The 71,566-nt window shown below is 36.9% G+C and overlaps 2 protein-coding genes and 1 long non-coding RNA gene across 3 annotated transcripts; 2 read left to right on the top strand and 1 right to left on the bottom strand.

Moving 5' to 3' along the window:
* Positions 1-4,618: 4,618 nt before the first annotated feature.
* On the bottom strand, positions 4,619-7,230 carry LOC113040603 (uncharacterized). Its single transcript, XM_026198904.1, has 3 exons — positions 6,954-7,230; positions 5,193-6,603; positions 4,619-5,146 (listed from the first exon to the last, which is right to left on the bottom strand). The coding sequence occupies exons 2-3, from the start codon at positions 6,345-6,347 to the stop codon at positions 4,619-4,621; spliced, it is 1,683 nt and encodes a 560-aa protein (XP_026054689.1). The 5' UTR covers positions 6,348-6,603; positions 6,954-7,230.
* Positions 7,231-30,712: 23,482 nt separating this feature from the next.
* LOC113040602 (ribonuclease inhibitor-like) lies at positions 30,713-43,492 on the top strand. Its single transcript, XM_026198903.1, has 4 exons — positions 30,713-30,881; positions 35,090-35,263; positions 40,607-40,659; positions 43,464-43,492. Exons 1-4 carry the CDS (start codon positions 30,796-30,798, stop codon positions 43,490-43,492), a joined length of 342 nt encoding a protein of 113 aa, XP_026054688.1. The 5' UTR covers positions 30,713-30,795.
* A 6,832-nt stretch (positions 43,493-50,324) lies between these two features.
* On the top strand, positions 50,325-58,744 carry LOC113040477 (uncharacterized). Its single transcript, XR_003275256.1, has 3 exons — positions 50,325-50,506; positions 57,156-57,280; positions 58,559-58,744. It is a non-coding gene; the product is annotated as an uncharacterized LOC113040477 (long non-coding RNA).
* Positions 58,745-71,566: the final 12,822 nt, after the last annotated feature.

The following is a 71,566-nucleotide window of genomic DNA, read 5'->3' as shown; positions in this document are numbered from 1 at the left end:
CCCAAGAGCACTTCCGAGAAATTGGTTCCACCTCCTGTCACTTTTTCCGTCACTGTTGTATGGTTGCCCCCTTCAGTTTGGGAGTGCTCTAAGTATCCTGGGTGAATCTAGGCTGGAGTGCTCAGTACAACTTGTAACCATGAATTGACACAACACCTCCCACTTGACCTCCTGGTTCTTCAACCCAAGGAGGTCACACCAGTACTGTGATATGTTGGATTTAGTTACTCTATTTTTTGATCCTGTTGCTGCTGCTGTTCTTCTACTGGAAGCAGGACAACTATTCGTCTGACATCCCTGTGAAGAACTGTTGCAGGTATCTTGGTTGAGTGTTTTTTCCCCTTTTTAGTGGGCTTCACAGTTGCAACTGGGTAGCTGGGGAAGGATCGGAGATATACATCCCTCACAATTCCCTTTCTGTCAGTATTGACGTCAATAACTCTGGCAAGCCTGAACTGACCTCTCAAGGCATTCTGGTCAGCCAGCCAGATGACATCTCCAATTGCCACATTCCTGTGAGCTGTGTGCCACTTAGTCCGGACAAACAGGTTTGGTCCGGCTAACTGGCTCCATTTCCTCCAAAACCGGTCAACTTCAGCTTGGATGTTTCTTAATCTCTTGTAAGAGTAGCCTTCAAAGTCAAAGGTCCCTGGATCTCCTCTGGGTCCAGTTCTTCCAAGCAGAAGTGAATTTGGGCTAATGTATTCTACACAGTCCTCCCGGCTCTGAGTCCTGGCATCAATAGGTCGTTCATTGGCGAGGTTGGAAGCCATATAAAGGAAAGTCTGAAACTCACCCCATGTGAAGACTCCATTACCCCCCAGATTGTGCAAAGCCCGCTTCACAGTCCGGACAGCAGCTTCAGCAGCTCCGTTCCTGTGAGGTGAGTCTGCTGGATGGATCCTCCAGTTCCATTCTGTGCCATGCTTGGAGGCTTCATACTCAAGCTTTGATTTCTCCAGTCGGTCCAAAACATGTAGAGCTCTTTGAGGGCAGGTCTGGCTCCGACAAGTTCTTTCCAGGATCCGACCACAATTTCCTCGGATGTCCTCTTCAGTGCTGTAATCTTGGTAGGCTAACAGGAAGCCTTCAGCTGACTGGTCACTGACAAGGTCTGTGTGCATAGCTCTAGACGCCATGCAACAGAAGACAATTCCCCACACTTTGAGTTTCACCTTCTTTCTCACCTCATCCTTCACTTCGTAAGGTCCAATAAGTCCACTGTCGTGTATTCAAATGGATTGGCTGGTGTTATTCGTTCCGATGGAGAGTCACTCATAATCTGTTGGCACCTTCGGGCCCTAAGTCTCCTGCATGTCACACAATTATCAACGATCTTCTGAGCTAATTTCCGGCCTCTTACCACCCATGCTTTCCTTCTCATCCGGAGGAGTGTGCCTGCGATTTCCTCATGATTTGCCTTGTGGGCTTCTTGAGCTAGAAGAGTGGATACCCAGGATGTGCAGGGCAAGATTGGGTACTGCAGTTTTTTCTTCATTAAAGATTTGGAATCTTCCTCCACAGAGCAAAAGTCCAGTGCTTCCTCTTTGACCACAGCAAGTCTGCTGAGTGTGGTGTCTGGCAAGGTTACCTCCTTTTGAGCTGCAAGGAAGAGATCCCTGAGTGCATCTTCACACTCCATGATGGTAAGTGTAGCTTCCTTGACTCTGGACTTGATCTCAAGAGCTGAAGGAATCTCCTTCCTCTTTGACTTGCCTGTGGTTGAGGTCTTGGCCAGCATTTCTTTCCACTTTGTGGCAGCTCTCCACACCCAGGCAATGACTCTCATCAACCTGGTTAAACTGCTGAACTTACTGATGTTAAGGATTTTCCCCACTGAAGAACCAGAAGGTGGCCTCCGGACTTGGATTTGGTGCCCTTTTCTGCTAGGGCTGCTTTGCAGGTCCTTGTTTTGGTCAGAGGTTGGAGACATTTGCATTGCCAGTGGCAGGTGGAGCATGTTGGTTTTTTTCAACCTGTGCTCGGGTCAGTGCTGCTGTAAAAACATTTCCTTTGGAGCTTGTTTATACCTTCTTTGGCATCTGCAGCGACATCTTTGGCTGACTTTGTCGGCCACTCCTCCACTGGTCGTTTCAGAAACTCTGGGCCATTTTGCCACACAGAGTTCTCTTTAAGGTCTTCTGGGGTTGCTCCTCTTGTTGTGAGGTCAGCAATGTTTTGTTCACCTGGAATCCATCTCCAGTCTTCAACTGATGTGGATTTCTGGATCTCTCCTACTCTGTTCGCAAAAAAGGTCTGGTACCCATAACTGTCCCTTTGGATTGCACCCAGCACAGTTTGACTGTCCAACAGATGGATCCAACGATCAACTTGCATCCGACTGTGCTTTTCAATGTATTTCCTGAGTCTTGCAGCGAACACAGCACCACATACCTCAGCCTTCACTGGTTCTCCCTTTTGGTCAAGTGGTGTGAGCTTGGCTTTGGACTCAACAAGCCGGACCAGGATGCCTTGCTCAGTCTCCCACCTGAAGTATGCAACAGCTCCATAGCTCTGGTCGCTCCCATCTGAGAATGTTATTCCCCAGGGTTCTCCAATCCTTTTGACTGGTGTTAGGCTTCTATGGAAGGTAATTTGGTTGAGGCGTGTGTATTCCTCAAAAGGTGGATGGCTTCTTCTCTAAGTCTTTCAGACAGAGGTGTGTCCCATGTGTCTCGTGTTAGAGTTTTGCCTCCAGCTTCTTGAAATGCCTTTCTGACTAGAATGGCTCCTTTCTGTTTGGCCGGTGTTGCAAGGCCTATTGGGTCATACAAACTAGCTACTTGGCTAAGCAATTGTCTTCTAGTCAGTGGGTTTGGAGTTTTTCTTCTTACCTCTTCTCCGACAAGATTTTGGCTGATTCTCATCTTCTTTTTTCTCTTTGAGAAGTTTATCGAGGTCATAAGATACAGTTTGTCTGGTTCAACCAGGTAACCAACTCCAAGGGCTTTGTTGTCTCCTTCTCTCATTTGGTTGGGGAGAATGAGGACTTCATCTGACGATGCTGGATGTTCGGATGTAGACGTCTGCCTCCCACTTTGGCCTGATCGGACCCACGGCTTGAGGAAGAATCCACCTGCCTTCAGAATTTCTTCGACTCCTTTGGTGGTTTCATCTAGCTTTTCCAGGTCATTATGGATGTCAGGATATCATCTACATAGGAATCCTCTTCAATGACTCTCCGTTCCTCCTTCAGATGAGTGAACATTGGCAGCTTTGCTGTCTCTCTCATGGCCAGTTGTGCTATGCACCCTGCTGGTCGATCGCCAATGTTGACCCTGGTGATGGCATATTCCTCAATTTCTTCATCTTCACTGTTTCTCCAGAGAAATCGATGGAGGTGCATCTCCAGGTCTTCAAGCCCACACAGAATTGTACATCTTCTTGATGTCGCGAGGGCAGCATGGACTCCTCTCCTGAACCTTAGTAGCACTGCTCGATGGGATTAAGTACATCAGGCCCTTTCAGGAGAAGGTCATTCATGCTGATTCCTCTAAACTTCTGGCTGCTGTTCCATACCAGTCGGACAGGTGTTGTTACAGAGTGTGGGTTTGGCGCCACCAAATGACTGACGTACCATACTGGCCCTTTCCAGTCAGCAATGGTCTCTCTAGTGAGTTTCTTTGCTGCCTTCCTTTCCACCATCTCGTGGACTTGAGTTGTGTATGCTGCACGCCACTCTGGTTCTTTCTTGAGCTGTTTCTCCCATCCTCAGAAATGTGGCTTCCACTGCGATTCTGTTGTTGGGGAGGGAACTTGGATCCTCAATCCAGGGGTATTTTGCGTCCCAATGAGGCTCCTGACTATGCGCATCTGACTTCATATAACTGAGGCCCTTGCCTGATCATCTCAAGCTCTCTTTCTTCACTCAGAGTCATGTCTTTGCCTCCTGGTTGACAGTTACCACACCGGCATCCTCCACACATGGGTTCGCAGGCCGCACCAATGCTGTCCCACTTCCACCAGTCCAAGAACTCTCTGCCAATAACAGTGGTTTTGGTTTCAGCTCTAGATTCCTGCATCCCAGCAATTTCTTGATACTTCACTGCTGTGATTCTCATCGATCGTGCAAAGTGAGTCTCAGAATTGTGCAAGGCCATGTCCACTACTTCACAGAGGTCTGGATGTGCTCCGCCAACGGTCTTTCCTAAAGGGCTTTCCCACAGGACAAGATCTCCTACTACCTTTACTCTCTGTGGAGCAAGTCTTCCTTCACGGTGGCTTATGAGAAGCTCCACGTGTTCTGGTCTGTGAAGATCTTCCAGGTTGGAATCGGGGAAGAACTTCTTGAGTTGCTGCGCTTTGATTACTCTGTGAACTTTTGCAATCTCATCCAACCCATAACAGATTCAGCTCATGAGCTTTCTCCGTGCCTCTAGGTGTCTTGACTCTTACCTTGAGTAAGTATCTTTTAGTCTTTACCTTCATGGCCATACCTCCAACTCCATGGACGACAAGTGTGATCTTTTCACTTTGAAGCTTCAGTCTCCTGGCAGCTATATGAGTGATGTAGTTGGTATCTGATGCTAAGTCAATGAGAGTTCAATTTTCTGTCCTGCGTTGGTGGTTACTTCGAGAAGCATAAGAATAACTGGTAACTCACGTGTGCTTGAGTCCATCACTCCAGGAAGGCTTCTTCCAGTGCAGTGTGATTTTGCAGCCATATTGGTGAAGGCTCTCCTGAATTTTCTGCCATATCCGGGGTAAGCTCAGATATTAATTCCTCTTGCTCCTCTGTGAACGTTTGCCTCCTAGTGCTGGGTTTTCCCACTTTCACAGATTCTTTCCCCTTGAATCCTCCTTTCAGGCAGAGAAAGAAATGGTGATCTGAAGAGCTTCCTCTCCTGCAGTCTCTGTTCCTGCACAGGTATGTGTCCGTACATTCATCATCCTCTGCATGACATCTGAGGCATCTTCTGCATGCTCCCAGCCTTTCGACAGCATTCAGTTTCTCACCAGGCTTTAGTTCTTTGAACTGCTTACAAAAGAATATCTTCTCACGGTGCTTTTCATCTCCACAGACAACACATCCTCCTTTCCTCGTTGACTTTGTGGAGGCATACCTTTTCTCCAGGTACGTGGCTTTCTTTTCAGGTTTTTCACCAACACCCAATTGGTCTAGTTTCTCTAGAATGTCCTCTTGTGTCTTTAAGAATGTTAGAAGGATGTCAAAGTGATTGTCAAGTGTGGACTCCATTTCTTGGATTGACCATGAATGTCAGCCAGTCCCTCTTTATATTATCTGGCAGCTTGCTCTCTATGGATCGGATCACAAGGGGATTTTTTATGGCTCCAGTACTTTCGAGCTCCGTGAGGTCATTCAGGGCCTTTTCCACAGCTTGAATTAGGTCAATTACCTTCCTTGGCTGGTGTGGCTTTAAAGGAGGGATCCTCTCTAGGTCCTCAATTATCTCCAAGGCAATTGTTGATTTATCTCCATACCGGTTTTGAAGTACTCTAAATATTTCATCAGCACTGTTGTATGTTGGCAGGCGCAGGTCTCTACATATTCTCTCGTCCACACTGTCAAGGAGTTGGAACTTCTTCACTTCCACTGAGCCAGTCGGCTCTCCCTGCTTTTGCAGATTTTCCCAGTCTCTCTTCCATCGATGGAAATTCCTCTTAAATCCAGTGAATTTAGGTAGACTAGTTGGCTTTATTCTTACCACTGGTTGTGGAACTGCTGTTGGTTGAGGCTCTGGACCTCTTCTTTCCTCTTCTGCAATTTTTTGTGCAGTGAGGAATTCTGCTCTTCTGGCCTCGAGGTTGCTGCCGAATATTCTCAGGTCTTTTAACCTGCCTTTCCAGTGTGCTGTCTGATCATGTGAGATCCATTTTTCCCAGTCTTTCAGGCTTACAGTTGCATCATGAATTAGCTTCCTCACTCTTTCCAGCTGCAGTTCATAGCCATCTCTATTGATAGCAGTGATGGGGCTTGTTTGGGCTCTGTCACAAGCTTTTCCCGCTTCTTGGATTGCAAAGTCTACCTCCTCTTTACCATATCTTGACCAGAGGTTGGATTGAACTGCTTTACGGATTTCACCCAGTCTCATGTCGCACTCTTCCATTGTCCTTTCAAGCTCAGCCTGCTGGTGCTTGTCGAGCTTGACTTCTTTACCTTCCTCAGTTCCCGCTTCAGCCAGTAGGCCAGCCCTGTAGTCATCATTTGAATCACTAACATACCTTGCCAGGGAACTGAGCTTGCTGAACTCCTCTTGTAGTTCATCCTTAATCATACCATCTGCAGCTCTGCTCAGGTAGTTTGCTTGCTTGGTGAAAGCAGATTTAGCTAAGGTCCGCTCTTGCTTCAGTTGCTTGACTGTTTTCCCAAGAGTTTCCTGTGCCATGGTGAAGAGTTTCCAGTCAATTCTCCCTTTGCGTCGACAGCTTGACTTCAGGCCTTTGATCCTTGTTCTCACTGCCACGCTGGTTATCAACTGTCAAGTTCTGTGTGTTTGATGACGGACCACAGCTTTGCCCAAACTTGAAAACGGCTTTATCTCCGATGAACGCAAAGGACAACTCAAAACTGTTCACTTTCTTTTCTTTTATTTTCTTAAAGATGGTTTGATAGATTGGGTTGGAACAGAATAGGTTGATAACCTTTAAGATACACAAACCAAAACCATAAATTAATTACAAATAAATCACAAATAAATCTCAATACCACTTTCTCAAAGTAATAATAAATAGATGTTACAGAATCCTCAAACCAAACCAGACAAAGTAATTTTGATTAACCTAGGATCTCTAATAGTTAATTAAAATAGCAATCCCATAATTAAACTTATATAATTTAAACAATACACATGCTTAGAGTAACGTTACTTCTGCCAAGTTCTACATTCACATAATAAAGTCTTCGCTATTTAATTTAAATTGCACATTACAACCAAGCAAAAATCATATAGTCTGAACTCCACACATTCAAACACAATCACATTCTGTCCTACCAGTTGCGTCTTTGGATGATCAAGAGCTGTGGTTAGGGTATCTTTTTCCAGGAACGGGTGAGAGGGCCAACTGAGCTCTTACCAAACATTTCAATGCCATGCACTCCCTGTGGGTGCGCCGGTAAATATAGTCCCAAGAGCACTTCCGAGAAATTGGTTCCACCTCCTGTCACTTTTTCCTGTCACTGTTGTATGGTTGCCCCCTTCAGTTTGGGAGTGCTCTAAGTATCCTGGGTGAATCTAGGCTGGAGTGCTCAGTACAACTTGTAACCATGAATTGACACAACACTAACTGTCATCAGGTGTATTTTGATTTACAAATATTTAAATGCTCATAGAACTACAAATGCACTACTATGTCGCCTATCAAAGACATTCACTCACATATGATGCTATGAAAACAAAACACATCAGCATCTGTATAATCTGGTAAAATTGACCACTACATTGAGAGGGAGGGAAATATTCTCCATTTTCACAAAAATGAATAAATAAGCAACCACTTTCAAACCATTGTTTATTTAACAACATTTATTCCCAATAGAAATATATTGAATTGATAGAGCTATAACAGCAGACCACAGACAACACATCAAGAAACATTTTGGTCCTCAGCTCATTTTAAGCAGAAATCACCCTGACAGGGTGACCCTGTTTCCTCAGAATTCAACAAGGCAATCAAGTTATTAGTCCAACACAAACAATTTGAAATCTGCCAGTTATCACTCCACAACAATTTACAGCATTTTAATGAAGCTGGCACCTCAAGGAAAAAATAAATAAATAAAATGCAGTATCACTATTATCTGCTCATAAACATTTTTATCCTAAGCTCATTTTAACTTGTTTTAAAATAGAACAACATTTCACAGCACAATTAACCAGTTAAACATTTTAGTGCTACATAAACATTTAGAAATCTGTCAATTTCTCTGAAGAAGACAAGACAGAAATAAATGCTACATAATCTGGCAAAACACACAATTTTAGTCCTAAATAATGACGAAGTGCATGTTTGAATTTGAAATGCTCTTCGCTCTCGGGGCTGTAAACGTAAGCTGGCGGTGTAGAAAAGTCCTGGCTACCTGAGTTGCCCTCGTCGTTGACGGAAGCTGATTTAGCAGAACTGTCGGCAACATTACCTATTTTAGGTATATACTTAAAATTTTCTGCGTTTCTGATGTCCTTTCCTTTTTTAATTTCCGCTTTGCGCTCCCACTTAGCTTCTCCATGTCAGATTTTTTTCTGTTGTAGCAACGCCTGACGTAACCCGCTCGGCGTAACATGACCCACCTCATGCGGACTGACCAATGAGGAGAGGGTCTTAACTTGAGGCCCTCTCTTCATTGGTCAGTCCGCATGAGAGTGACTTTCAACCGCTCTCAACTCACGTTCAAAGTCATAGGCAGCGCAACGTCTCTCTGTGCAGCGCAAAAGCCCGTGTTGACAGTTTGTTAATATAAAGCGGGAGATTACCAGATACAGTATTTTGCTCGTGCCCTTGCTGCCCTGGCCCCTTTAGAGGTCTTGGGCCCCTGGGCAATTGCCCAGTTGCCCGTATGGTTAATCCGGCCCTGATCTTAATCTACTTTAATCTTTTTTCTTCTGTTTTTGTTTATGGTCATATAATAAGGTTTTTGGCAATGTTTTATTAATTATTGCACCATATGGTGTTAACACATGATGAATTACTCACACATGAACATAACGTGTCTGATTCATTGTGTTTTCTCTTTCTGTCTTCAGTCTGTGGGGATGCAGTATTACAGAGGAACAGTGTCTCATCCTGACTTCAGCTCTGAAATCAAACCCATCACACCTGAGAGAACTGAACCTGAGCTGGAATAAACTACTAGGAGACTCTGGAGTGAAACACCTCAGTGATCTACTGATGAACACACAATTCAAGCTGGAGAAACTAGAGTTAGTATCATTATACTCTACAGCACTTACATTAAGATTGATTTATCAGAGTACATAATTTATTTCCAAAAATGAATGTATCCTTGTGATCTTTAATGAAAATAACTATCACTTTCTCTCATAAACACATCTCTTCTCTCGTCTGATGATGTGAAGGAGGGAAAACCTGTCAGTCTCATGAGATCACAGCAATAACAAACAATTATCATCTGTTCATCAGAAATTAATTCCTGACCGGCATTAAAGAAAAAAAAAAAACTGTTTCACAAAAGAACTGAATCTGATCACAAAATGTACTTGTTGACTGTAAACTACAATCTTAAATTGTCTTGAAGTAAATTTGAATTTTCTTGATTTGTTACATTTAAACTATATATATTTTATTGTAAAGTGTTCTGTAGTTGATCTTGTATCTTAATTACATCACAAATCACAAACCTTTTTTTTTTGTTTTGTCCTGACTAAAGATTCTCCAGACTTGAAATGTAACTAATATCCTCAAATCCTAGTTTTGTTTTAGTTTTAGTTTATGACTGTGTAAATATTTATTTTGTATTCAAGGTGTAGGAACGTTTTTGTCGTGTGGAAAGAGGACCAGAGAGAGCAATTCGCGGAGCAAATACTGTCTTTAATGATCAAAACACAGGAGCTTGAGAATAGTAGGGAATGCAAACAGAAAAAATCCCAAAGGGAAAAACTGGAACCAAAACTCGTCCTTGTTCAAAAGGGGAAAGCAAAAGCCACCGGCCGCCCAGGCGGATTCAGTACGGTGGACAGCTCCGCAACCTCACAGTAGAGAGAGAGATCGGCAGGTCAGGAGACGAGCAGCGGCGAAACTTCCAGGCTCACACTCACAGCACCCCGAACAAACAGGACTAAGACTGGGACAAACGACAGGGGATAAGACAAACCAGTTTAGCGTATCTTAGAGGAATAATCTGGCAAGGCAGGTAGGGAGGAAAGGGAAAGAAGTAGGAGTGTTAATCAGAGGAGAAGAGGAAACAGGTGCGGGAAGCCAAGCGCAAAGAGTAGCGCAATGAGGAGCAGCTGAAGGAGATTAACGAGAGAAGATAGATTAGTGCAAAGTAGGAGAAGAGAAGAAAAAGCGTCAGAGAGGGGAGGGGAAAAAGGGGAAAGGGAACCAGGATCATGACAGTTTTTTTTTTTGCACTGTATGATGTTTACTCAAAATTAATTTAACTTACACATGAACAAAACGTGTCCGATTCATTGAGATGAAATAAGAATTATATGATAGACATAAAAAGATATGAAAGATTTTAACACCTTTCACACAAGGTTGTTAGGAATTAAAACTTTATTGTATTTCTATCAAGAATCAGCAGAAATTATACATAAATCATGAGAAGTGTCAATTATTTGATTAAATGAACAACTTATTAGTTTTTCTGTTTTGAAGACCAAATTGTGGAAAATTATCCAAAGATGTTCAGACACTCTTCCTCTGTTTTTTGTTTTATCAAGACATTTTGACTTTCTTAAATAGTTTTCTTCTATCTTCTCTCTTTCTCTCAGTGTAGATTAAGATGCTGTGATTTGACAGATGAAGGTTGTTCTGCTGTGACTTCATGAACATAACGTGTCTGATTCATTGTGTTTTCTCTTTCTGTCTTCAGTCTGTGTGAATGCAGTATTACAGAGAAACAGTGTCTCATCCTGACTTCAGCTCTGAAATCAAACCCATCACACCTGAGAGAACTGAACCTGAGCGGGAATGAACTACTAGGAGACTCTGGAGTGAAACACCTCAGTGATCTACTGATGAACACACAATTCAAGCTGGAGAAACTAGAGTTAGTATCATTATACTCTACAGCAGTTACAGTCAGATTAAAGATTACTGTTTACTTTCAGGAAAAGAAAAGGAAAGGATGTGACGTGTGGCCAAATATAGTGTCCCATACTCTGAACATGTGATCTGCATTTAACACACACACACACATACCATGAACACACACACACACACACCGTGAACACACACAGTTTTAATGTTATTTTTAAGTAGTTCTGTAGTTGATCTTGTATCTTAATCTACTTTAATCTTTTTTCTTCTGTTTTTGTTTATGGTCATATAAGGTTTTTGGCAATGTTTTAATTATTACACTGTATGATGTTTACTCATAAATAATTTAACTCACACATGAACATAACGTGTCTGATTCATTGTGTTTTCTCTTTCTGTCTTCAGTCTGAGTGGATGCAGTATTACAGAGAAACAGTGTCTCATCCTGACTTCAGCTCTGAAATCAAACCCATCACACCTGAGAGAACTGAACCTGAGCTGGAATCAAATAAAAAACACAGGACTGAATCACTTATGTGACGTACTGAAGGATTCACGCTGTAAACTGGAGAGATTGAGGTCAGTAACATTCACAGACAAGAATCAAAATGATGAAAATCACTTTGTTTAACTCTTATGTGCTGTTCAAGGTCTTTTGAGACCCCAAATGATGTTTGCTGACATAAAAACTAATGTTCCCTTTATCTAAATGACATGAGACTTTGTACGGTTGTCAACATTTGGTGCTATTCTTTATATATAAAATTATATTCTTTTTATATAAAAAACTATTTTAAAAATATTTTTTTAATTAATACATTTTATACATTTACAAAATATCATAAATCCTTAAAGAATTACACAAATGTGGATTAAAAACATTAGTAAAATTACATTTGTAACAAAATGTCGTTTTGTTGGCTGTGTTCTCTGGAGAGCCCAAACAGCACCAGTGTCGTCCCCAAACGAACAGCACATAAGAGTTCAACAAAACACTTTATACTCAATATCTCATGATGAATGTGTTCACATTATATTTGTGAAAGATTCTTCATCTTAATGATTTGTTTGTAAGATGATCTCTCTTCCTCTGTTTGTCTCTTTCTAGTCTTTATGACTGTGGCATTACAGATGTTTCTTCTTTAACTCAGTCTTTGACAAACACAAAAGCTCTGCAGTTTCTAAAAGAGCTTGATCTGAGTGTTAATAAGATTGGAGACTCAAAGCAGAAGCTCATTGATGTGCTACGAGACTCAAACTGTGAACTGAGGTGAGTAAACTTCACTTTGTGATATTAAAGAGATTCATTTACCTCTGATATGTGAACAAATATATACTTTCAAATATTAGTGAAAAGAGTTTATCAAATGATCATCAAGCTTTATTTCAAAGGGTTTGTGTCAGAATGAAATGTAAAGTTGATAAAAATGTTGAACACAAAGGAGGAAAGAGAAGAAAAGCAGACTGTCACAGCTTTCTACAGCAACAGCTGCTTTATTAATGAGATCAGTAATAGTGAATCATTCGAGTTTGAAATAGATTTGTTCAGATTGTAGGAAAACGCTGGTAAAATCAGAGCAGATTCAGCTTCAGCTCACAGTCGTCCAGCATCACATGATCAATGTCTCTGTCTCTTGTGTGTTTTTACTTTGACAAGCAACACGTCACATTACTTTACACTTACTTTCTGTAAGAGATAATGTAGCTCCAGCCGCTTGTTATCACAGAATAAACCCGACAGGGTGATCAGGACTTGTGTCCTCCTGAAGAGACTTATTCTGTGATAACATCCGGCTGCATCTGCATTATCACACTTATTATATGCTTTCTTGACACACAAGTGAAGAATTAGACACAATTTAGATTCAGCTAAACACTTCTGCTCAGTTAGCAACAACTTGAACAACAAGACACACTTTGAACAATGTCTCCTCAAGTCTAGTATTAACAGGAATCTCCTGCGGTTTGGTTTGAGGGTAAATCCAGTCAGTAACTGAGGCACAAGCTAATAGCAGTTGTGTTTGAATGAAACGAGTGAGAGCGCGGTGCTGTGATACGAGAGAAGTCAAAGAAACGCCCGACTCAAATACCGTATGACTGTGTGTTATTCTGCTGCTAATGACACACACCTAATGAATAACACACCTCCGAATGTCACCACTGACCAATCAGAATCCAGTATTCCAGCGAGCTGTGCAATCATTTCACTTATTTACTGAGACCAATACAAACATGTTTAAACTAGAGACAAACAGCTTTAACTAGTGACACATTTAACTGAAAGATTTGTGTTTTAAGACTAAATCACATTTGTGTTTGTTCCTTGTCATTTATTATATTTGGTGTAAACTCGTTAGTGTGTGTTTCTCTTTATATCGACTCAATAGAGACACAAACATATGAAGAATGAAACATATGATAGTAACTATTTTGTACTTTGATGATTTTATTTTCTGTTCTGCCTTGACAGTGTTGATGAAGATTAATTCCTGATAGAGTTCAGTCACCAGAAGCTGATAAATGCTGTATCTCATAAAGTGAAGTGTTCTTGAGAGGAGCAGTAAACATCAGCTGAAGATCCACAGAAGAGCTTCACTACTGTGTCTATGAGGAGAAATAAATGTGTGATAAATGTGTAAATGTGATCCATACAGGTGAAGAGACTCAGACTTTACAATCAAATAATGCAGCATGTGTGTTAGAAACATGATATTGAATGATTAATGTTGCTTTAGTATTCAAGCAGATGATCATTGTGTTTAATGTAAAGCTGGAACAGAGGAGGAAGAAGCTCAGATGAGTCTGTCTGTCTTCAGTTTAATAATATTTCTATTAAACTCATTCATAATGATTAAAATGTTTCAATGTGATTGTCAAGTGCAGCACTTAAATGTGTCAAAAGATATAAAGTAAATCTACAATGTGTGAAACTTATCTCATGTTTTCTACACATTATTATTATATTTTACTTTATATTTAGTTGTGTGTCTGTTGTTAATGTACAGATATCCAGTATATAGTCTTTGTTCTGTGGATGGAGTCTCTCCTTCATCAAATCAACTAAACATTTTCACAAGTTAACAGCATTTGTGTCTTTCACTCTCCTCTAAATACTCAAACACATTTAGTCTTTTGAACACTTTTATATTTTCACGTAATAAAATGCTACATACAGTTAAAAACAAGTGAAAAGTTTACTTGTCTGTAAGTAAATTATTAAGTATTATTAAACTGTTTTAAATATAGACTAACTTGTATACATGAAACATAAAGCATAAATAGCTAATGCATAATAACAGAAATGTTCCCATTATATGTACAGCAGGTAAAAGAAGTCAGCATTTTTATTTATTTGGTTTTTCTCAGTTAATATATTTCTAAAGGTGCTGTACTTTCTTAATTGCGCCGCATGAGTATTATTTTTTATTATTATTTATATTTTTTTATATATTTATCTGTCTGTATATTAATGAAAGAGATGATGAAGAATAATAATAGATAATGGACTTATTGATTATTATTTTTTAAGCTCACAAGTACGTACAAGTGAAGACGAGCATCAAATCATCATGAAGAAGATAAATCTGCAGAGACAGAGTTTACTGAAGGACAGAGAGAACATGAGAGATCTAGAACCCTGCAGAACCAAACACACTGAAGAACAAACAGCTTGTGTTTACTCTTCATCCTTCAGTAATGAGGCTCAAAAATGTTTGTATATATATATATATATAAAGTCTGTCTGAGAGAGAATCTCCTGGAGAAATCAAAACAAATGAACACAACTGCACACAGAAGAAACATACAAATGTAACTTAGTTCTTATATTTATAACATACAGCCCAGTTAAGCAACATGACACGACCAAGAGAGTGAAGTTTTCCCTGGAAACCACGATTGAAAATTTGACATTTTAAAGAGTTAAACGAGTAGTTCATATACATTTTAGTTCAATATTTGATATATTGTCAAAGTTGACTGTTTTTGCTCCATTTGGTTAATGAAAACGCTTCCAAACGCTTCTCTGAGCAACACACAGCAGTGTTTCGTTACTGAAGGATTTGTGTTTGTGAATTTTGAATCATTTGAGTCAATGATTCAGTTCTCCATTTATAAAGACATGCCCTGTGTCTCAATGTTCATACTATCATCCTAAATAGTGTGTGAGATTAGAAGAAGTGTAGAGAAATATAATGAAGGAACCAGTTAAATGTCCTTGTTAGTTTTTATCATATTTAGTCAACCTTATCCTGTTTAGTTTTAGTCGACTGAAAGTCTCAACATTTTAGTCTAGTTTTAGTCAATGAAAACTTGACATTTTAGCAGTAAGATTATTATTAATTAACCACACAGCAGGATTAAGTTTGGCAGCCATTTTTAATTCAGTCTTAGTTTTACTCAAATGTACATTTTAGTAATCATATTTAGTCAACCCTGTCCTGTTTTTGTTTAGTCAAGTTTAAGAAAACGAAATGTAGGAGCATTTTAGTCAGGTTGTATAATGGCTAAACCCATCAGAATTATTTTTGCTCTAAATTATAATCGTAAAGTTTGTTGTTCTTTGAGAAATGTACTTTTGTGTTTCAGGTATTGCTCTTTCACCAGTAAACACAAAGCAACAGAATGTGGACTCATACACATGGTTTATTTAATCTCATGTAATGTGCTGATTTATTAGGATTTTTATTATATAAAATAACACCAAAGACTTATGCACTCAGTCTGTCTATAATATGAAAACTGGTGAAACAGAAAAATATGATAACAGTGAAATCCCTAATAGTTATTCCACTATTTCCAAATTGCAGCATTGCATTGTCAGTGACAGCATATGAAGATTGATATATAAAAATCATTTCAGGTTTAAGAAGTGTTTCAACATTGCATCAACTACTGATGAACATTGATTTTATTTGAATCATCACTCTGTAGTTTATTTAACCATGTGTTACTTTGTATTTGGAAGGCGTTTGTCTTTCAAACACATTAAAACGCACAAATTCACAAACTTTTGTCATCTGATCCTCTTTCACCAAATATATTTACTTGAAGTACCCCTGAGATTTCAAAAATATATATTTTAATAATTATCACATTTGCATGTTCATGATTCTCTGATGTTGGTTATGTCCACATGCCATGCAAGGTAAACAAATGAAATGTTAAACTTTTTTAGTAAGATTTTATTTTATTTTGATTGGTTTTAAAATTATTTATTTTAATGTATGATTTTTTTATGATTTAATTAATTAGCTTTGTATTAAAGTCACAAACCCTAGTTTGGGAAACCTTGAAGTAATGTTTAATGCACTTCATGTTAATAACAACAATATTTATATATATTTATTAGTCATGGGCTGGTATGAGATTTTGATGGTATGATAACCTTAAGCAAACATATCACGGTTTCACAGTATTGTTGTTACAGTTCTGAAATGATTGCGAATCATGAGTCAGTTCGGGAGTTCGGAGCGAGTTCGCGGATCATTTGAGTCAGTTCGGGAGTTCGGAGTGGGATCGCGAATCATTTGAGTCAGTTTGGGGATCGCGAATCATTTGAGTCAGTTTGGGAGTTCAAAGCGGGTTCGCGAATCATTTGAGTCAGGTCGGGAGTTCGGAGCGGGATCGCGAATCATTTGAGTCAGTTTGGTGATCGCGAATCATTTGCGTCAGTTTGGGAGTTCAAAGCGGGTTCGCGAATCATTTGAGTCAGATCGGGAGTTCAAAGCGGGTTCGCGAATCATTTGAGTCAGTTTGAGAGTTCGGAGCGGGATCGCGAATCATTTGAGTCAGTTTGGGAGTTCAAAGCGGGTTCGCGAATCATTTGAGTCAGATCGGGAGTTCAAAGCGGGTTCGCGAATCATTTGAGTCAGTTTGGGAGTTCAAAGCGGGTTCGCGAATCATTTGAGTCAGTTTGGGGATCACGAATCATTTGAGTCAGTTCGGGAGTTCGGTTTGTAGCGGGATCGCGGATCATTTGAGTCAGTTTGGGGTTCGCGAATCATAGCTGTATATGGATAGGCATTTTTAACTAATTTAGTATCTAGTTCTAATTATGTTCTCCAAGCGTGTTTAGGTACGATGTGTGAAATCGTATTTTTTTGTTTTAAAAAATGTGTTATTTTTAAATGACTAGGTAAAATAAAAAAATAATAAAAAACTGGACACAATATATATTTTGTTTTTGAGCAACATACAGAATTTTAGAAACAGAATTAGTTTATTTTTTTCTTTGATTTGTTTCCTAAAAAGACTGACATCTTTATTTAACCTAAATCTGTTATTACAGTTATTTAATTTTTATTAAATAATTCATATACATATAATTTCATATCATTTAGTTATATAATAATAATAATCATACACATAATTTTATTTAATAATAACCCAATTTGAAGCAAAAACAGAATGTTCGGACAAGCTTTGTGAAATTATATATATTATATATATGTGTATATATTACTCTTTGTATTTTTATGTCAATATGGTAGAATATTATCCTATTTAAATCAAGTTAGGTCAAAAGTAATCTAAAAGTAGTCTGATTAGATTATCTAAAATGTGTAATGTAATGGATTATGTTACTAACTATAATATTTGTCATGTAATTTGGAATCAGTACCGGATTACAGTTTACATATCTAGGCTATTTTAGTTCCCCTCACTCCACAACAATCCTTTCAATTAACAGTATTTAGAAAAGAACAAGAATTAAAAAGATAAGAAGCTATAGCAATACAGACGACAAGCCAAAACTAATTCATTTAAAACAAAACGAAACTGAAACCAACATTGGGTCTCTCATTCGACACAAAATCAAATGTTTCCGTATTTGCGATGTATTTGTATTTATTATGTACTTCACTCACGTTCAAATATCTACGTAAAACAAAATGTTTTTAGATAACATCACGTGGTACAGTGATAACACTTAATGGCACAGATTTTACTACATATTTAAACTGCGCAGTGTTTCTGTATTTTATTATGATAATGAAGAGACTGCATTGTCAAAGTAACTGTGGGATTATAATATTATAATTCTAATATATATTATATATATTGTGCAGGATTATATACACATTATGAACAGCAGCAACGTGAGAGCTGTGGTAATAAATACAGTTGAATTGAGTGTGCAAACGTATTGTTAAACAATGTATTCTATGCAAAATAACAGTAATGCAATGATATTTTTATAGAAATAGTTTACTGTGCTCTGTACAGAAGTACTGTGAGGAGTGCAGTAAAAGAGCAGGTGCAGGTTAGATTGGTGTTGTGGAGTTCAGAAGTGTCACAGTCTCGGGGAAGAAGCTCTTCTGAGTCTACTAGTGCGAGAGCGTAGTCTCCTGTAACTCCTGCCGGATGGAAGGAGGATGAAGAGTTCATAGTGAAGATGAGAGGCATCCTTGATCATGTTTCTTGCCCTGCCCAGACAGTGCTTCTGATAAATGTTCTCGATGGAAGTTAACTGGGTGTCAGTGATCCATTGAGCAGTTTAAGGCTCCGTAAGAAGTAAAGGTGCTGCTGTGTCTTTTTGACCAGGGTGGAGGTGTTTTAGTTTTCTCCACCCACTGGAGTGCTTTGTGGTCAGATGCAGAGAAACTGCTGTTTCATACTGAGAAGCAGTTTCTACTTTGTCAGGTTTTTAATGATATCTGTTTCCTCAAACGGTTTGAGTTAAGTCACTTGTCAGGTTTTACAGTGAAGGCTGGTCTGATGATCTTAATGAGCTAACGCTCGTAATCTTCCCCGATGTATTTTCTTTCCTTCTTTGTAGCGTCAGTGCGTAATGTTACACATCTGAGCAATTAAAACATGTGAAATCTCTCGAGGTCCACCTGCAATTTACAAATATGGAGGAGTGCAGGAGCTTCAGATTTTCTGTGTCAATGAGCAGAAAATGGTTGTTCACTCAAAGGTCTTGAATTAATTAGTTTTAATAATTGTCTTTCCATTTACCGTTTTTTTCTTCACTTATTGCATTATCTATGTTCTTGATACTTGAAGGTTACACTGTTGTTACAAGTTACTCCTGTTGTATTAGCACTACAAGTGCACTATGTATAAATTAAATAATTGTTTTTCTATTTAATATTTTACTTATTGTCTTAGCTGTGGTCTTGATAGTTGTTTATCTAATTACCTTTTATGTGTTACACTGTCCCTTTACTGGTTTTATATAGCTTACTGTAAACTGTACACATTTACCTCAATGTGATGCACAAATAATGAGATACAGAATTGATCAATTTGGCCATTTATTGTTGTAACAGGTGGTATGCAATATGCATAACAATGATAATGCTGTTCATGCATAGGCAACATTTAATGTAAGGCTGTGAAAACAATTAATAGCATCCAAAATAACAGTAGTTTATTTAAGGTACATTTCTGTATATGTATATAAATGCACATACATACACGTGTATATCACCCTCTTCACATGAACCCTGAGGTGATCTATCTGCCGTGTTTCCTCCACATCTTCTGCATCCAGCTGCGTCCTCTGGTGAATGCAGGTATTTTCACTTCTGCACACACGAGTCCAACACTGTCTCTGTCACATCCACCATCTGCCAACACCAAGTCTCCAGGTAATAGTTTATTAAGAAGGCCATTATTCTCAGCCACATGTTTGTCACTGACATGACCTCCCCACATGAAAGAGAGAGATCCTTGTGGTGTAATGCCAATGAGATACTTTAGGGTGAATTACATTTAGTGAGATACAGTCTGTGACGAGAAGCTGTGTCAGCACACATCAGAAGAGAAGACATTGAAGAAGCCCAGTGTAGTTCTTCACCTTTGCATCATCCTTGCTCTTCCTTCAGTCTCCTGTTCTCCTCCAACAAACGGTTAATTTCACGATGCCTGCAGCTACAAAGATGATATCCCTGCTGTTCTGCAAAGTTGTTATCTGACTCCGCGTCATTCATTTGTGAAGCATCATCTGTCCAGCTACATGTAGTGCAGGTGCATCATGATCTCTGTGACAGCTTGCAGTCTCCTCGTACTCCGGTGTGTTGATTTAACTTTTGTGCTCCCAAAATGAAATGATGGCACCCAGTCAGGATCACATTCCAGCATTTCATTGGCTGGTTTACCTAAAAATAAAAGATAAAATGATTTCATGAGTAAAGATGATGCAAGGACTCAAACAGAAAGCAAAGGGCTTTATTGAATAATAATAAAGCAAAGAAAAAAAAAGAAAGAAAAAACGTAGGGCAGACACGAGAACACGACCGACAAGAGTGTCCTGTGAGAAAATGAAAGTTCAACACACAGACGAGAGCACACACACGTTCACACAATAACAATATACACCAGTGTCAGGAATACTGACATAACCAGGAATAAACCAGACCAAAATGACAGTCCTGACATTAATAAAGTGTGCGGTGTAACAATGACTCCATTGCTAGTGGTAAAAACAACAACAAAAGTTAAACGTGTTTTGTTTATAACTTACCACTTATAACTTAATATTTCACTGGAATCTGACTTGAGGAGTTTATCAGTCTCTCAACAGTGACAAAAAGAGTACGGGTGTTATTTAAGTTACTGTTTATAAGGTTTGAGAAGAAATTCTGTCTAGCTGTGGCTAGTTTCACATTAAAAGCATGAAGGATGTCTTTATAGATGCTATCTTGAATTTCAAGTTTCTTCTTTTCTGCATTGTCTTTTCATAGTCTGAACTGCTGTTGATCTTCTCCAAACTGATTTCTGTCTGTTTGTTTTCTTACTGACTATTATTGGAGCAATATCATCAATAACATTCTTAACTTTTGAGTTGAAGGAATCAAGGAGAAGATCAACAGAGTCTGCAGAAATGCTTGGTGTTAAAGATATCGCCTCCATAAATAGTTCACTTGTGTTCTCGTTAATGCATCTCCTTCTGACCGAGACAGATCTAGATTCAGTTGTAGCAGAGATCAATATATCAAAGAAAATACAGAAGTGATCAGATAGTGCTATGTCTTTAATAACAATGGATGAAATGTTAAGACCCCTACTGATGATTAAAACTCTGTTTGTGTTTGTTCTTCCGGTGTGTTTCTGATTCAGATGAAGTGAAGTCAGTGTCAGTGATGGAGGGAGATTCAGTCTCTCTACAGACTAACACTGAACTACAGACAAATGATGAGGTATTCTGGACATGTGGACACTCAGAGACTCGTATAGCTCAAATTGATAAAGACACTGGAAGATTCTCCACATGTGATGTTCTTGATGGAGATTCAGAGACAGACTGAAGCTGGATCATCAGACTGGATCTGATCATCACAAACACCAGAAACACAGACTCTAGACTTTATCAAGTGACCATCAGAGGGAGAAGATTGACCACATACAGATTCAATCTTACTGTCTCTGGTGAGTCACAATTACATTTGTGTCATTTGTGCTGACAGTTTTCATACAAATATTTTCATGAACCAAATCAAAAAGCAATAAAAAAATATATTTAAAACATTTATTCAGAGACCATAAAAATGTCAATAGTGCTCAGTGCAGTATAACTTCAGAATGATCTTTATTGTCAGTTAAAGTATTTTAACACACCTAACACGTTTGTGTGTGTGTGTGTAAAAATCACACAAATCCAATATACAGATACATTAACATTATGAAAACTTTTTAAATGAATGCTTAATGTAATCACAAAATTTGGTCACAAGACAGACATGCAAGAAACAATGAACTTACGTAAGTGATATTGCTATTTTAGATTTGGGTTTGATTTGACATCAAATTTAATCTGTGAGAAACGTTTCAGATTGTCTAGGCACACACAGCATAAAAATATCATTATTACATAATATTATTGTATGAAAAACATAGTTAATGAGGTAAAACACTTACTCGGTGTTCATCTTCAGTTCTCTCTTCACAGCAGTTCAGTCAGTGTACTGTTTGAGTAAATGAATTACTCAGGGATATTGGTTTGTTTGAACTCAGAGGGAGTGTCAGCCACATTAAAAAAGTGAACAGCTTAAGTCATTTGTGGATTAATGCGTATTAGAGATGTGAACCTTTTAAAACGATTCAGTTTGATTTGGTGAACTGGTTCAAAAAGATCCGGTTACATCGAATGATTCGTTCATGAACCAGATATCACAAACTGCTTTGTTTTGAACTCTCTCTCAACAGACACGGAAGAGAAGACAATGCTGAATAAAGTCAGAGTTTTTGCTATTTTTGGACCAAAATGTATTTTCGATGCTTCAAAATATTCTAACAGACCCTCTGATGTCACATGGACTTCTTTGATGATGTTTTTCTTACCTTTCTGGACATGGACAGTATACCGTACACACAGCTTCAATGGAGGGACTGAGAGCTCTCGGACTAAATCTAAAAAATCTTAATTTGTGTTCTGAAGATGAACAAAGGTCATGGAATCACACAAGGGGGAGTAATTAATGACATAATTTTCTTTTTTAGGCCCACTATCCTTTAAAGCTGTAGAATATGATTTGTAGACCAAATCATCTTTGAAGCACCACAATATTTAATTTAAAATGCTATTTTGACACATATTTTGCACCTTGTGAATTGAAGTCTATACTGTGATTTCGATGAAATATCAGATAATTGTTCACCTCTACTGTTAAATAAACAAATACATCTGGACATTGCCCAAACATAATAATCATCTTACAAATGGAAATACATACTTCATGAAGACTCACATCAAGTAATGTCAGTTAAAATGTTTACACACAGTACATCAACACACCTTTCCTTTTATGAAGCCGCACTGTAGTGGGAACTGGACAGCCTCCTTTTTCCACACCTTCATCTGTTAATAACATTAATTAAAAATTTAAATATGTAAAATATATACAATTTTACACACACACACATATATGAAATATATATAGTATATATTTGATGAATGGAGACAAACAAGGAAAAAAAACATTCCCAGGTTTGCTCTGTTTATCTCCATATTATTTTCTGAGCATATTTTCACTTACCTACATCAACTCGCTCCATCCATATTGTCACCACATATTTTACATTTACACCCTGTTCTCTTCACATCAATTATCTTTCTTAGATCATAATACAACTGTACAGTTTTACACAGTATTTAGTAAGAATAAAAGTTGTGTGTATATTTTATATTTTGTGTGTATATTTAATTTACAGAAAATAACTAAAACATCAAAGAGATAAGAGAAGTAAAATAATGTACATTACCCAGTGTATGTTAAAACAAAAATACAACAATAAAAAATCCCTAGTGAACAAATCTGTTTCTAGATATTTGTTTTAAAAGCGTGTAATGATGGGGTGAATTAAGGGTGATTGGGACAGTTTCTGAATTTCTGCCTTCTGCAAGGTTTCTTGCCATAAATTAAAACATCAGCCCAACACACGATACACTTCTGTAATACTGAAGATATTAACTACTCATCTGAGAAGGAGACAATGTTATATTATTATAATGAAAGAATGTGTGATGTACACTTTTCTGTAAACAGGCCTGAAGAATCACCTAAAGTTCATTCAAAGCAGAAACAACATTCATGTTCTTTATGTGGAAAGAGTTTTTAAAAGTTCACTAGAAAACACACACTGCTGTCTGTGAACTTCACTCTGACAACATTGTTGGTTTGAATCTTGAAGGAGCCAAAAAGACAAAGTTAAACATGAGACGATAACACTCACAGTCATCACAAATCTCTCAACAACAATTAAACCATGTTATTTGCTTCTAACATATTTCTGAATTTGTGTGTTCCTATTGTTTTTTTTTTGTTTGTTTGTTTTTTTTCTTCTTTTTAATACGGAACACTACTTTATTGTCTTTAATGTGGGATGATTCCCTTTATACACAATGATTGGCAACCCTCAGCTGGACAAAGTAATGATGCAATCAAAAACCAGTTGGACATTGAGCCTATAAACATAAAGAAGCAGAAACTGTAGAACAAGTATTAATACTGCACCTTATATGAATAGAAATAACACCAAGTAAGAAATAAATACAAATCTCTGCATGTGGGACATTTCTAATAAATGATAGATAACCGTCCAGGAAGAGTGAAAATAATAATGCAGTGTTTAAATGTATTCGGTGTAATATCCTCTCTCCAGTACAGCAGGTGGCAGTAACTGTTCAGCTCGCTCGAGACTATCCAGTAAAACCCACGAGGAAGAAGAAAACGAAACGAAAGTAACTGAAGACAACACGCAGATAACAAGAGAAAGCGTTGCTCGTTAGATTTGATGTCCTAGAAAACATTTTTCATTTTCAAGCTTAAAGCACAGAAAAAATGAGTGTTTCAAATACATATGAATTCTCTTCTTAGTGCACAAGACTGCAAGTAAGTTTTCAGAAAGGGGTTATTGAAAACGAATGTGTTTCTGAAGGTTTTACAGTATTTCCGCTTCTGTTTTATGCTGTTGTTCTTGTCACGTGAAATCGAAAGTGTTTTTAAACCAGCCATTTCTCATTAAGATCATCTGGTTGTTCTACATGACAGTGCAATAGTTTGTAACTCACTTTATTTTATATAGTGTTTTTTTGCTGCTGCTGCTGCTAACTGAACGTATTTCTTGATCTCATTAACCTCTTCATCTCCAGGTCACACTGAACAGCAGATTGTTGTCTCAAGCCAGTGCTGATCAATGACAGTTTAGCTGCAGTCTGTCAGAGAAGAGAGGAAAGATGAGTCTCTCACAGAAACAGAGGTAAGACTGAGTCTGTTTTCAGAGAAGCATTTTAAACACTGCTGCACTTTCAGAGGATTGCTGGAAAAAACTAAACCTTAACAAACTGTGTTTTATATCTACAAATGATTTGCAGAACTTCAGAGCTTCATAACTTCCTAATTAAAAAATAAATAAATACATAAAAATATTAAAAAAGTAGCCTTAGATGATAAATATCTGAGAACTAGGAATCTAAATTGTAATTTTACAATCACTCTTCAGCACTGGTTATGTACTTGTACTTTTGGTTTTTAGGTCCTAAATTATTTTCAGACATTAAAAATGACTCTTAATTTAAAGGGTCATATGATGCTTTTTATTGCTTTAGAAAAGTTTCTCTTCTCTCTTTGTGTCATTAGTGTAAGATCAGGATCACATGTGTCTGTGAAGAGTGACTGGTCAAAGGATGGTGACATGCCGAACTTCAGTGAGAAAAAAACATCTATCAAAAGGTATTTGTTATCTTTGACATTGTAAAGTTGTGTTGGCTTATTTCTCCACTAAGATGCTTGTGATAGAAATGAATGAAATAAAACAATAAACCACTGATTTCCTCTTTACTGAACTCAGTCTGGAGCTTCTTTCCAGTAACACAATCACACAAGCAGACACAAGCAGGTATAAATTAACCATGAAAATAGATCATGCAGCCAAACATGAATATGTCTTTCAATCTATCCATAGTCATAGATGAACAAATGCATGTCTATACTGTGCTTCATTACCATCCTCAACAGTGAAGCTCTTTAAATGAGACTGAAGGAGCTCCTGTAGTAAAGTGTTTTGTTCTTTGTGTCATTAGTGTAAGATCAGACTCACATGTGTCCAGCTCTGTGTCTGTGAAGAGTGACCGGTCAAAGAGAGAACCACTAAACTTCAGTGAAGAAACAACATCACGAACCAAACGGTATTTGATCTGTTTCTTATTTTGTTTAAACATAGACTGTGTCAGAAAGTGTGTCAGTGAATAATTATCATAAAACTACTTGTAGTCAATAAATTTTAGATCTTATTGTTTTTCTCTTTGCTAAAATCTTTAAAATATACTTTGGTCATATATATTTTTTTCCCTAAAAATGCAGTATTTTGATTTATTTTATTTACTATTAGGCTTCAGTGTGAAACATTAGATCCAGATTTACAGTCTCACAGGAACCACAATAATTTTACAGACAGTCTCCTGCAGATCTTCCAGGTAATAAAACACATTTTCAGGAATATTTAATAATCATAATAAACAAATATGTTATTGAATAAGAATGTGACAGAACTTGTATTTCTATTTTTTTCTTAAGAACCCATAAAATAAGAATGAGAACCTATTTTTATTAATATTAACAGCTAATTAAAGTTACTCAACTTTATTTTTGATAAATATTTTTCATTACTGAATAAATATTAGATGATTTGTCTGTCATTCATTTTTGTCTTTCTTTGTAGGATCTTGAGAGCAAAATATTCACATTTCTGAAGAAAGAACTGGAAAAGTTTAAGAAAATATTACATAAAGAGGACAAGCAATACTTTGTGAAGGACTTTAATGAGAACAGATGCAGTATGAAAGAAGCAGCTCTTGATCTCACGCTCTACTTCCTGAGAGAGATGAAGCAAGATGAAGCTGCTGATACTCTAGAAGGTAAGAGACTCGTAATCATCTGTCAGACTGTCACTTATAAATGTAGAGAGAAAATAAGATTAAACAATGTCTGTATTTTTGTTTCTGTTTAGATGAGCTGGTCTTCATTCATCAGCTAAAGTGTAGCCTAAAGAAGAAGTATCAATGTGTGTTTGAAGGAATTGCAAAGCAAGGAGACTCTACACTTCTGAAGAACATCTACACAGATCTCTATATCACTCAGGGTTGTAGTGAACAGGTCAATACTGAACATGAGGTGAGACAGATTGAAGTTGCTTCCAGACGTCATGAATCACAGGAGATACAGGTTGAGTGCAAACATTTGTTTGAAGCACCTGAACAAGACAAGCAGATCAGAACTGTACTGACAAAAGGAGTTGCTGGCATCGGAAAATCAGTCTCTGTGCAGAAGTTTGTTCTGGATTGGGCCGAAGGAAGAGAAAATCAAGATATCAGCTTCATATTTCCTCTTCCATTTAGAGAGATGAACTTAATGGAGAAAGACAAACTAGGTTTGATGAACCTTATAACTCAGTTTTTCCCAGAGACAAAAGGACTGAATCTCACAAGAAGAAATCAATTCAAAGTCTTGTTCATTCTTGATGGTTTGGATGAATGTCGACTTCCTGTAAACTTTAAGGATAATGAGACGTGGTCTGATGTTTCATCACCAGCCTCTCTGGATGTTCTCCTGACGAACCTCATCAAGGGAAATCTGCTTCCTTCTGCTCTCATCTGGATCACCAGCAGACCAGCAGCTGCCAGTAAGATTCCTCCTGACTGTATCGACCGGCTGACAGAGGTACGAGGATTCAATGATGCACAAAAGGAGGAGTACTTCAGAAAAAGATTCACAGATGAGAATCAGGCCAAAGAAATCATTGATCATGTTAAACAATCAAAGAGTCTCTTTATCATGTGCCACATCCCAGTCTTCTGCTGGATTTCAGCCACTGTTCTCCAAAACATTTTAGAGGAGAAAAGAAATAATGTTGTGAAAACAATCAGGCTGATGATGCCTCCAAAACACTGCAGGAGTCAAATACTGAAGACACTCCTAAGACTCTGACACAAATGTACACACACTTTCTCAGATTTCAGATCCAGCAGAGCAGACGAAAGTATGATGGAGAACATACACCAGATGTTTCCTGGGATAAAGATGCCATCTTTTCACTGGGGAAACTGGCATTTGATCAGCTGGAAAGAAACAATGTGATCTTCTATGACACAGATCTGGAAGCCTGTGGTATTGACGTCTATAAGGCATCAGTTGTACTCGGGCATGTGTACCAGATCTTTAAGAGGAACAGATCACTCTTGGTACCATGTACTGCTTCGTTCACTTGAGCATTCAAGAGTTATTGCAGCCCTTTATGCACATCTGTTTCTAGACATTACCAAGAAATATGTGGTTTGATCAAGGACTCTACAGAACAGGAAAACAAAAGTGAAACCATGATTGATTTGCTCCAAGACTGCAGTGGACAAGCACTAGAGAGTGATAATGGACACCTGGATCTTTTTCTTCGCTTCCTCCTTGTTGTCACTCCAGTCCAATCAGAGACTCTTACAGGGTCTGTTGACACTGGAAAATAGAAATGAGCAGAGTAAAAAGGAAATAGTTCAGTACATCAAGCAGAAATTAGAGTTCTAATCTGTCTCCAGAGAGATCCATCAATCTGTTCTACTGTCTGAATGAAACTGAACGACCAAACTCTGGTGAAAGACATTCAAACCCACCTTAGCAAAGGAAGTCTCTCATCTGCTGATCTTCACCTGCCCAGTGGTCTGCTTTGTCTTTGTGTTGTTGACATCAGAGGAGAGCTGGAGGAGTTTGAGCTTCAGAAATTCAAGAAATCAGACGAGTGTCTCATTAGATTATCAGCAGTCATCAAAACCTGCAAAAGAGCTCGTAATTATTTAATATTTCTTGTCATGTTTTGTTCTCATCTTAAAATTACATGAATCTACATTGATACATAGCAGGCTTGGACACCCACAATTTATTAGTGATAATTAACCATACACCAGTTATAAGTGTAGGGATAGGCCTCACGATACGATATTATCACGATACTTGTTGTCAATATATTGAGATATTCTGAGATTCTGAGGTCTCTTCCGGGTCTATTGTGAGCGCGACTGTTGTGACTGTTGACGTACAGTGTGAAGTAGTAATTTATTTTTATAATTTTCATTTTTGCCTGAAATAACCCTTTCATATTAATTTCAACATTTACTAATTCATTATTAAAAATCAACAGTTGTGCTAGTTAACAGTTAATGCACTCTTAATAAACATAAACTAATAATGAACAACTGTATTCTCATTAACTAACTTAAGAAAGACTAATAAATACTGTAATGTATTGTTCATTGTTTGTTTGGTTAAACATTAATGGAACCTATTGTAAACTGATACTTAATATTAATAATCAATAAATACTTTTTATCCACTTCAATGTAACAGAATCAGTTATAAGTTGTTGGATTATTTATAAATTTTTTTTGGACTATCTAAATGATTAAGTCCTACAAAGTTCTTATTATCAGATCACGGCATATAGATAAACATGTTACATTACATTTACATTTATTCATTTAGCAGACGCTTTTATCCAAACGACTTACAGCATGGACAGTGGAAGCAATCAAAAATAACAAAAAGAGCAATGATATATAAGAGCTATAACAAGTCTCAGTTAGGTTAACACAGTTACACGTAGCATGGGATTTTAAATAATATAATAATAAACAGAAAACAGATAGAATAAAAAATTATAAAAAAGAATAGAGCAAGCTAGTTAGAGGTCTTTACACATACACACACACATACATATACAATTGCATAATAAATGAAAAGAAAATAGAATACAAAAAGATTAGAAAGGTAGTTAGATGTTTTTAAGAATAGAATAGAATAGTGAGTGTTAAAGTTAGAGGGTCAAATAAAGATGGAAGAGATGTGTTTTAAGCCGATTCTTGAAGATGGCTAAGGACTCAGCTGCTCGGATTGAGTTGGGGAGTTCATTCCTCCAGAAGGGAACATGTTACAGCACAGTATCGCTACTGCAAACAGGAGCAAGATTTTTTTGCCATTTTTCCTATTGCCAAGACCTATTTCTCTCAAATATTGTTCACAAATCTGTCTTAATCTGTGTTAGTGAGCACTTCTTTTTCTATTTGCTGAGATAATCCATCCACCTAACAGGTGTGGCATATCAAGATGCTGATTTGACAGCATGATCAGCCTTTAGGCCCTTTCCCACTGTGATTCTGGCAAATACACGGGAAATGTGTCCCGGCAATTGTTGCACTTGTTGTTAGATTTTGCACTTTCACACACCAGTGATTACCCGGAATATGTGCGTGCATTCACACACAACCCCTAAAGGTCCCGTAAAGACATGTGACATCAGGGTGTGACGTGTAATGTATGAGTCGAAAACGCTAGGCACGTTAACGTTCACTTAAAATGGCGATCTCAGCTTCAGCGCCGAAAGTGAGGAACTAACTGATCTCTGCTTCATTACAATTTGCAAATTTTTTAGTAGCGAACATTGATCTGCCTTCAAAACACCTGGTAAAAGAGTCACGTGATATCGTGTGTCATCACTACGACACACCCTTTACAGCATTAGTTCTGACTTTTGTTCACACAGAGCTCGTTCCGGGACTGAACCCGGCAATGTTCCTAGGTCCCTAACCCTGGATCAATCCCGGGACGTGTTTGCGTTCACACAGAAGGCGACCGGAAATTTACTGGGTCCAATGTTCAGTGTGAAAGGGCTTTAGGCTGGCCACAATAAAAGGCCACTCTAAAATGTGCAGTTTTATTGTATTGATGGTTCGAGGGGGGTGTCCGAAAACCAGTCAGTATCTGGTGTGACCACCATTTGCCTCATGCAGTGCTACACATCTCCATCTGATAACTTTCCGCGTTCCCGTCATCTTTATTTCAGAAGGTGACCCAGCTGACTTTACCAGAAAAAAAAAAAACTCAACACCAGCATCTAGTTGATTTGTCAAGAAATTGATTTATAATTCTACCAAAGTAGTATACTAAAAGATCCGTATTGCTGCGGAAAACATTGCTATAGTATACCGTATGGTTATAACCCCTAGTTATAAGTATATATCTCTTTTAGGGTAAAGTCAAAACAATTTCTTGAACTTTTTTTTCCTTTAAAAACTGCAGTCCTTTGGAATTAATGTGCAATGCTGGTTTATTAGATTTACATGGGTTTATGTAAAAATATCTCTTTTCAGCAAAACAAGCTGTTTAGTTAGCTACAGTAGAAGCACATGATGTTATTATAAAACGCACTGTTTCTTAGTTGTTTCTACTCCAATATTCAGTTCAACTTCTGCTATAAAGGAGATATAGTCTTGCATAACCTTAATGCATAAATTATTAACCTCCAGATTCTCCACCTCAAGACACTCATCCAGATAATAGAGCAGCACTTTTAAATATATAACTCATTGCCATTAATGATATAAGCCTATTATTCATTTACATATTTTATTAAGTTTTATTTGAATCAATTTGAATCAATACAATTCTAATATATATGCAGTGTATTGGTATAAATATTTTTTTTGTATTTAACAAATGTATTACATGTATCTAACTCTGTGATTTGATTTATTTCTCTTGTAGGCTAAATGATTGTGGCTTAACAGACAAAAGCTGTCCAGCTCTGGCTTCAGTTCTTGGATCAGATACCAATCTGAAAGAGCTGAACATGAACAATAATAATCTGCAGGATTCAGGAGTGAAGCTACTCTGCACTGGCCTGGAGAATATAAACTGCAAATTAGAGATACTGAGGTAAGTTTTGTGACAATCATTAGTGTTTTGTTCATTTAAATTTGGACAATTTGCAGGCTTTAATTTCAGCATAAACTCCACATTTCAGGCCCTCATTTACCAACAGTGCATATGCACAGATGTGTGTGTAACGAGTGCGGAAGAACAGTCTCATGCAAAGTTAGGGATCTTCCGTCTTGTACTTTAACATAGGAATGTGTGTAAATATAAGCACAACTCTGAGCATGCTTAAGCAGAGAATCTAGTGCTAGAATGGCAATACTACAAAAAGAAAGTGCTACTGTGTGTTTCCTGTGTCCTTTAATTGCAAATACTACATTTATAAATGAATATTTCAAGTTAGATGAGATATTTAGTCTTGTTTATCCCCCCAGGAAACAAGACTAAATATATATTTTGCTTATATATAGTAAATGCATCTTGATGATTTAAAGTAAAAACAAGACAAAAATAATAAGGTATGCCTTTTTTTGCGTGCAGCTGGGAAGTCATTTGAAATGTAGCTTTAGTGTCATGACTGATCTTGCTTTGCTGGAGGATTCTGCAAACCATGCTCTGTGCAGAAAACATGTTTAAAAAGAACGCACTGATCTGTTTAGTGAGTGCACAGAATGTCTTCTCAGTCGGTACTGCTTTCTTTTTCCATTATTTAGGGTGAGGACATTACACATTCACATGATATATAAAGGGAGGTGTTGTCACCATATATGGTTTATTGGAGCCGTTTCTGAATGCAAATGACAGTGTTTAAATGTGTTTTTTTTTAAGTCTAGATCTAGGCACAATGCTCTACTGCAGGATAAACACTGTACACTCAACACATTGACATATATTATTTCAATGTTACAAGGACATTTTTAAATTCTTGCTACTGGGTGTTTTTTGTGCGTCTTGTATAAGAGATTGCTGACTGAATGAGTTGCCATCATCATCATCACCAGTATTTGTTAAATGTCAGCTAAAACATACTGGTAAATATTCAGATTATAACTGAAGTGTTTTCTCTTCATGTAGTCTGAAGAACAACTGTATCACAGAAGGAGGTTGTAATGTTCTGGCTGCAGCTCTAAATTCAAACCCTTCAAATCTGACAGAGCTGGATCTGAGCAGGAATCAAATAGGAGACTCTGGAGTGACAGAAATCTCCAGCCTGCTGAGAAATTCACAGACACTACAGATACTCAGGTCTGAATTTGGTTAATCTAAACATGAATCAATGTTAAGCTCCAGCTGGTCTGTAAACTGGTGCTGTGTCAAAAGGAATGAAATTGGTGTGTTGGTGTAGATATTTTATAAAATATTGACAAACGGATGGATTTTTGGAGGTTATGGGAAATGATAATATTCTAATGGTGTAATGCATGTTTTTATGTATTCGATTTGTTCATTCATTCATTCATTCATTCATTCATCAGTTCATTCATTTCAGTTCATTCATTCATTCATTCATTCATCAGTTCATAAGTTTGGTCTTTCTGAAGAGTTTCAGACTGCAGTATCACAGAAGAAGGTTATAATACAGTTGCAATCAACATAATTCAACCCCCTTAACCTGCTAGACATTTTGCTGCGGAGAATATAATTTTATGAAAACAGATAACAAAGGCATTAGTAAAGTGTTAAAGTTTTAATACACTTTTGTGTGATGGAACATTGATGAATCATGATGAAATTCAAATTGAATCTAAACATTCATGTTCAGAATTATTAACCCCCCCCCCCCCCCAAAAGTCCAATTTTATTAATAAAAATCACCAATAAACGCTGCCTGTAAGTGTTTAGAAGCTTCGGTCATCTCTCTACTACAGTCTTGACCCATTCCTCATCTGAAAAAACTTCTTGATCACTGATAATCTTTGGTTTTCACATTGCCACTGCTTTCTTTAAATTCATCCAGATATTTTCAATGAGAGTTAAATCTGGAGACTGAACAAGCCACTCAAGAACATTCTATGACTGATCCCTGAACCAAGCAGAAGTAGATTTGGATGTGTACTTGGGATGACTTTCCTGCAGGAAAGTCCATTGATCATGAGCTTCAGTCTTTGCACCAAAGGCATTACAATTCTTGTCAAAATGACCTGATACTTCAAAGAATACAGTATTGTTCAAAATAATAGCAGTACAATGTGACTAACCAGAATAATCAAGGTTTTTAGTATATTTTTTATTGCTACGTGGCAAACAAGTTACCAGTAGGTTCAGTAGATTGTCAGAAAACAAACAAGACCCAGCATTCATGATATGCACGCTCTTAAGGCTGTGCAATTGGGCAATTAGTTGAAAGGGGTGTGTTCAAAAAAATAGCAGTGTCTACCTTTGACTGTACAAACTCAAAACTATTTTGTACAAACATTTTTTTTTTCTGGGATTTAGCAATCCTGTGAATCACTAAACTAATATTTAGTTGTATGACCACAGTTTTTTAAAACTGCTTGACATCTGTGTGGCATGGAGTCAACCAACTTGTGGCACCTCTCAGCTGTTATTCCACTCCATGATTCTTTAACAACATTCCACAATTCATTCACATTTCTTGGTTTTGCTTCAGAAACAGCATTTTTTATATCACCCCACAAGTTCTCAATTGGATTAAGGTCTGGAGATTGGGCTGGCCACTCCATAACATTAATTTTGTTGGTTTGGAACCAAGACTTTGCCCGTTTACTAGTGTGTTTTGGGTCATTGTCTTGTTGAAACAACCATTTCAAGGGCATGTCCTCTTCAGCATAGGGCAACATGACCTCTTCAAGTTTTTTAACATATGCAAACTGATCCATGATCCCTGGTATGCGATAAATAGGCCCAACACCAAAGTAGGAGAAACATGCCCATATCATGATGCTTGCACCTCCATGCTTCACTGTCTTCACTGTGTACTGTGGCTTGAATTCAGAGTTTGGGGGTCGTCTCACAAACTGCCTGTGGCCCTTGGACCCAAAAAAGAACAATTTTACTCTCATCAGTCCACAAAAATGTTCCTCCATTTCTCTTTAGGCCAGTTGATGTGTTCTTTGGCAAATTGTAACCTCTTCTGCACATGCCTTTTTTTAAAAGAGGGACTTTGTGGGGATTCTTGAAAATAGATTAGCTTCACACAGACGTCTTCTAACTGTCACAGTACTTACAGGTAACTCCAGACTGTCTTTGATCATCCTGGAGGTGATCATGAGCCTTTGCCATTCTGGTTATTCTTCTATCCATTTTGATGGTTGTCTTCCGTTTTCTTCCACGTCTCTCTGGTTTTGCTCTCCATTTTAAGGCATTGGAGATCATTTTAGCTGAACAGCCTATCATTTTTTGCACCTCTTTATAGGTTTTCCCCTCTCTAATCAACTTTTTAATCAAAGTACGCTGTTCTTCTGAACAATGTCTTGAACGACCCATTTTCCTCAGCTTTCAAATGCATGTTCAACAAGTGTTGGCTTCATCCTTAAATAGGGCCACCTGATTCACACTTTTATTCTCTATAACTTTTGTGAGATCTCTGTTGACTATTCCATTTTTGCTACTCAAACTTCAGCACATGCATGGGTTAACTCTGTGTATGTGTAACAGCTCAAGCTAATTCTGTTTTTATTAGAGTTTCTAAAGACATAATTGTGTTTTTAAACTATTTTATTCTCCACCATGCAAATAAGACATAAGAGAGTACTCCACTCCAAAATGAAAATTTACCCCCATGTCGTTCCAAACCCGTTAAAGCTTTATTCGTCGTTGGAACACAATTGAAGATATTTTGGATGAAAACCTTGAGGCTTTAGATTGCCAAGTAAAACAGCAATGTTGAATAAGGGTTGAATAATTGTGACATATCTCTGTTATTAAAATCTTATAACTCAAAATAATACATTATATAAGATTATATATTGACATTATGACTTTTAATATATTACTTTTGAAACCAGTGAACTGTTATAGATGTGATTTAGATTTAATCCTGGGTCTTCAGAAAAGCTTGTATTTGTAAAGTACTGCAGTTTCTGAGGGTTGAGTAATTTTGATTGCAACTGTAGGTTATAATTGTGGAAAATTAAAAATGCAAACACTAAAAATTGCATTTGTTGTAGTTTACGTTCACCAATTTATAACTTTACCCAGCTTTACTGTGAAAAGAGTCCATTCAGGTCAAAAATCCTGTAATGCATCTTTTTATTTTCTTCATTCTAGAACATGTACTTGTGTGACAATCTGTGATTTTCTCATAGACTTTCAGACTGCAGTATCACTGAAGAAGGTTATAAAGCTCTGTCTTCAGCTCTGATATCAAACCCTTCACACCTGATAGAGCTGGATCTCACAGGAAATGATCCTGGAGAATCAGGAGTGAATCAGCTCTGTGATTTACTACAGGAGCCAAATTGTCAACTCAACACACTGAGGTGAGACCTGATTAAATAATATAAAATCAATTATACAAATATTTAAAATGTATTACATATATTAGGGGTGTAACGGTACGTGTATTCGTACCGGACCGTTTCGGTACAGGGCTTTCGGTACGGTGCACGTGTGTAACGAATGACGGAATGCAATATTTTGTGCGTGGAATATAAGTACATTTTCGTGTTTCCAAATGAACATATTAAGTGGCGGAAGTCTCCGCGTTCAGCGCAAATCCTGCCCTGCAGCTGATTCTATAAGGCCGGTGACACACTGGATGCGTGGAGCAATTGTGTCTCAGTTGCGTGGCATGTCCGTTTTAATTCGGCTCCCATGTTAACAGGTTAGAGCTTGCAGACTGCCTGCATGAGACGCGTGGAAAAAACGTGCATGCTAGAAATAGAACCGACGCCTATTTTTGGAAGCGTTTCCAGACAAAATAGAATAGGAAAATATGTTTGTCATTTTGTACACAATACATATTAATTCATGACACTTTGATGTTTGAAAGTCTATAGGTTGACATAAATTCAGATATAAATGTAATTTAAAAAACAAATGAATAATTATCGATTTTCAAATATTGCACCTGTCAAACATAGTCTATTTTGCCATCAATACTGTTGACGGTGTTCCTTTATCAGTAGGCTTTATATTTATGCTCAACATGAAGTATAGATATTGTTGTCGGGAAGACAAGAGCCTGGTCTGTCGGCGGTCTCCCTCTGTGTCACCTACAGCAGCAGCAGCGCGCCATCGTCGCATCAGGCACGATTCTGGTGAAGCAGGCCTACAAGCTGGGATTGGTAATGCTGCACTGTAATCATAGTTATTTATTATATTTTTCATTATATTTTATTATGTTATTGGTTTGAGGCCGAGTATTTTATTAAGTGGAGAGCTTAATAACAGCAGTATTTTATTTCTTATTCTTTTAAAAAAAAAGTATTTAAAAAAGTGTATAGTAATAAACAACCTGCAGTTTAATGTTTGCATTTTTTTCCCTTACTGTACCGAAAATGAACCGAACCGTGACTTTAAAGGGGGGGTGAAATGCTCGTTTTCACTCAATATCCTGTTTATCTTGAGAACCTATAGAGTAGTACTGCATCCTTCATAACTCCAAAAAGTCTTTAGTTTTATTATATTCATAAGAGAAAGATAATCTGTACCGTTTTTTTCCCGGAAAACACGACCGGCTGGAGGCGTGATGTGTGGGCGGAGCTAAAGAATCACGAGCGCGAGTAAGCTTTTGCGTTGAGAGCATCTGGAAACTGTGACATTACCGTGAGGAAAAAAACATCATCCAAAACAAACCATGGCTAACAGTCAGATTCAGCCGTATATTAATGATCCAGAATCAGATCCAGAGGCTGAAATTTAACATCGCATGTTGTTTACTTGATGTTCTTACGCGCCGATAGCTAAGTTAACAACACAGAGATATTTGAAGCAGTTTTACTCACCGCCTGCGGTTCCAACACACGATCGTGACCCTTTTTCGTTGGGACTGCATTATCCTTAAGAAATAAACGATGTGCAAATCCGGCGTCAAACTGGGCCTTGTTTGTAAAACAAGCATCTTCGAAATGCAGGGAACAAACAAAAACACTTGCACAACTCCGTTGATGCTCTGTAAAAATAAACTCCATCCACTGGTCCCTTAATGCTGTTTTTTTTTGGTAATCTGTGCAGGGTTGTCTTGCCCTGGCAACCAAAAACACACTTCTTTTGTGACATTTGGCGACGCTCTCGCTCTGCTCAGTGAAGTCTGTTGTGCTCTCAGTGCTCTGCTATACGGGAGCGCGCGCTCTTCCGGCAGAAGTGCCTCAGGACCCATATAAGGAAATTCCGCTCCATCTAACGTCACACAGACCCATACTCGAAAAAAACTTTCCGAAACTTGTGACAAACCGAAGGAGTGTTTTGGAACAGAAATACTCCTTCAAACGTACAACTTAATTTTTGAAACTTTGTCCATGTTTAGCATGGGAATCCAACTCTTTAACAGTGTAAAAAACTCAGTATGCATGAAATAGCATTTCACCCCCCCTTTAAAACCGAGGTACGTACTGAACCGTGATTTTTACATACTGTTACACCCCTAATAAATATATATATATATATATATATATATATATATATATACACACACACACACACACACACACACATTATATTATTATATTATATTAAAGTGTATTATAGAATAATATTATTTCACTAATTCAGCCAGGTACACAATCTGTTGTTGAAAATGATCAAACATTAAAGATCAGATGCTGCAGCTGCTGTTGTTTTGATGATAAATGTCAGCACATTTTAGTTTTGTTAAAAGTTAAAGCTTAATCAGACATTTTGGATAAGATTTAAATAGATTCATGTTTAGATTAACACATAGATGTGCTGGTGTTCAGTAGTTTGATGCCTCAATAGTTAACATTTATGATTGTGTTATTGTGGACATTTCTCATGAAACATATTCAGTGTGATTTATTATCCTGATTGTTTAAATGTTGTTGAATGCACTGTACATTAATTTTCCATCAAGCTCAGATTCACAACACTGTAGATCTACTTAGGGCTGAAACGATTCCTTGAGTAACTCGATTACAAAAATTGATTTATTTTAAATCTCACGTCAGGTTCTTTCGCAATGATTGTTTTAATGTGACAACGCGTTTACGTCACCCACAAAGCGGAAGGAGACACAAGCGCTGCGTCCGAGGTTGCATACTGCAAGGAGTCAGCAGTGTTTTGATTTGAGGGCGCGGGCAAATGTAAAGAGAACGTCGTGGCGTGTGTCCATTGCAAGATAGAGCTGGCATACCACAACTAGGGCCCTATGATTTCCGCGATGCAGATAATGCGGAGGGAATTGAGGAATCCAGTCATAAAAACGGACAGTTAAACACGGAATGGCACGGAATTTGCCAAATTTTGAATGAATTAATCAATAATAGGTCATTGCACTTACATCAAATCACAATATGGAATAATATCTGTAAATATTAAGTCGGAACAGACTATTTAAATATGAATCCTGCATGTTCTGCGTGTCTCTGTTAATGAATGGAGTAGAAGCGTGACTTCCTTTATTTACACACACTGAAGCGCGCATGACACTCACGGTAATTTCAGCATCTGCTGTATCACAGGTCTTGAACACATGAGGAACATCTCCAGAACTGCTCTGACAGTCACTTCATGAGCATTTGACCGTTTGATTTGAGTAAACTAGCGTCACATCACATACACAGAACTGTAAAGGTACGTCAACCCGTCAAAATAAAAGTCCGGCTAAAGACTATTGTTCAGCAGAATGTACATAGCCTACCACAAAAAATATATATATATTATTTTTTTAAAGGTTTAATCACACAACATTTCTTCCATGTTTTATTTTTAATAGTAAATCCCCTTTGTTTACCAAAAAGTTATGTTAATTTTCAATAATTAAAAGTTAAATTAAATTAATGTTTTATGTGTTTAATGTTTAATGTGCATCTCAGAAAATGCTTTATTTAAAACCCCAACTGAATGGCACTTAAATGAACTTAATTCATCTGTCAACTTTCTTGTCATTGTTCACAGTACAAGTACAGACAGAGAAACAATAGGTAATAATTAAATGTTTATTCATGATGTATGCATTGCATTCTATGCATTTAAAAAAAAAAAGTTGTACATTTTAAGAGGCCTGTGATGGTCACGGAGGGACCGCACGTTCAACATGGACGTTAATACGCACAAACACACGCAGAGACTGTTTGGTGATACAAGAGTTTATTGTAATTATTGATCAGAGAGTGAATAAAATACCTGCAACCCTCAGGCCATACTCCCCACTGCAGAAACAGCACCATTACCACATGTGGAGGGACAAACTCACAGAAAACACTTTACACATGTTCCCTTAAATATACAGAGTCTGAAACAAACATATTGGCATGATGTTCTACTAAATCTACTTTGATGTTATTAATCCGTTCACATTAAAGTGTTGGGAAGTCGTGGCCTAATGGTTAGAGGGTTGGACTCCCAATCGAAGGGTTGTGAGTTCTAGTCTCGGGCCGGCAGGAATTGTGGGTGGGTGGAGTGCATGTACAGTTCTCTCTCCACCTTCAATACCACGACTTAGGTGCCCTTGAGCAAGGCATTAATAAATGGCTGCCCACTGCTCCGGGTGTGTGCTCCCAGTGTGTGTGTGTGTGTTCACTGCTCTGTGTGTGTGCATTTCGGATGGGTTAAATGCAGAGCACAAATTCTGAGTATGGGTCACCATACTTGGCTGAATGTCACTTCACACACTTCACACACACTTCACATTAAACAGGAAATAACAGCAATAACTCGGCCACGTTGCCCCTGAAACCCCCACGCTCAATTAATACATGGTAGAATCCCACCCTAAGCGGAACCAATAATTCCTGCCATTGTTTCTTACCAAGACTCTTAAAATCACGGGACAAACGCTACACGGGAACAATACACATAGTTTACAGGTATTTAATTCACTCTCTGATCAATAATTACAATAAACTCTTGTATCACCAAACATTCTCGGTGTGTGTTTGTGCGTATGTGTGCGTATTAACGTCCATGTTGAATGTGCGGTCCCTCCGTGACCGTCACAACACCCAGGAGTCTTATTTTATCTTGCATAATTAATATTGCACTTTAATTAAGCAAAAACACATTTTATCCGATTACTCGATTAATCGATGGAATTTTTGGTAGAATACTCGATTACTAAAATATTTGATAACTACAGCCCTAATTCTACTACAGCAGATCTATTACAGACCACAAACATGTGATGGAGACGATCACTGATGATTCAGCACACACACACACACACACACACACACACACACACACGTCTGAACCTGCAGTTCCTCTCATAATGAGCAGAATTATCAGTTAAATAAAACTATCCAGAGATGATCTGATCATGTTCTCTATTAGTGGATCAGAAATCCAGTATTTGGTGAATTCTGCTACATAATAATAGAAAGAGCCGGCATCAAAAGATAATCTAAATATATCACTATGAATGTTTAGCTGTCACAAGCTAGTTATCTCTTTGTTAACTTTCCTCATCTCCTGCTTAAAAGCCAGAACGATCTTCAGATTTTTGAGAATCATAAGCTTTTGCCCCTGAGTTTCTTTTAAATTTACTTTTGACTTTTGTCTTTCTTAAAAAAAAAAATTATATTTAAATGTTCAACTGTTTAAACTTGAACTAGAGCTTTTCATTACAAACAGTGTTTGACAATCTTTAAATGTTTTGTGATGCAATGCACATTGAATTGAATCCAGCTTCATCTTCTCTTCTGCAGGTTTTTGGGTCCTGCTGCAGATGAAGGCTGTCAGTATGTGACTGGAATTGTGGGTAAAAACCCGTTACTCCAGCGAGAGCTGAATCTGAGTGGACGTAAACTAGGAGACACAGGAGTGAATCAGATCTCTGCTCTGCTGCAGGATAAACACTGTAGACTCAACACACTGAAGTGAGTATCTTACATCATTTCACATGTTACATGACTAGTAATGTTACAGTCCAGTGTTAATTTTGACACTAAATTTTAATTTAGTTTTAGTCTTAGTCTTTTGACTATAATTCTTTTTAGTTTTAGTCAAGTTTTAGTCATCTGATTTGTTTTAATTTTAGTCTTATTTTAGTCGACTAAAATTGCTTGGTATTTTAGTCGACTAAAATAAGACTAAAATCAATAACAGATTTACTATACAATTTTTTACAGCTGGTATAGGAAACAAACTTAACCAAAATATATAAAACACAAATTCAACTTTATTTCAACACAACTGTGTCTTTATTTCGATTCAAAAGCTTTTATGCAGCAACAAACACTGTCATGATAATGTAAACAATAACTAGCTGCCAATTGACCATCAATAAAAGAAAAATAAAGTTAGGTCCAGGACCTTAAAGCTTACAGCTGAGCTGAACAATAAGTGCATACATTTAAAGTAAATATTTAATAAGTTGGGTGGATAAAAAAAGTAACAAGATTTTATAAGGTATTCATTTGTCTAGCAATATTGTATGTTTTAAATACTACAATATTGCTAGATTATGTATAATGATAGGATGTGAACGTTCACGTTTCACATGACTAATATAAAAATATTTGAGATATTGTCAACAAGTAGAACATTATAAAATATACTAAACATTAGTATTAATCAAATGTATGTATCATAATATTACGTATTAGTATTGTGCTCTCATCTAACTTGAAGAAGGGGCTATTTTACAGTACTTTTCAGTTCGTAATATTTAATGCTACAACATCTACGCACTGCAGTCTTCCAATTTTGCTTAGCTCAATAAACAAAAGAACATCGTTGTGAAATTACATTTGAGAAAATGTCCAGGTGGCTCGTCTGTAAATGTCTTTTCAAATTGGTTGTGTTCTTGCCACGAATGAGCGCTCCGCGTGCTTTACACTTTGTTTTGTTTTGTTCGTCGTCAAACGTGAAGTGAGCTGTGGACATTTTGTCGGTCTTTTAGACATCACCTCTTCGAATGCCGACTTCCCGGGAGCTCATTTAAAAACTGAAAACCTTCGCTTCACGTCTCAATAAGTCAGGCTCGGATTGGTTCTCTTCTCTCATGCAGTCTCGCCTGTTCCGTTTTGCCGGTTCTTTTGTTCATTCCTCGCATCTCTCCCGTCTGCTGATTTGATTTTCGTCACAGTCTATTTTCGTCTCGTCCTTTATTCGTCGACGATAATGTCAATCAATTTAGTCATAGTTTTAGTCTCCATCAGTGCCTTCTTTTTTAGTTTTCGTTTTGTTTTCGTCCGCAAAAATATATTCGTGACGAAAATAATGACGAAAATATTTAGTCAACGAAATTAACACTGTTACAGTCGTCTATTTTAATTCTCATTTGAGTCCGACCCCACTTTATAAAGCTTGGAAGAGCCAGGACATTTTTAATATAACTCTGATTATATTTGTCTGAAAGAAGAAATTCATATACATCTAGGATGTCTTGAAGGTGAGTAAATCATGGAGTAATTTTCATTTTTGGGTGAACTATCCCTTTAAGTGCACAGAGGTTGGAGAAAATAATGTGAACACATTAGAAATAGACAGTATTTTATTAAAGTGTTTACTGTCTTTTGTCTTTAATACAGCTTCCAACCTTCTTAGAAAAGATTAATACAACTTTTGAATAGACTTCAGTTAAAAGTGTCTCTTACTTCTGCTGTGACTGCTGAATGTGATCATGTTTACTGACTACAAACCGAGGATTGAAGACTAATTTAAAAAAAAAGTATATGCGTGTATGCCAGGTTTTTTGGCCAACTGGGTCTCTGAGTTTAGGTTAAGGAGGTTATGAATGAAGCTGGAGTTTCTCTGCGTCTGGAGAGCATCAGTGCAGAGGATCATTTTATAAAGTTAAAGACTATGAAGTGCAACACACACACCTCTGATACAATCTCAGAAAAAGTAGTCTGGGGTTTCATGACCCTTTAAAAACTATCTTCCCATCACCCTCACTGACTGTTACCAGTGATGCGCGGGTCAATATATAAACAACCCACACCTGACCAGTGTTTTAAACTAACCTGCCCGCAACTCGGACCGCAAAAAAAGAAAAAGAAAATATTGTAGCGTCATTGGGCCATAGATGTAGGAACTAGGGGTTTAAACAAAAAAACTTAATATATTCTAATTTTCTCAAGAATTATAACAAAAAAATTGTCAATAAGCTCATAATTTGTACACAAATATTCTAGTCTGGCTATGTCTAATTTGTATGTTTCTGCAAGTTCAGCAGACCGTGAGGTTTGGGTTTGTTCTGATCAGAGCTCGTGAGCGGAGAGCACATTTCTGAATATTCACTCATTCGGGGGGGTCTCGCTCAACCCAAAATGGCCTGCTGGTTCCAAAATATGTGGAATAAGGGCTGACTCCGACTAATTATTATTATTTTTTCTAGTCGACTAGTAGTTGTTCATTTAAGCCATTCATGGACAAATCACATTCTTATATTAATTTAATTACTTATAGGCTATAGCCTACAGGAAAATAAGCGTTATGACCGCACGCATAAAGCTTGCCACAAAGAATTGGTTAAAGTAATGATTATGAATGTCTAAATTAGCAAGGACACATTTAATTGTTTAGTTACAAACTGGTGTTTTCTGATTCGCTGTAAAGATGAAGTGGACGATGCGGACTCGCCATAAACGCCAGAGAGAAATGCACATTTCATTTGGATTACATCATCAGAGAGTAGCCTATTTATTTTGTTTTGAATATTTTCATTTAAAAGTAGTCATTTCATTTCAGTAGTCATATTTCTCAAATCTGCGAGGCACAAGCTGAGTTTCGGCATCCTCCAGTTCACATCAATGCAAGTGATCGTTCCAGCACCTCATTACATTGTCTGCTATATATTTGCTTCTTATTTATTAAATACGGGCAACTGATTGATAAAACATTGATCTTCACCTTTTCTCTTGCACCCGCTCATTTTTGGATCAACCCGAGATAGCTTGTTTTTTGCACTATATATATGTATATTTTTATATATGTTCATATATTTTTGTATAGTTAATCTGTCTATATTCTGTACTGTATATTTTACTTGTAAAGTTAGTTGTTGTTTGATCTAAACATTTGAAATTTCTGCTCATACAGCAGGTCAAATACACAACCCAATATCCAATCATTTCACTTAATAATAGCAAAAATACACAAACATTTCTCTTTTATCCAGTGGGACAGAACTGTTTTCATTGTGTTTGTTAATGGGACACAACAGAATAGTTGTGTGCTGCTGTATCAGATCATATTCATAGTGTTTATTGATGCTTCATATCATCTCTCTGTCATCAAACACCAGATTAATGAATGTGTAACACAACTGAACAGAACCGGTCCAGACTGGGCTTTATTCTGTGCAGGCATTGCTTCTTCAGTCTGACCTGTTTCAGAGAAATATTACTGTACTTCACATCTACACACACAGACAAACCTACAGTTTTATTTAGATGTGCAAAGTTGAATCTGTGAAGCAAAGCTGATCAAGTCACTGGACAGAGCAGAGCGAATGCATTTACGTTGTAGTGATGTGCAGACCAGAATCAGTTTAATCACAAATACACAGCAGTCAGGACTTTTATTTTAGACAATATGATCAGTTTTAGACAAAAGATGAAATAAGAATTATATGACAGAAATAAAAAGATATGAAAGATGTTAACACCTTTCACACAAGGTTGTTAGGAATTAAAACTTTGTTCTATTTCTATCAAGAATCAGGAGAAATTGTACATAAATCCATAAATAAGTGTAAATTATTTGATTAAATGAACAACTTATTTGTTTTTCTGTTTTGAAGACCAAATTTGTGGGAAATTATTCAAAGGTGTTCAGACACTCTTCATCTGTTTTTTGTTTTATCAAGACATTGTGACTTTATTAAATAGTTTTCTTCTATCTTCTCTCTTTCTCTCAATGTAGATTAAGATGCTGTGATTTGACAGATGAAGGTTGTTCTGCTGTGACTTCATGAACATAACGTGTCTGATTCATTGTGTTTTCTCTTTCTGTCTTCAGTCTGAGTAGATGCAGTATTACAGAGAAACAGTGTCTCATCCTGACTTCAGCTCTGAAATCAAACCCATCACACCTGAGAGAACTGAACCTGAGCTGGAATAAACTACTAGGAGACTCTGGAGTGAAACACCTCAGTGATCTACTGATGAACACACAATTCAAGCTGGAGAAACTACAGTTAGTATCATTATACTCTACAGCAGTTACAGTCAGATTAAAGATTACTGTTTACTTTCAGGAAAAGGAAAGGATGTGACGTGTGGCAAAGTATAGTGTCCCATACTCTGAACATATGCTCTGCATTTAACACACACACACACCGTGAACACACACACACACACACACACACACCCACACACAGTGTACACACACACCGTGAACACACACACACACCATGAAAACACACACACACCCACACACAGTGTACACACACACACCGTGAACACACACACACCCACACACCGTGTACACACACACACCATGAAAACACACACACACCCACACACAGTGTACACACACACCGTGTACACACACACCGTGAACACACACACACAGTGTACACACACACACACACACACACACACACACACACACCATGAACACACTCAGATTTAATATTATTTTTAAATAGTTCTGTAGTTCATCCTGTATCTTAATCTACTTTAATATTTTTTCTTCTGTTTTTGTTTATGGTCATATAATAAGGTTTTTGGTAATGTTTTAATTATTACACTGTATGGTGTTAACAGATGATGAATTACTCACACATGAACATAACGTGTCTGAGTCATTGTGTTTTCTCTTTCTGTCTTCAGTCTGCGTGATTGCAGTATTACAGAGAAACAGTGTCTCATCCTGACTTCAGCTCTGAAATCAAACCCATCACACCTGAGAGAACTGAACCTGAGCGGGAATGAACTACTAGGAGACTCTGGAGTGAAACACCTCAGTGATCTACTGATGAACACACAATTCAAGCTGGAGAAACTAGAGTTAGTATCATTATACTCTACAGCAGTTACAGTCAGATTAAAGATTACTGTTTACTTTCAGGAAAAGGAAAGGAAAGGATGTGACGTTTGGCCAAGTCTAGTGCATTTAACACATATACACACACACACACACACACACACACACACACACAAACACACCTGCAGCGCTGAGGAACAGCATTTAACACACACACACACCGTGAACAGATACACGCACACTCTCTCACACACACACACACTCTTTCTCTCTCTCTCACACACACACACACACACACACACACACTTTCTCTCTCTCTCACACACACACACCTGCAGCGCTGAGGAACAGTTGGGGTTCAGTTCTTGCTCGAGGGTCTCTGTTTTGAGGTATTTATTTGGGGCTGGTTAGTAAAGGTTTGCAATCACTATGGCACATCCGGTTAGAATGCAATGACTCTGATGTTTCTTCTTTAATTTTTATTCTCCACTGTAGATATGTGGGTATGTGTCTGAAAGTATACACACAATAATGGTAAATAAAAGGTACACAATAATAAGTATAACAACAATAAAAATTGACAACAATATTATATAGTTACAAAAGGCATTAAATAGGATTAACTATATTCAATGTATAATTACAATAAATCAACATTATGTACAGACTGCTCTGAGCGGGACTCGAACCCGCGGCCGTAACATTATTAGCGCCATTCCGGCGGTCTGATGTAAACAAATGACGGTGCAATGATAGAACGTTAATCTTGAGGCATTCATAGGTACGCATGCAAATAAGCATATAATCCATATAACGGGTCTGATAAGCATATAAACAGCTGTCATAAACTATCATAATCACATTAATTCACACAAAGGAATGGCAATTGCTGAATCTTTGTACACACGCATACAGTATTGCCATTAATATCTGAAGTCTGTGATTATCTTAAACCGCAACAATACACAAATGTATTAATAACAAAGATAAGAACATTTGAACTTACTTCTAGTTGCACGCACACACTTGAAATAAACTTTGGAGAACACTCATTAGCTCCGCACTAAACTTTCTGATGCAACACACTTCTATATCCTTTGGCGGAACTACTTTCAGATGACCCTAAAGCTGTACTGAGTCGTAGTTTCAACTGTCAATTAAAAAGCCCACCAATAGCATTCACTGTCCATTGTTTGTTATCGCAGTCTTTACAACAGTCTCATTTCAGTCAGTCACCGCAGATCACAGTAATCCAGTTCATTAATGGACCAAATTATTATTATTATTATTTTGTTCACTCAGACCTGTACAGTAAAGAATGACAATTGCAAAAAAAGTTACAAATGTCTTTAAGTAAATTGTAATTAGGGATGCACGATCATGATTTTTCATGGCCGATACCGATTTGCGTTTTTTTTTTTTTTTTTAATCTTTAAACAACAAATAAGAAAGAAGGAAAGTGTGCATAAACAACATGTTTATTTGGTATTTTATAGCCCAAATTGGTTTTTGACTATTGAAAACAATAACCGTAACCATCTGAAATTAACGGCAGTAACTGCACAGTAAGTAGACTACATTCAATACAAACAGATGATACAGACCTCAGCATTTAGCTTTTGTTTCTGAATTGTGTTGAAACTACAGAGAACTGGCCTTAAATAAAAGATTAACTGTGACCATGTGAAATTAAAGACAACTGCATAGTTCTACAATCCAAACAACACAATCAACACACATTCAATAAGAGGTTTCTTAATCAGCATTCAGTATTTTAGTTTTTAAGTTTGGTTTTTAAAAAAAAAGGTCTTTACCAGTGAGACTAAATAAAAGTATGCTATATAAACGCATTATTCCAAAATGTTAAAATCAAATAATGTTGGTGCGAATAAAACAAAGATGCAAAGTGTTATGGTAATGATTCACATATATATATATATATATTTTTTTACTTTGAAAAATAAATAACTATTGTCTCAAGTTAAAAAATATAGATGTCCATCATTACCCTGTTTTTTTTTTTTTAATTGGATGAATTAAACACCTTTTTGCAAGCTCTACTTTACAAAAAAACAACAACAAACATTTCAGTTTTGTCACAGTTAGTCCGTTTCGTTTCTCATCCAACACGTGAGAAGTTGATCTGAACATCCTTCACTGTCTCCTCTTGTGGAGGGCGCGGACAGGTACAGATACACTCGCGATAAAGGGACTCTTATTTTGTGCAGTCGGCTGTTCGCTTCCTGTTATCTGTGCCTCAGACGTGTAGCTCTGCACTTCCGGCGCTTAACGGCTGTCCGTGTCCTGCGAACAGATTTCGAAATACTTCCACACAAATGACATGATAGCGAATGATTACAATGTAGTCTGTGCATGCGGGCGTACTTCCGGAAAAATCGGTCGAAAAAAGACCAAAAACCAGCCAAAAGCCGATTGCGTTTTTTAAGCGCAAACCGTCCGATTTATGGCCTTTCAACCGGTGAATCCCTAATTGTAATTCAGAAACAGAATTCTTGATTTCTCACATTTAAACTACATTTTCACATTTAATGTTATTTTAAGTAGTTCTGTAGTTCATCCTGTGTCTACTTTGTTCATCTTTTTTCTTCTGTTTTTGTTTATGGTCATGTTTTAAGGTTTTTGGTAATGTTTTATTAATTATTGCACTGTATGGTGTTAACAGATGATGAATTACTCACACATGAACATAACGTGTCTGATTCATTGTGTTTTCTCTTTCTGTCTTCAGTCTGTGTTATTGCAGTATTACAGAGAAACAGTGTCTCATCCTGACTTCAGCTCTGAAATCAAACCCATCACACCTGAGAGAACTGAACCTGAGCAGGAATAAACTACTAGGAGACTCTGGAGTGAAACACCTCAGTGATCTACTGATGAACACACAATTCAAGCTGGAGAAACTAGAGTTAGTATCATTATACTCTACAGCACTTACAGTCAGATTAAAGATTACTGTTTACTTTCAGGAAAAGAAAAGAAAAGAAAAGAATGTGACGTGTGGCCAAATATAGTGTCCCATAATTTGAACATGTGATCTGCATTTAACACACACACACACACACAAACACACACACACACAGTGAACACACACACACACACACACACTCTCTCTCTCTCTCACACACACCTTGAACACACACAGTGAACACACACACCTTGAAAACACACACTCACTCTCATACACACACGCACACACACACAGTGAAAAGACACTCTCTCACATACACACACACAGTGAACGCACACACACACACACACACACACACACAGTGAAAACACACTCTCTCACATACACACACACAGTGAACACACACGCACACACACACACACACACACATACACACACACAGTGAACACACACACACCTGCAGTTGTGGTTCAGTTCTTGCTCGAGGGTCTCATCTCAGTCAATCACCGGAGATCACAGTAATCCAGTTCATTAATGGACCAAAATTATTATTTTTTATAATATTTTTATTCACTCAGACATGTACAGTAAAGAATGACAGTAGCAAAAAAAGTAAAAAATATATTTAAATAAATTGTAATTCAGAAACAGAATTTTCTTGATTTCTCACATTTAATGTTATTTTATTAATGTTCTGTAGTTCATCCTGTGTCTACTTTGTTCATCTTTTTTCTTCTGTTTTTCTTCATGGTCATATAATAAGGTTTTAGGCAGTGTTTTATTTATTGCACTGTATGTTGTTAACACATGATGAATTACTCACACATGAACATAACGTGTCTGATTCATTGTGTTTTCTCTTTCTGTCTTCAGTCTGTGTAGATGCAGTATTACAGAGAAACAGTGTCTCATCCTGACTTCAGCTCTGAAATCAAACCCATCACACCTGAGAGAACTGAACCTGAGCGTGAATCAAATAAAAAACACAGGAGTGTATCACTTATGTGACGTACTGAAGGATTCACACTGTAAACTGGAGAGATTGAGGTCAGTAACATTCACAGACAAGAATCAAAATGATGAAAATCACTTTGTTTAACTCTTATGTGCTGTTCAAGGTCTTTTGAGACCCCAAATGATGTTTGCTGAAATAAAAACAAATGTTCCCTTTATCTAAATGACATGAGACTTTGTACGGTTGTCAACACTTGGTGCTATTCTTTTATATATAAAATTTATATTCTTTTTATATAAAAACCTATTTAAAAATATATTTTTAATTAATACATTTTATACATTTACAAAATATCATAAATCCTTCAAAAAAACTACATAAATGTAGAGTAAAAACATTAATAAATGACACATTTTGTAACAAAATGTCGTTTTGTTGGCTGTGTTCTCTGGAGAGCCGAAACAGCACGAGTGTCGTCCCCAAACGAACAGCACATAAGAGTTCAACAAAACACTTTATACTCAATATCTCATGATGAATGTGTTCACATTATATTTTTTAGATTCTTCATCTTAATGATTTGTTTGTAAGATGATCTCTCTTCCTCTGTTTGTCTCTTTCTAGTCTTTATAACTGTGACATTACAGATGTTTCTTCTTTAACTCAGTCTTTGACAAACACAAAAGCTCTGCAGTTTCTAAAACAGCTTGATCTGAGATATAATAAGATTGGAGACTCAAAGCAGAAGCTCATTGATGTGCTACGAGACTCAAACTGTAAACTGAGGTGAGTAAACTTCACTTTGTGATATTAAAGAGATTCATTTACCTCTGATATGTGAACAAATATATACTTTCAGATATTAGTGAAAAGAGTTGATCAAATGATCATCAAGCTTTATTTCAAAGGGTTTGTGTCAGAATGAAATGTAAAGTTGATAATGTTGAACACAAAGGAGGAAAGAGAAGAAAAGCAGACTGTCACAGCTTTCTACAGCAACAGCTGCTTTATTAATGAGATCAGTAATAGTGAATCATTCGAGTTTGAAATAGATTTGTTCAGATTGTAGGAAAACGCTGGTAAAATCAGAGCAGATTCAGCTTCAGCTCACAGTCGTCCAGCATCACATGATCAATGTCTCTGTCTCTTGTGTGTTTTTACTTTGACAAGCAACACGTCACATTACTTTACACTTACTTTCTGTAAGAGATAATGAACCTCCAGCCGCTTGTTATCACAGAATAAACCCGACAGGGTGATCAGGACTTGTGTCCTCCTGAAGAGACTTATTCTGTGATAACATCCGGCTGCATCTGCATTATCACACTTATTATATGCTTTCTTGACACACAAGTGAAGAATTAGACACAATTTAGATTCAGCTAAACACTTCTGCTCAGTTAGCAACAACTTGAACAACAAGACACACTTTGAACAATGTCTCCTCAAGTCTACTATTAACAGGAATCTCCTGCGGTTTGGTTTGAGGGTAAATCCAGTCAGTAACTGAGGCACAAGCTAATAGCAGTTGTGTTTGAATGAAACGAGTGAGAGCGCGGTGCTGTGATACGAGAGAAGTCAAAGAAACGCCCGACTCAAATACCGTATGACTGTGTGTTATTCTGCTGCTAATGACACACACCTAATGAATAACACACCTCCGAATGTCACCACTGACCAATCAGAATCCAGTATTCCAGCGAGCTGTGCAATCATTTCACTTATTTACTGAGACCAACACAAACATGTTTCAACTAGAGACAAACAGCTTTAACTAGTGACACATTTAACTGAAAGATTTGTGTTTCAAGACAAAATCACATTTGTGTTTGTTCCCTGTCATTTATTATATTTGCTGTACACTCGTTAGTGTGTGTTTCTCTTTATATTGACTCAATAGAGACACAAACAGACAAACATATGAATGGAATTAATGTATTAAAGCTATAAATGTATTTAAAACACAAATACTGTTTTAGAAATATCTATGCACTTTTTAACTCAATTTTTTTCTCTCCTTACAGTGTTGATGAAGATTCAAGATTTCCTCATATACTTCAGAGGAGGAAGAAGCTCAGATGAGTCTGTCTGTCTTCAGTTTAATAATATTTCTATTAAACTTATTCATAATGATTCAAATGTTTAAATGTGATTGTCAAGTGCAGCACTTACATGTGTCAAGATATAAAGCAAATCTACAATGTGTCAAATTTCCATGTTACTTAAAACATGTCCATGATCTCTCTTACATTTTCTACACATTGTTATTCTATTTAATTCTATAGTAAGTAAGCTATGTGTCTGTCTGTTGCTAGCAATCACAAATCCTCTCATTACAACAAACAAAGCAGAAACACAGTGTCAATAAAAGCTGGATTGTGCAGTTTTGACAGATGAATTGATTAAAACGGGAGTTTTCACACACAGTGTGTTTGTGCTGAACTGACTGACAGCTTCAGTGTTTAGAAATGCTGCGCCTTTTACTCCCTGTTTGTCTCATTTTATTCACTTTTTGTCTCATTTTATTCACTATTTGAAGAAAAGGTTGTTTTTATCAGACTTTGTGTCTTTTCCTACAGAAGTATAAACAAGTTAAAATTGTGCTTCTCTTCATTTTCATGTAATTCTCAACAGTACTTTTAAAATACATTAAAACAGTTTATTAAAAACAGTAGTTCTGTGTGTAATATTTTCTCTAATCATTTATTTAAACAGCTTGGTGTTGTCTGTTTTCTTTGTCTTAGATGTAATGTTGATGTTAACAAAATCCTCTTCAATGATCTGAATTCAGGAAATCACATTTTTAACGTGGCGTTAACTTCATTAGACTAAATGGAGTAACTCATAACTGTGCAATGTCTTTGGAAAATTCTTATTATTTTGTCAAATCTTATAATTTTCCACTTTATGATCATGCGTATTGAGTTAGATATTTCAGATTTTAAAGTCCATTAAGGAAGCCAGAGCATTGGAAAGTATATACCTCTCTATTAGGGTGTGTATTAGATTAGATTTAATTAGATTGTACTTTATTGTCATTGCACATGTACAAGGCAACAAAATGCAGTTAACATCTAACCAGATGTTAAGATCTATTAATGCTCACGAAATAATAGACACAATTCACATTTAAATGTAAATTTTACTTGTAATTTTAATTCCTCTTTTATTTCACAGTTTTCATTTTCGTTTTCATTTTCCAAAGACAGCTGCATGCAAATTCTGTTAATGAGTGGGTGTGGCTTAATTATGCTGTTATATGGAGGAGCTAATGGCGGTTATGGCCAGCAGAATTAAACCAGCTAGCAAACATTTCGGATGATGATGATGATGATGATGATGATGATGACTTCATTTTGCTTTGAGTTGAATCTATCTTGGATACACTTGGATATTTTGCAGCCGTCACAAACTCCGATGTCGATCATCGAGTTGTAAATAATCTTAGTGAGGTTGTGCAGTGCCTTCAAACAGCAGATTTTCCAAGGTATGACATCCAGGGCCGTATTAAGACGGTGCCCCTTTGGCACTATGACGCAAATCAATTTCTCAAATGTAATTTATTAACTTGTCCAACTACCGTATTTTTTGGACTATAAAAAGGGTTTAAGATGCGTTTTCTCTTGTTTGGTGGGTGTGTCAGAACTGCAGTTTAATTAATGAGCTCCTTAAGTATAATATATACATGTACTCACACACACACACACACACACATATATATATATAGAAAATCCTCTGAATCAATCTCAGCTCAAGAAACACATTTTATTTAAGTTTTCAGTTCTGCCTTTCTCTGGGAATAGAGTGGTTTATTTGTGAAGACAAAACCTGACTAATAATATTAATTCCCCGCCGCTTGCCTCAAGATTTTCTATTTTATTCAATTAATGAGTCAAATAATGTAAAATACTTGACGATGCTTGACATTTTGTTCTATAATGCACATTAAACACACTGATGCAGAAAACACACATTTTGAAACAGTGGTTTGTTTTTCCATGTATGTTGGGCGGCACTTTGGAGCCTGTTCGCAACTCGGTTGATTCAGATCGGCACTTCGGAGTCTGTTCGCGACTCTGTTGATTCAGATCGGCACTTCGGAGTCTGTTCGAGACTCTGTTGATTCAGATCGGCACTTCGGAACCTGTTCGCGACTAGGTTGATTCAGATCGGCACTTCGGAGCCTGTTCGCGACTCGGTTGATTCAGATCGGCACTTCGGAGCCTGTTAGCGACTCGGTTGATTCAGATCGGCACTTCGGAGTCTGTTCGCGACTCGGTTGATTCAGATCGGCACTTAGGAGCCTGTTCGCGACTTGGTTGATTCAGATCGGCACTTCGGAGCCTGTTAGCGACTCGGTTGATTCAGATCGGCACTTAGGAGTCTGTTCGCGACTCGGTTGATTCAGATCGGCACTTAGGAGCCTGTTCGCGACTTGGTTGATTCAGATCGGCACTTCGGAGCCTGTTCGCGACTCGGTTGATTCAGATCGGCACTTCGGAGCCTGTTCGTGACTTGGTTGATTCAGATCGGCACTTAGGAGCCTGTTCGCGACTTGGTTGATTCAGATCGGCACTTCGGAGCCTGTTCGTGACTCGGTTGATTCAGATCGGCACTTCGGAGCATGTTCGAGACTCGGTTGACTCAGATCGGCACTTCGGAGCCTGTTCGCGACTAGGTTGATTCAGATCGGCACTTCGGAGTCTGTTTTTATTATCGTGTGATGGTTTGTAGGTGTCCAATCTGTCGATGAGTCAGGGGCATGTTCAATTTCAAAACGGTGCGCAACGTTTTGCTACGGTTTCCGTGATGAACGTCATGTTTCCTGGAAACGGCGTGCACCGGTGTGCAACAGGGTTTAAGATGCGTTTTCTCTTGTTTGTTTGGTGGGTGTGTCAGAACTGCAGTCCAATCAGCAGCAACATGTATAAAGCACCCGGTCTTAAAGTGACCTCGCACAATGTCTTCAAGGAAAATAATGTACAAATGTGTTCGTTGCAGCTCGGTATACGCAACAACTGAGGATATTAGAAGACATGTTTGTCGTAAGTTATATTTTAAAAATATAGGATATCAACATAATGATGTAGTTGTTTATATTTTTAGCTTCATTGCAAGTGTATGACATTTGGTATAGAAATAAACAGTGGTAATTAAGTGCTTTCCTAAAAATGAGAAGGAAAATACAGGGTATTAAAACCGTATGAACTACAAATAAAGTCAGTATGTGAGGCTTAATAGATGTGTTTTAATCTGAATTAGGTAAGGAAACACAAAGAATGGCCTTCTCAGCTGCCATAGTTGCAACTCTTGCATCATCAGAACAGTGTGTTCAACGCATCACCGTTTCTGTTTAAAAAACGTTGTGCAACGTATGTTTTCTTCTGTCCTGATGTGAGAGTTATGAGAGTTGCCCGCTCCAATATGGCGGCGACGTTGACGTGCGGTCGAGCGGCCAATGAGGCGTCTAGGTATTTATATGTCTATGACTGGCTGGACACCAGTGGATAGACCGCCTACGTCATTTCCGTTTCGCCGCTAATTTCCGTTTTCACCACTGGATGGACAGCAATTTTATTTCCTATTTTCACCTCTGGATTGAGATATATTTATTTTATATTTTCACCTCTGGATAGACAGCATATTTAGTTCTCACCTCTGGATAGACAACATATTTAGTTCTCACCTCTGGATGGACAGTATATTTATTTTATATTTTCACCTCTGGATAGACATATATTTATTTTATAGTTTCACCCATGGATAGACAGCATATTTATTTTCTGTTTTCACCAGTGGATAGACAGCATTCTTTGCAGGCTTAATTGCACACGTATTTTCCGTATTGTCCTTACTCTTATGACTTAAAATATATAATATAAAAACTGTGTGCAAATTGAAATATTATCTTTATCATATCTCTTTACATAAAACAATTCTCAATAATATACTTAATATTATTACATCAATAATTCATGCAAACTGCATTCACAAGAACCACCTTGAAAATATATATTGTTCAGATCATATCACTATTTTTTGTGACCTAAATTCAGCCTAGATCAATGGACTATAACGTTTTGTCAATACTACAGACTTGTACATGTTAATTGACCACAGTTTTTTGCCTTGCCCATTTGGATATTCAATTCTTCTTTTTTCTTTTTTTTGTAAATGTAACCACTTCTGTTTTTAAAATATACGTAGATTCACATGATCAGACAATTTACCAAACAATCCAGATCAAATAAACACTTCATGGTTTTGCAATATTTATTTGAAATTACACAATCTAATTAGTAAAATTTGTCAAATCTGACCATCAGGATGAAGATGCCACAGTCAGGCTCCTTAAGGTTGTGAGGGAAGTCCCTATTTCAAGAGAAAATAAAACCTGAACAGTTCCAAATAAACTATTGCACACTGTGCACACCACACCTCATTCCTGCCCCCTAAAACTGGCAGTCTGGGCAATGCTCACGAAATTCAGGGTCTATATAAAACCCTCGCAGGTCTCCACGTCTTCCGTTTCCACAGTACCCCACTGTGTTTGAATTGCACAGCGGGCAGTGATACCGGCTGCAGCACTCTGTGTATTTCTGTATTGGTGGTAGCTCCGTCCCTTTACCCACACTAATGTGATTTGCCTTAAAGAAGAGGGTAGTATTAATAGACTGTTTACGTAATAAGTATAGTGACACATATGAAATACCGGTAGTACCTTATAATTCATAAGAGTTAAAATCCAATTAATAACTTTAAAAAAAAAAGAAAAGGAATTGAACAATGTAGGTAAAAAGTTGTGTGTGGTAGATGGACTGTAAAAAATTGTGTAGTAACAAAAACAAAAAAAAACTTATATAAATGCTAACATTCTCCTATACAAAATATGTAAAATGGTTAATGGACTGCATTTAGGCTATATAGCACTTTCGACAGACCCATGGCCACCAAAGCGCTTTAAACATCATCATAAACATATTAAACATCAGGCATTTACACCTGCATAGGGAAAAGTACTACTTCAACTAAAAAACAAAAAAACATAGTTAGCTAACAAACTCTCGTGTGCATAGACAACCTAGCATTTTAGACTATTCTCTACCAAGACTGTTCTAAGAGATCTCGTTAACTGGGTGCAATCTTCACACATCCAAGTGAATAAAAAACATGTTTACAATATTAAATCATACCACTCAAAGAACTATTTAATTGGAAAATCTATTGTAGCAACCTAACGTTAGCTCTAGAATTGAGGCACACCAGAGTTCACTTATACCTTTAAAAAACACGACACAGTACCTTGAAAACAAGACGTTTTTTTTTTAACTAGCTAGTTTGTGCATTTGAATTCTGACATGACCTATAAATCATCAACAGTTTATTATTTTTTTTCTTACCGCTGACATCTACATGGCGTGTTAAAATTGAAAAGTGAATGACGATACGGAAATGACGTCTGCTGTCCATCCACTGGTGTCCAGCCACTGGTGTCTAGCAAGAAGTGAGTCTGCGGGGCTGCAGCTGGATGCCTCTCCTTCAGTTTGGCGGTTTTCTGAGGTGAGTAGTTTGCTATCTTCACGCAGTTGTAAAATCCTCTTTACACCTTTTGTTTTGAGCGAACTCTTTACATAGAGAACTGTAAGATGTGTAAATACTCTGATGTTATGAATGCGGTAAATAACATTAGAAATGTGTTCAGGTTCATAAGGACAAATCACAATGTTTGATAAAGATGTGTTTCTCTCAGCAAACAGTCAGAATAAAGTGAGCTGATCTGCTGCTGATCCTGAATGTCTTGTTTAATGAGTGTTTATAGTCTGAGACTCATCAATATTATCAGCTGATCAAAATCCTCTTTATTTCATGATAATAGATCCTGTTTTCAGCTCATTCATTACACTGATGACTTCAGATCTGTTCATTGACACATTAAGATCATTTTATTGCTGTCAAGATCAGAAAACAACACGGTTATCAGTTATTGTGACATTACAAACTATCATAACAGCATTTATTCATTAGTCTGTGATAAACCATGTTTCATATAAAACACAAAACTAAAACACATTCAGTTCAACTCAGTTCAGTGGTGCTTTATTTTTACCTTGCAAATTTGTTAAATTATAGAGTGAAGTTTTCCCTGGAAACCACAATTGAAAATTTGACATTTTTAAGTGTTAAAACAAGTAGTTCATATACATTTTAGTTTTATATTTGATATATTGTCTAAGTTGACTGTTTTTGCTCCATTTGGTTAATGAAAACGCTTCTCTGAGCAACACACAGCAGTGTTTCGTTACTGAAGGATTCGTGTTTGTGAATTTTGAATCATTTGAGTCAATGATTCAGTTCTCCATTTATAAAGACATGCCCTGTGTCTCAATGTTCATACTATCATCCTAAATAGTGTGTGAGATCAGAAGAAGTGTAGAGAAATATAATGTAGGAACCAGTTAAATGTCCTTGTTAGTTTTTATCATATTTAGTCAACCTTATCCTGTTTAGTTTTAGTCGACTGAAAGTCTCAACATTTTAGTCTAGTTTTTGTCAATGAAAACTTGACATTTTAGCAGTAAGATTATTATTAATTAACCGCACAGCAGGATTAAGTTTGGCAGCCATTTTTTAATTCAGTCTTAGTTTTACTCAAATGTATATTTTAGTAATCATATTTAGTCAACCCTGTCCTGTTTTTGTTTAGTCAAGTGTAAGACAATGAAATGTATGAGCATTTTAGTCAGGTTGTGTAATGGCTAAACCCATCAGAATTATTTTTGCTCTAAATTATAATCGTAAAGTTTGTTGTTATTTGAGAAATGTACTTTTGTGTTTCAGGTATTGCTCTTTCACTAGTAAACACAAAGCAACAGAATGTGGACTCATACACATGGTTTATTTAATCTCATGTAATGTGCTGATTTATTAGGCTTTTTATTATATAAAATAACACCAAAGACTTATGCACTCAGTCTGTCTATAATATGAAAACTGGTGAAACAAAGAAAAATATGATAACAGTGAAATCCCTAGTAGTTATTCCAGTTATTTCTAAATTGCAGCATTGCATTGTCAGTGACAGCATTTGAAGATTGATTTATAAAAATCATTTCAGGTTTAAGAAGTGTTTCAACATTGCATCAACTACTGATGAACACATTGATTTTATTTAAATAATCACTCTGTTGATTATTTAACCATGTGTTATTGTGTATTTGGAAGATATTTGTCTTTCAAACACATTAAAACACACAAATTCACAAACTTTTGTCATCTGATCCTCTTTCACCAAATATATTTACTTGAAGTACCCCTGGGATTAAAAAAATATATTTTAATAATTATCACATTTGCATGTTCATGATTCTCTGATGTTGGTTATGTCCACATGACATGCAGGTAAACAAATGAAATGTTAAACTTTTTTAGTAAGATTTTATTTTATTTTGATTGGTTTTAAAATTATTTATTTTAATGTATCATTTTTTATGATTTAATTAATTAGCTTTTTATTAAAGTCACAAACCCTAGTTTGGGAAACCTTGATGTAATTTTTAATGCATTCCATGTTAATAACAACAAATGGAATATATATATTTATAAGTCATGGGCCGGTATGAGATTTTGATGGTATGATAACTTTAAGCAAACATAACATGGTTTCACAGTATTGTTGTTACAGCTCTGAAATGATTGAGAATCATGAGTCAGTTCGGGAGTTCGGAGCGAGTTCGCGGATCATTTGAGTCAGTTCGGGAGTTCAAAGCGGGATCGCGAATCATTTGAATCAGTTCGGGTGTTCATAGCGGGATCGCGAATCATTTGAGTCAGTTCGGTAGTTCGTAGCGGGATCGCGAATCATTTGAGTCAGCTCGGTAGTTCGTAGCGGGATCGCGAATCATTTGAGTCAGTTCGGGAGTTCGGAGCGAGTTCGCGAATCATTTGAGTCAGTTTGGGGATCGTGAATCATTTGAATCAGTTCGGGTGTTCGTAGCGGGATCGCGAATCATTTGAATCAGTTCGGTAGTTCGTAGCGGGATCGCGAATCATTTGAGTCAGTTCGGTAGTTCGTAGCGGGATCGCGAATCATTTGAGTCAGTTCGGGAGTTCGGAGCGAGTTCGAATTATTTGAGTCAGTTTGGGGATCGCGAATCATTTGAGTCAGTTTGGGTGTTCGTAGCATAGACATATAAATAACTAGACGCCTCATTGGCCGCTCTGAGCCGTTGCTGCGATACGATCAACGCCGCCGCCATGTTAGTGAGGGCAAGACTGCCTTAAAAATACATGGACGTAAACGGGGAGCTGCGGTTTTTTTCTGAATAAAAACACGATAACGTTCACATTTATCAATCGATTTCAGGTTTGTGATCTACGTGCAGTTAAAAACTTTGCCTCCAGTTATTTAGTTAGGTTTGGAAAATTATTAATTTTCGTAAGGAATTGTGATAGCTCACATTTGTCTAACTTCTTGATTTCGTTGATTATTTTCGGTTTTACAATTCTAATGTTAATTTAGTATAACTGTGACATATGCATGTAATTTAATTTGAATATACATTAAATTAAATTAAGTTGTTTTATTGCTTTCTCTGTGTTCAATCCTAACATTTTTATTTCTTTTTTTCTCTCTTTCGTGCCTCAGATCAGAACACAGCTCATTCCCTTTGAAATTCTGTGATAAAATCTAATTAATACATCTTTAATCACTAATAATTTACTATTGTTGAGAAAATTTAATAAAACAAGTAAATACAAATCAAAAAGTGACACTATAGCCTACAGATGAACTCATATAATAACACATGTAACTGATGAGGCTATGGATCCAGTGAAAATGAAAATATGAACTGATACAGTGCACATTAGAAAAGTGATATGTTATATTAAAAAGTACATGTAGTTCAACTTAACGTAAAGTGAATAATATGAAAAGCGAGTACAACGCTACAATAACATATTCGATAGAATAGATTTATAATAGTATAAAATTATTTGTATAATATGAATAATACCATAATAAATAACTGAACAACAATAGGTTAACAAAAGAATAATATGTAATATCAAGGGTGGAATAATACAGCATAGACAAAAATGAAGAATAAATTAATAGAAAATTAAAGAGTAAAAAAAAATTAAATGTAATTTTAAAATACTATTTGTGTAATAATTATTAATCAAATTCAGACACAATACAAAAAAATTGTGGACATGAGTTCCAAATTGTGTTTAATTAATGAGCTCCTTAAGTATAATATATACATGTATAATATATACATGTACACACACACACACACACACACATATATATATATATATGTTCTATAATGCACATTACACACACTCATGCAGAAAACACACACATTTTGAAACAGTGATTTATTTTTCCATGTATGTTAACACATATAAATGTCACACAAAATCTCAAAGTATAGTTATTTTTATCACAGACCAGAATATGAGATGCTCCCCTCAAAAACTTGATATTAATCAAAATTAATAATAATTATAACAACATCACAATGAGTTTATCATGATATTGCAGCTGGACTCACTATGAGTTCCTGTGTTTTTCATTTCTAGGCTATTTACATCATGTAGTTTTTGTGTAAAGACACGCACAGTCCATTATCAGCATTAAACAGCCTGTGCAAAGCTTTTTAAATGCAGTCTATAGTATTAGAATATGAGCTGGTCATTGTGTCGATTCATTCAGGGCTGCTATGGGTTTAGTACAAACACAACACTAGTCTAGGGAGGAATAGTCTTGTCTCTTGGAAATGCAGAGAACAGCTTTCCTCAGCTTTCCTTGTCCTGTTTGCAAATGGCTAAAAGGGAAGAAAAAAAGAATACATAGAATCAGTTCACAGTTTTATGAAAAGCAATGAAATCCTTATAATCAAGTGATGATAAACTTAATCAGTAACACTTTGAATAACGGCCCATTAGTTAATATTAGTTAACTACTTTAGTTAACATGATCTAAGCCAGAACAATCCTTCTACAGCATTTATTAACCTTAGTGGATGTTCATTTCAACATTTACTAATGCATTATTTAAAACAAAAGTTGTGCTTGTTAACATTAGTTAATGCACTCTGAATTAGCATGAACTAACGATGAAAAACTGTATTTTCATTAACTAACATGAACAAAGATGAATAAATACAGTAATAAATGTATTGTTCATTGTTTGTTCATGTTAATTAATGAATTAACTAACATTAACTAAAGGACTAGTATTCTAAAGTGTAACCACTTAATCTTTGTAAATAAGTAACGGTAGTGAAATTAAAGAGAGAAGCTTTAGCTCCATCATTAATCTAGACAGTCAGAGGGCTCACTCTGTATATTGTGCTCATAACACCATTTAGTTTATTATATAAACGGCAATATAAGTTAAAACGTAATAAGAATTCACTTAAACTTTGAATTCTTAAAGTCTCATCTTTCACTGCTAACTACGCTAGCGATATTATTAATCGTCTGACACTGCTGGTTAATTAAGCTGTCAACATAAAGTTAAAAATGACCAAAAAACATCAGAGGAAGAACAGCTGAGTCTTACCTGTGAAAGATAACACCCCGAGATCTGTTTTTATTATCGTGTGACGGTTTGTAGGTGTCCAATCTGTCGATGAGTCCAGGTATGTTTTCTTCTGTCTTCTTCTTTTCTTCTGAGTTACGAGAGTTGCCCGCTCCAATATGGCGGCGACGTTGACGTGCGGTCCAGCGGCCAATGAGGCGTCTAGCTATTTATATGTCTATGGTTCGTAGCGGGATCGCGAATCATTTGAGTCAGTTCGGGAGTTCGGAGCGGTTTCGTGAATCATTTGAATCAGTTCGGGAGTTCGGAGCGGTTTCGTGAATCATTTGAGTCGTTTCGGGAGTTCAAAGCGGGTTCGCGAATCATTTGAGTCAGTTTGGGAATCGCGAATCATAGCTGTATATGGATATCCATGCGTGTTTAGGTACAATATGTGAACTCGTATTTTTTGTTTTAAAAAATGTGTTATTTTTAAAAGAATAGGTTAAAAAAAAAAAAACTTGAAAAAATATATATTTTGTTTTTGAGCAACATACAGAATATTAGAAACAGAATTCGTTTTTTTTCTTTGATTTGTTTCCTAAAAAGAAAAAAATAAAGACTGACATCTTTATTTAACCTAAATCTGTTATTAGAGTTATTTAATTTGTTATATAATTAATATACATATAATTTATATAATTTCATATCATTTAGTTATATAATAATAATCATACACATAATTTGATTTAATAATAACCCAATGTGAAGCAAAAACAGAATGTTCTGACAAGCTTTGTGAAATTATATATATATATATATATATATATATATATATATATATATATATATATATATATATATTACTCTTTATATTTTTTATGTCAATATGGTAGAATATTATCCTATACATCAAGTTAGGTCAAAAGTAATCTAAAGTAGTCTGATTAGATTACCTAAAATGTGTAATGTAATGGATTATGTTACTAACTATAATTTTTGTCATGTAATTTGGAATCAGTACCGGATTACAGTTTATATAGCGAGGCTATTTTAGTTCCCTCACTCCACAACAATCCTTTCAATTAACAGTATTTAGAAAAGAACAAGAATTAAGAATATAAGAAGCTATAGCAATACAGACGACAAGCCAAAACAAATTAATTTAAAACAAAACGAAACTGAAACCAACATTGGTACAGTGATAACACTTAATGGCACAGATTTTACTATATATTTAAACTGCGCAGTGTTTATGTATTTTATTATGGTAATGAAGAGACTGCATTGTCAAAGTAACTGTGGGATTATATTATATATATTATATATATTGTGCAGGATTATATACACATTATGAACAGAGCAATGTAGGGATTATATACACATAATGAACAGCAGCAACGTGAGAGCTGTGGTAATAAATACAGTTGGATTGAGTGTGCAAACATATTGTTAAACAATGTATTCTATGCAAAATAACAGTAATGCAATGATATTTTTATAGAAATAGTTTACTGTGCTCTGTACAGAAGTACTGTGAGGAGTGCAGTAAAAGAGCAGGTGCAGGTTAGATTGGTGTTGTGGAGTTCAGAAGTGTCACAGTCTCGGGGAAGAAGCTCTTCCTGAGTCTACTAGTGCGAGAGCGTAGTCTCCTGTAACTCCTGCCGGATGGAAGGAGGATGAAGAGTTCATAGTGAAGATGAGAGGCATCCTTGATCATGTTTCTTGCCCTGCCCAGACAGCGCTTCTGATAAATGTTCTCGATGGAAGTTAACTGGGTGTCAGTGATCCATTGAGCAGTTTAAGGCTCCGTAAGAAGTAAAGGTGCTGCTGTGTCTTTTTGACCAGGGTGGAGGTGTTTTAGTTTTCTCCACCCGCTGGAGTGCTTTGTGGTCAGATGCAGAGCAACTGCTGTGTCATACTGAGAAGCAGTTTCTAATTTGTCAGGTTTTTAATGATATTTGTTGACTCAAACGGTTTGAGTAAACCTAATTTGTCAGGTTTTTAATGATATCTGTTGACTCAAACGGTTTGAGTTAAGTCACTTGTCAGGTTTTACAGTGAAGGGTGGTCTGATGATCTTAATGAGCTAACGCTCGTAATCTTCATCGATGTATTTTCTTTCCTTGTTTGTAGCGTCAGTGCGTAATGTTACACATCTGAGCAATTAAAAAATGTGAAATCTCTCGAGGTCCACCTGCAATTTACAAATATGGATGAGTGCAGACCTTCAGATTTTCTGTGTCAATGAGCAGATAATGGTTGTTCACTCAAAGGTCCTGAATTAATTAGTTTTAATAATTGTCTTTCCATTTACTGTTTTTTTCTTCACTTATTGCATTATCTATGTTCTTGATACTTGAAGGTTACACTGTTGTTACAAGTTACTCCTGTTGTATTAGCACTACCAGTGCACTAAATGTATAAATTAAATAAGTGTTTTTCTATTTAATTTTGTACTTATTGTCTTACCTGTGGTCTTGATAGTTGTTTATCTAATTACCTTTTATGTGTTACACTGCCCCTTTACTGGTTTTATATACCTTACTGTAAACTGTACACATTTACCTCAATGTGATGCACAAATAATGAGATACAGAATTGATCAATTTTGTCATTTATTGTTGTAACAGGTGGTATGCAATATGCATAACAATGATAATGCTGTTCATGCATAGGCAACATTTAATGTAAGGCTGTGAAAACAATTAATAGCATCCAAAATAAAAGTAGTTTATTTAAGGTACATTTCTGTATATGTATATAAATGCACATACATACACGTGTATATCACCCTCTTCACATGAACCCTGAGGTGATCTATCTGCCGTGTTTCCTCCACATCTTCTGCATCCAGCTGCGTCCTCTGGTGAATGCAGGTATTTTCACTTCTGCACACACGAGTCCAACACTGTCTCTGTCACATCCACCATCTGACAATACCAAGTCTCCAGGTAATAGTGTTTGTAGAAGGGAAATGTCTGTGCTCTAGCTTTGAGATTTGATGCTCTTTCAATGCGAATTTCAAAGCTGTCCACAATAACTGCTACTCGATTGCCCAAATTCTCTAGAAACTGATGTAGCAAGGAACTATTATTGGAGCAATATCATCAATAACATTTGAGTTGAAGGAATCAAGGAGAAGATCAACAGAGTCTGCAGAAATGCTTGGTGTTAAAGATATAGCCTCCATAAATAGTTCACTTGTGTTCTCGTTAATGCATCTCCTTCTGACAGAGACAGATCTAGATTCAGTTGTAGCAGAGATCAATATATCAAAGAAAATACAGAAGTGATCAGATAGTGCTACGTCTTTAATAACAATGGATGAAATGTTTAGACCCGTACTGATGATTAAGTCTAGAGTGTGTCCATCTTTGTGTGTGTGTCCATCACACGCTGAATCAGGTCGTATAACACTGATAAATGCATGTAATTCACTAAATCTATCATGATCAAAGAACCTTTTGTGTTGGGATATATTTATATCTAATGTGGTTTGATCTGTTGTCTTGACAAACAGCTTGGACATCAGCATGTATATTATTAGATGTATGTGGTCAGTGTATCTTTTAGTAGTTTAAAGTCTTATTTTTTTTTTCTTCTGCTTATATGAACTAAACATTTTTACTTCCACACCACACAAAATGCCATATAAAAATATGAGAGAGCACACAGTTACAACAAGTGATCTGTTCTGGATCCATAAAGCAGTTGGAGAATCTGTGAAATCAGTCTGAGAGGAGAAACTATTTGATCAGACACGAAGAACAAACCGACTGAAGACAGTTACAGGAGAAACCAGAGTCAAAGACTCTCAGGATCTCACGATCAAACACTGCTTTAACACATTTTTAACATCTATATTAGGCTCAGCTTATTTCTGTTGAACATGACAGCATTGATCTCCAGGAAGCTCAGAAGAGCTGATGATCTTGTGCATCAATGCTGAATAAATAGAGGGTTATTTAGCTGACAGGAGAGTTTGACTTCACTTTACTACAGAGCAGCCTCACATCAGCTCATCTGTCTCATCTCTCATTACTGATCCAGTTTGTCTCTTCATATCTGTGGACTGAAACCGCTCAAGATGTTTGACACAGTTTGGTTCTGGTTGTGTTCGTGGCATATGCTTGGTGAGTTTGAAATGTGTATTTTCTTCTCTCAAATATGTGTGTGTGTTTTTCTAAATATCCTTTATATAAAAACAGTGAAGCTCAAACAGCAGCAGCTTTAGTTTCAGTCGTGACGTGATTCTCATCTGAAGAGTTTTCTGTGTATGAATTCAGCTCAAATCAACTTCAGTTCCTGTGTCGGCAAATGGGTTTTATTCAAAATCACCACAAATGTTTTTTTCGTTTTGTTGTTTGGATATTATTGGTACAAGATTTACATTTCACACTGTTTACTTCAGTAAACCTTCACCTTAATCTGTGACAAACTCTGTTTGTGTTTGTTCTTCAGGTGTGTTTCTGATTCAGATGAAGTGAAGTCAGTGTCTGTGATGGAGGGAGATTCAGTCTCTCTACAGACTAACACTGAACTACAGACAAATGATGAGGTATTCTGGACATGTGGACACTCAGAGACTCGTATAGCTGAAATTGATAAAGACACTGGAAGATTCTCCACATGTGATGTTCTTGATGTGAGATTCAGAGACAGACTGAAGCTGGATCATCAGACTGGATCTCTGATCATCACAAACACCAGAAACACAGACTCTGGACTTTATCAAGTGACCATCAGAGAGAGAAGATTGGCCACATACAGATTCAGTCTTACTGTCTCTGGTGAGTCACAATTACATTTGTGTCATTTGTGCTGACAGTTTTCATAAAAAGATTTTCATGAACCAAATCAAAAAGCAATAAAAAATATATTTAAAACATTTATTCAGAGACCATAAAAATGTAAATAGTGCTCAGTGCAGTATAACTTCAGAATTATCTTTATTATCAGTTAAAGTATTTTAACACACCTAACACGTGTGTGTGTGTAAAAATCACACAAATCCAATATACAGACACATCAACATTATGAAAACTTTTTAAATGAATGCTTAATGTAATCACAAAATATGGTCACAAGACAGACATGCAAGAAACAATGAACTTACGTAAATTATATTGCTATTTTAGATTTGGGTTTGATTTGACATCAAATTTGATCTGTGAGAAACGTTTCAGATCGTCTAGGCACGCACAGCATAAAAATATCATTATTACATAATATTATTTTATGAAAAACATAGATAATGAGGTAAAACACTTACTCTGTGTTCATCTTCAGTTCTCTCTTCACATCAGTTCAGTCAGTGTACTGTTTGAGTGCATGAATTACTCCGGGATATTGGTTTGTCTGAACTCAGAGGGAGTGTCAGCCACATTAAAAAAGCTAACAGCTTAAGTCATTTGTGGATTAATGTGTATTGGAGATGCAAACCATTTAAAACGATTCAGTTTGATTTGGTGAACTGGTTCATAAAGATCCGGTTACATTGAATGATTCGTTCACGAACCGGATATCACAAACTGCTTCGTTTTGAACTCTCTCTCACAACAGACACAGAAGAGAAGACAATGATGAATAAAGTCGTAGTTTTTGCTATTTTTGGACCAAAATGTATTTTCGATGCTTCAAAATATTTTAACTGACCCTCTGATGTCACATGGACTACTTTGATGATGTTTTTCTTACCTTTCTGGACATGGACAGTATACCGTACACACAGCTTCAATGGAGGGACTGAGAGCTCTCGGACTAAATCTAAAATATCTTAAACTGTGTTGTGAAGATTGTTGTGTTTGGAACAGCATAAGGGTGAGTTATTAATGACATAATTTTGCTATCTGGGTGAACCAAGCCTTTAAGTTATTTCTGGTCTCTCCCTTCTCACAGCAGTTCAAATCTGTGAGAGACGGTTAGGCTCGTTAGGCGTGCACAGCATTTAAATATCGTCATAAAGTAAAATTATATAAAAAATACATGTAAACGAGGTAAAATACTTAATTATGGTGTTTTCCTTTGATAAAACCAAATTCCCCGTCTTCTTCCCATCGTGAGTGAAATAATATCTCTCTCTTGGAGAACAGCACATAAATATCTCTATAAATCAATATAGTGTTATTAAATACATATTTTAAATGAAATGAAAACACTCACTTTCAGAATTCAGAAAATAACTGACATCCTCGTCTGTTCTGGTTCGGAAGAGTATAATTGTTGAATTCAGTGGTTATTTTGTTTTCTTTGTGCCCAAAATACATTCTCATAGCTTCATAGAATTACAGTTGAACCACACATGGACTGTTTTACCAATGTGCTTGCAACCTTTCTGGCTCTGGGAACATTTCAGTTATGCTGCGATCTATGGAGAGTTAGAAAGCTTTCATGTTTCATTAAAAATATCTTAATTTGTGTTCTGAAGATGAACAAAGGTCAATTGTTCACCTCTACTGTTAAATAAACAAACAACCGTTCACACAATCAACAGCTCCTGCAACCCATCCTGAACACTTCTCCAATCAAGCACTCTCACCATTCTCACCTCCTGCATCCCCCCTCTCAGGTGGGGCACCTGCAATTCAGATCAGCGAGGATGTGGTGCGCCAGGTCTTCCAGAAGCAGAAAAGGAAAAAAGCACCAGGCCCAGATTGTGTTACACCAGCCTGTCTGAAATCCTGTGCTGACCAGCTGACCCCATCTTCACACAGATCTTCAACAGATCGCTGGAGCTGTGCGAAAGTCCCTTCATGCCTCAAACGCTCCACCATTATCCCCATCCCTAAGAAACCCAAAATTACAGGACTAAATGACTACAGGCCTGTGGCTCTAACGTCTGTAGTCATGAAGTCATTTGAGAAACTGGTGCTGGCCCACCTGAAGGACATCACTGGACACTTGCTGGATCCTCTTCAGTTTGCCTACAGAGCAAACAGGTCTGTGGATGATGCAGTAAACATTGGATTGCATTATGTTCTGCAACACCTAGACAGACCGGGGACTTATGTGAGGATCCTGTTTGTGGACTTCAGCTCGGCCTTCAACACGATCATCCCAAACCTCCTCCTGCCCAAACTAAATCAGCTCTCCGTGCCCACCTCCGTCTGTCAGTGGATCAACAGCTTCCTGACAGACAGGCAGCAGCTAGTGAGGTTGGGAAAATACACATCCAGCACCCGTACAATCAGCACCGGAGCTCCCCAGGGCTGTGTTCTCTCCCCACTGCTCTTCTCCCTGTACACTAATGATTGCACGTCTAAGGACCCCTCTGTCAAGCTCCTGAAGTTTGCAGACGACACCACACTCATCGTCCTCATTCAGGACGGTGACGAGTCTGCTTACAGACAGGAGGTAAAAGAGCTGGCTGTCTGGTGCACTCTCAACAACCTGGAGCTTAACACGCTCAAAACAGTGGAGATGATCGTGGACTTCAGGAGAGACCCCCCTGCACTCCCCCCACTCACCATCATGAACAGCACTGTGACTGCAGTGGAGTCATTCAGGTTCCTGGGACCACCATCTCTCAGGACCTGAAGTGGGACATTCACATTGACTCCATTGTGAAAAAGGCCCAGCAAAGGTTGTACTTCCTTCACCAGCTGAGGAAGTTTAACCTGCCACAGGAGCTGCTGAAACAGTTCTACTCCACCATCATTGAATCCATCCTCTGCACTTCAGTAACTGTCTGGTTCAGCTCAGCTTCTAAATCTGACCTCAGAAGACTACAGAGGGTAGTCCGGACTGCTGAGCGAATCATCGGTTCAACTCTCCATCTATTCAAGAACTGTACTTATCCAGAGTGAGAAAAAGGGCTGTCAAAATCACTCTGGACCCCCTCACAATCCAGCACACTCCCTCTTTGAACTGTTGCCATCTGGTCGACGCTACAGAGCACTGAGCACTAGAACGACCAGACACAGGACCTGTTTCTTCCCTCAGGCAATCCATCTTATGAACAGCTGATAATAACGGCGAACACACTACACTTTATATTTATATACACATACACTTTATTTATCTAACACACATACTTAGTATACACTTTAAATTTTGCACACAATATATATGTACATACATAACTTCATTTTGTAAATATACCTGCCTACAATTGTCATTTGTATATTGTCATTCACTATCTACTTATTTGTATTTTTTTATTCTTTTATTATGTGTTTTATGTTCTGTCGCATATGCATTCTGTTGTACTGCGGAGCTTCTGTCACGAAAACAAATTCCTCGTATGTGTAAACATACCTGCCAATAAAGCTCATTCTGATTCTGAATTCTGATTCTGATTCTAAACAAATAGATCTGGACATTGCCCAAACATAATAAACATCTTACAAATGGGAAATACATCCTTCATGAAGACTCACATCAATTAATGTCAGTTACAATGTATGGATTTACACACAGTACATCAACAATAAAAAATCAAAGACAGGCCCTAGTGAACAAATCTGTTTCTAGATATTTTATTAAAAGGGTGTAATGATGGGGTGAATTAAGGGTGATTGGAACAGTTTCTGAATTTCAGCCTTCTGCAAGGTTTCTTGCCATAAATTAAAACATCAGCCCAACACACGATACACTTCTGTAATACTGAAGATGTTAACTACTCATCTGAGAAGGAGACAATGTTATATTATTATAATGAAAGGATGCGTGATGTACACTTTTTCTGTAAACAGGCCTGAAGAATCACCTAAAGTTCATTCAAAGCAGAAACAACATTCATGTTCTTTATGTGGAAAGAGTTTTTAAAAGTTCACTAGAAAACACACACTGCTGTCTTTGAACTTCACTCTGAAAACATTGTTGGTTTGAATCTTGAAGGAGCCAAAAAGACAAAGTTAAACATGAGACGATAACACTCAAAGTCATCATAAATCCCTCAACAACAATTAAACCATGTTATTTGCTTTTAACAAATATATTTCTGAATTTGTGCAGTCCTATTGTTTATTAGATTTCTTTCTTTTTTAATTCAGAACATTACTTTAATGTCTTTAATGTTGGATGATTCTCCTTTATACACAATGATTGTCAACCCTCAGCTGGACAAAGTAATGTTGGAATCAAAGACCAGTTGGACATTGAGCCTATAAACATAAAGAAGCAGAAACTGTAGTACAAGTATTAATACTGCACCTTATATGAATAGAAATAATTGAAAGTAGCAAATGAATACACATCTCTGCATGTGGGACATTTCCAATAAATATGATAGATAACAGTCCAGGAAGAGTGAAAATAATAATGCAGAGTTTAAATGTATTCGGTGTAATATCCTCTCTCCAGTACAGCAGGTG

This window comes from Carassius auratus, chromosome 22 (assembly GCF_003368295.1).
Source record: "Carassius auratus strain Wakin chromosome 22, ASM336829v1, whole genome shotgun sequence".
Lineage (NCBI taxonomy): Eukaryota > Metazoa > Chordata > Actinopteri > Cypriniformes > Cyprinidae > Carassius > Carassius auratus.
This window is presented reverse-complemented; position numbering and strand designations above follow the sequence as displayed.

What these genes read in the sequence shown, in the direction of transcription:
- LOC113040603 (XM_026198904.1), bottom strand. Translation starts at nt 6,347, where the DNA reads ATGGCACAGGAAACTCTTGGGAAAACAGTCAAGCAACTGAAGCAAGAG. An exon ending in TGGTCAATCCAAGAAATGGA is followed by an intron (nt 5,147 to 5,192) that starts GTCCACACTTGA and finishes ACATTCTTAAAG; the next exon opens with ACACAAGAGGACATTCTAGA.
- LOC113040602 (XM_026198903.1), top strand. Translation starts at nt 30,796, where the DNA reads ATGAACAATAATAATCTGCAGGATTCAGGAGTGAAGCTACTCTGCACT. An exon ending in TGCAAATTAGAGATACTGAG is followed by an intron (nt 30,882 to 35,089) that starts GTAAGTTTTGTG and finishes ATTTTCTCATAG; the next exon opens with ACTTTCAGACTGCAGTATCA. An exon ending in GTATGTGACTGGAATTGTGG is followed by an intron (nt 40,660 to 43,463) that starts GTAAAAACCCGT and finishes TTCGCTGTAAAG; the next exon opens with ATGAAGTGGACGATGCGGAC.